Raw genomic sequence first — 54,843 nt, forward strand, 5'->3', positions numbered from 1 at the left:
GGAAACAAGACCACCCCTCAAGCAGTTCCTCGTGCCACCGTCCTCCAACAAAGACCGTGTATTCGGAAGGGTAGGGGTCAGGCGGCGGCTCACTAGACGTGTAGGAGCGCCTCACTGCTGCGGGCGATGTGGAGGGCGCTTCATTTGGTTGATGACTGTAGGAGGAGGCAGGACAGTGGGAAGCAATAGTTCCAGGGTATGTGTTTCCCAGCCGGGAGGCGTGAGCGCCGCGCAGGTTGGAGGGTGATGCAATGGCAGTGACAGAGGAGAGGGGAGGAGAGCTGAGTCCGACTGGGCTGGACTGGACTGGACTGGACTGGACTTGACTTGACTTCGGCGAGTGGGAAGGGGCCGGGTTGGGGGTAAGGCTTCGGTGAGCGACCCCGGCGGGCGTGAGAGGGGCTCGTTGTGATTATTGCCGTCTCTGTGACCGGTGCTGGGCGCCTTCCTCCCTTTGCGAGATGTCAGTGCGCTTGAGGGCTTTTTCCTCCACCCCCTGCGGGGCCACAGCCCCCGTGGCTACATCGCCAACGCGTCAGGAGGAAAAGGCCTTTTCCCTGGGAAGTGGAGGGTGGGGGGAAGTGTCCTGGTCGCTGGAAAATGCGGCCCAGCTCAAGGATGGCAGAGCTGGTGAGTGCCTTTGCCTTGCCCCGGCAGGCGTGTCGCAGGGAAGGGTTGCAGGGCTCCAAGGTTAGAAACATTAGCTTGCAGGTTAATTTTGAACATAACCGTTCCTGCACAAGAGCTTAGCTCTTAACAGCTGTGGTATAGTAAAGATCCATATTGGACTTTCTTCAGATGAGAGTGGTTGAGTGGTCATATTATCATCTCAGGGAATTGTCTTACACGCTTTTATTATATTTTCATACATAAATTGATGATTCACATGACTCACATGACTGGGAAGGTAGGTCTACTATAAAACGCAGCCTACATTGGGAGTACTTCTCAAGGCATGTTTCACAGGACATCTGTGTGCATACTGCCTGCTTTAATTTTGCTTTTCATTTTTTGTTTTATTTCCAGGAGGCAAAACTGTTTTCAGGAACATAAGTGTTGTCAGGCTTAAATTCATGTTCTTTCATTTGTTCATGAAAATTTTTTCAGGACTTTTGTATTACTGTTGTATTTAGAAGTTTTGATATACCTTTATGCAGTGTTTGTTGTGAAAGAGCTCTTCTTAACATAATGTGAAATTCTGTTCTTTGATTCTCAGTTCTCTCACTTACCAAATCAGATAGCAAACAGTGAAAATGATCATAGATCTGTGATTGTCATCCAGCTGGAAAGAGAGGAGAATACAGTTGCTTTCTGGTACCTATGCCAAGGATTATTTTTGAGCTTTGTCTTATCACGATTTCATGTTCTGAAACAGTCACAAGAGCAGTACCCGTTACAAGGTACCATGCATTGTGTAGATAGAAAAGGCACACAATTCTTGGCTTTCAAGTTCACACTGTGAAACTGAGGCTTGTAGGGTCATCTTAAATTTTGGTCTTAGATATCCTAGTAGTCCATTCTCCAGTTCCCATGTATCGTTTTTTTTCCTCCAAATATGTTTGCATGCAGTATCTAATGTGTTTGGGACTGTTAGTTTTCATAATATCAATAAGAAATCAAGAAGAAATGTCCTGATAAAATGCAGAATATCCAGATGTTTCTTTTAAACAGTTCACAATTACATTTATGAATTTCAAAAAATGAAGACCTGTGTTCCATATTACTGAATTTCTAGCTTGAATTCCACCAACAAATAAGGACAGTATTGGGGTAAATAGAGATAAGTTTTAGGTAGCAGTCAATATCTTTTGCGTTCTATAATTGTAATATCCTCATCTCTTGTTGTAGTAACTAAATTACTTTTTCTGCTTCTTAATGAAAATGCACCTTCATTTGGAATTCTTTGCTCAGCTTGAATCCATAATATTCCAAACTTTTTAAAGTCTTTCTGTTTTACCGCTTTCCAGTATGTGTGCCTAGTCTCAGCTGTGACATTTCAGCCTTTCTGAACAGAGGCAATCTGTCAGTAAGAATGTATGTTCAGAGATTAAGTTAAAACACCAAGTCGCAATTTGTTCTACACCAGAGAATAATTCTTGTTTACCTTTTTCTGTTTTGTAAAATTTGAAGCCAGTAAATATAACTGGCATATTGCTACAGAAAGCATGCATATTAATCTTCACAAACGTTTTCTAATATGAATTTACCCTGTATACTTTCTTTTCCAGTTAAATATCTTGTGCCCATGAAAAAGAGGAAAACACTGCTGTCCAAATAAAAGAATGTAAGTAGACTGTAGGAATATATCAGAGAATTGTTTGATGTGCTTCAAATTACCTCTTTAAAATAACACTGTCAAACTGCAAATAATCAAGCTTGAAGGGATCAAGATTAGCTTAAAAAAAGTATTACTGTTAACACGTTAGTCAGTCTTATCTTAGTCAGTTATGTAATCTCAGTTTGGTATCAGTGTTAATAGACTAAGCGAATTAATTTAGCAAGTGGATGCATACACTTCTCTGCTTTCTCAGGGTGTTCTACTGAAGCTGAAATCTGGGAATATTGCAGCTGTCTGACAAACAAAGCTTTAATGGTAGATATGTTTTGGTAACCAGCAAGTTACCAAATCAATCTTCGTAAGTTTTCTAGGCAAGTGAAGGCTTTTTACAGTGGCAGTTTAAATATATACTATGTAAATATAACCAAGGTTGTGATTAGGCAGATTATTTTGTAGAAGGAAGGTTTTGAAATACTGCTGAACAGCTAATGAACTATTACATGCTTTTGTTTCTTCTTTTTTAATTCTGGGAAAAGGGAGCCAAATGAATGTGTATTTTTATTAACAGCTTTTATGATTCACTTCAGTTACATATGTATCTTGTAAACTCAACCTATTCATGCTCCATGCGTAGCAATGGACCAGTAATATACTAGGGAGTCTCTCCAGAGAGACATAATCCTTTGCAAGTCAGTAGGACTTTACATGGGCACAGAGTTCTTCCTTCATGAACACGGGCATGGCATGGCAGAGGATGCTTAGGGTGAATGCTGTGTTTCTGACACACCACCGTTTGCAACTCGGTATGAAATTAATTTACTCTTTCAACTTACATTGCATTTGTCGCTATTACATCTGAATGCAGTGCATGTAAAATAAGCATCGCTTTATGAATTAAGATGACATCACTTTCGTCCAGTAAAAAAACTATACAATAGCTCGGGTGATTGCATAAATCGACCACATCAGATTGTGAGGCAGCACTTCTCAACCCTGGCCAAGTTGCAATGATTGTTTTCATGGAAAATTTACTTTTCCCTCAGTTCACTTATGACATTAGGATCTGCACTGTTATCTCATTTTAACAGCCTCAGGTTTTATGAAATTCTTTTATAATTCTCTATATGCTTCTCTGTGTACCTTGTTATTGTTGTATGTTCATCTCAAATGGATTCGAGATAGTTGCAGTTTCACTTACAATGTTGTTTTTCTGACAGATGGTGTCCTCCTTACCCATTTTTAGCACTTACTTTCTTCTGTCTAAATATGGCAAGCTCACTATAACCAGAACAATAATGGTTTTAAAACTCTCTTCCCATATTGAGTTCATGCTTGTTTATCCTCAGTTCTGAATATTTAACAGCATGAGGCTTGAATTTTTACCAAAAAAAAAATGATTCAGAGCATATGTAGTTCTAAAGACCTCATAATTTTGTACAGATAGCTGCTCAGCATGAATAATTTTTAAAATAAGGATTTCTTAAATAAGGAATTCTGCCTTTGCTGTTGAAATGAGTTTTCAGTCATGGCAGGTTGATAACAGATTCACTGGATTTCTTAGACATAAATAAAACTCTATTTTTGGATCAGAGGTTATCTGAAGACAATTTATCAGGTAATTTTAGAAAAATGAGGAAGAAATTGCTGGGATACTATGAATTGCTGTGCCACCTTTATGGGAGGCATATGTACTAAGGTATGAATCAATTCAATGCAATCCATGTTACAGGAGTTTCCTGTCTTGGAAATTACTAAGGGGTGGTCAAGGTATTCGTTAAAATTAAGTACAGCAGAGTTTATTACGTTTTTAGATTATATCTGATGGGACAAAGATCAAGATATTTCTGATGTAGGGGTGAAAATTATTTTAATGCATTTGATAACAGAAACTGTATGCTTACTTAACATTTTAACAGCATTATTTAACTTTCTGTACTTTCTGTGTTAATCTACTGTAAACTATGCAGTTGTAGTTTTCCAAAGTCTTGGTTGCTCTTAATTAATAGACTGCTAAGAAACTTTCAGATGATGCTATTGTTAATCTATACAGCGTTATAGATGTTAGCCCCGTGAGAGAAGCCTGTTTGTGGAAGCGTGGACGTGCTCTGTGCTAGGAAGCTCCAGTGATCAAGATATATTGGACACAGGAAGACTGCTGTGTTATTATTCTTGGCCATCTCATCATCTTAAGCCATCTCCTATGGTTATTTTTCCTACGTACTGCTGAGAAACAAATAGTTCCTTAAAGTTACAGCTTATTGCTTACCCAAGGATTGTTTGTTCTTTAGAAAGCAACATTTCTCATTAATCATCAGTGTGTTTTGTAACCTCTGGAGGAAAGCAGTAAAGATGACTAAGCTTTTCTCTTGTATAAATCTGTCTTTGAGCTGAAGTACTATATTACATACATTGAGACAAAATTCCATATGATAGTTATAAAAATCTCATTATCATTCAGAATTTGACAGGGTATCAGGTAGTGCGAAAACATTAACTAATCAGGAATCAGATAACCTCTACCAGCTGTTCTGAGATGCTCTGAATTGTACTCTTGTCAATCTCAGTCCATTTCTGTATGAAACTGAAGCTTATTGTGTTAATGTCTCCACGTTTATCAATCTGATATGAATAGAATTAGGTATGGGGTCAGTATATTTTTTTATATTCTTATTCTGTTCATCTAATCTTTAAGATATACATGAAATAATAAAATACACTATTTTTTTGCCCTGTAGTTCTCCTTGTTGTTGCTGCTGTTTTGAATCTACAAGTCGAAGAATTGGAAGACATTAAATTGTAAATAAACAGATATTTTGTAGTCTGGCAAAATGGCTGACAGTCCAAACTGTGATTTGAAATCTCTGAGTCCGCTTCAGCTGTTTGAAAGAGTAACTGAGCAAGGAGAGAAAGTCAGAGCACTGAAAGCAGGAAAAGCACCAAAGGTATTTCCATTTCATGTTTTGAATCCATCCTTTTTCAAGTTAGGTCTGTCTTTAAGAGTGCTGAAAAATAAGATTGTTCTGAGATCTATTTTGTATTGCAGTAAGAAAAAATCTTGTTAAAAAATACTTATGTCCATTTTGTGAACTGTGGACATACCTGGAGCAAGGTAGTCGCTAGCAAGACCAAAGTGTTTACTCCTGAAGTAAGAACAGAGAGTCATAGGCTTAGAAGTCTGCTTCAGCCAGTTGCCCTGCTATTTGACAGGATGCAAGGTATTCGATTTTCAAGTAAAATTTAGATCACTTGCATTCTCCCCTGGTTTTAGATGCTTCATTAAAATCTTTTTTTCCGTGCATTATTGTACACATTAACAAATATGTCTTCCTGTAACTGTACTGACAGTCTCTGCTTAATGTCCCTTAAGTAATTCAGTAATTTACCATTAATTTCAAGTTCCCTATTCTGTCATCACTATGCTGGCAAAGAGAGCTCAGTTTTAATATGAACTGTCTTACTGTATTGCCTGGGGGAGTAAGCCTTGAAAACTGAGAGTCAAATAAAGTCTTGATCTACTTATTGCTTGCCTGAAATGTTTCAATAGCTTTGTATTAAAAAGGTCATAACCATGGAAGTTGTAAAGAACTTTTTGTTCTAGTTTGTCTTAAAGTCTGTCAATGAATTGTAATGAATAAATTATTTTAAGGTGAGCCACTAAGAGCATTGTGAAGTAAATTAGGTAATAAATTATATTATATTTATGTATCTTACAAATTTGTGCTTAAAATGTTAAGCTTGTTATACCTCTGAAAAGCAGGTAAGCTTTTTTTTTTTTGTCCTCAGGCAGAAATTGAAAAGTGAGAGGTGCTTTAAATATCTTGGCAATAGTGATGCTCTAAATTATGCTGATTAGGAAACAGTTACCTGCTATTTGCTTTTCTTTTATCTTTGGCAGTGATGCTGCAAAGATCTAAATAACAGCTTAGAATTTATGAATAGTGCAATTCAAGTCAAAGCATGGATGCAGAATTTTGAAAGGTTAGGACATTAATGTGATTGTCTATCTTTAGTATGTTAAGTCAAACAGGTTATTTTCCTTTATTCAGGATGAAATTGATGCAGCAGTGAGGATGCTATTATCATTAAAACTGTCATATAAAACAACAACAGGACAAGATTATCAGGCAGGGTTGCCTCCAAGAGATCTTGTATTAATAAACAATGGTACAACTAAAGAAGAGGATGAGGATTTTGTGGACCCCTGGACTGTGCAGACATCAAATGCTAAAGGCGTGGATTATGACAAACTCATAGGTATAATTCTTTCTTCACTGCTACTAAGGAGTTTGTGTAAGGTGATCCTAATGACCACAGAAACAGCAAGGGATCATAACAAATCGTGATCAAAGCATCATAGGTAACATTTAATTTATGTCTAATCTTAACATTCACATGTCTAAACAATTTGCTGTAGGAGTTGAAAATGTCCCAGGCAGGGATTTCCTATGGAAGACTTAAATACTTTTTGCAAAGAACTTTTCAGTTGAAAGTAAAAGTTTTCCTTGCAGTTTGTTTTTTGGCATAAGGACTGTTATTAGAAGTTACGTTAATGAAGACACTGTGACTGAGTATCTGCATCTTCAGTGGCTGCAATGCAGAACAGCTAGAGCCTAGAACACTCTGGCCAGGCTGTAGGATTCTTTCTACTGTTTCTGCCCATCTACCTTGGCTACAAATTAGGGAGGGCAGGGATGATCCAAAACTAATGCAGAAATCTGTAAGTGTAATGACTTCTTCAGAAGACACACTGTCAAGCAGCCAGGTGCTGGCTGGGATGAAGAAGATGCAGCTCATTCAAAAAATGTACAATGTAATGGAAAATATTTTAGACAGGGGTGTTACAAAACTTCCGAAGTTTTGTAATTTAAGAAACAAGGGTTTAGTTAATTTCCTTGTTTCTTTTACAGTCTGCTATTTTAATAGCTTTTTTGAGTCTAGCATAGAAACAGGTGAGAGAACTGTTCATTAATTTTTTACTATTTTTGCCTTTTTTTCATTATTGTCAATCTTCAATTCATATTTATTACCTCAGTTGTACATTGCTGGTGTCTCCTTAGAAGCTTGTTTCTCACAATAGAGCATACACTCTTACGTGGCAGTAAGCATATATTTGCTTTTGCGAGCTCATTAACTCTGTGTGATGTTATTGTAGCATCATGTCAAATGTATGTGCATATTGGCTTAGTCTCCAGAAGGAAATAGGAGAAAGAAAAAGTTGGAAAGGGAAAAGTGTGCAAAGAAAAATATATCTCAGTGGGGGAGAAGGAAAAAAGATAATTGTTAGAATCTAGAAGTGGAGAAGATCTCTCATCATCTTGTTACTTGTGTAGGAGATATGGAGAAGGTTTTTTGTTTTCTTAGTGGAGGTTCTAAGTCTTTTAGAAAAATGGGAAGAGTAGAATACTTGTGTTGGCACAATCTCAAGATCTTTCTGAGAATGACTAACATGACTAAAGTGTAAATCAATTCTCTAAAGCCATGTTAAAGCCTGACAGCAATGCAGTTTTTTTCAGTAACTGTTTTTGTGTCTATGTATGGCCTTTTGATCTACCCTAGAGTAGTGGGTTAGCCTGAATGGTTTTTACTTATTTGCACTGCTAGCAGATTGGGGGATTTGGTGGATGAGTCATTTTACTTGTTCTAAGCGATGTATTGGAAAGTTTTCTGAGAAGAATGCTAGCCTAGCCACCTCAGGAAGTGAAACAATTACCCCTTGTTATTGATAAACTTCCTCCTCTTCATCCCGCTTTTAAAAATAATAATAAAAAAGTCTTGTCTAAAAAGTTGACATCTGATAGCTTTTACCACAAAGGAAATTTTTGTGCCACCTATAATCTATTTACTAGTGGTACCAGAGGAAGTTGCCAGTGTACTTGTCTTTATTCAAACATAGACGAAATGAAAGTGCTAAAAGCAGTATGTAATTGAAAGGGATATTCTTCTCAATTGTTGTCTTAGACGTGCATTTAAGTGTATGGTTACACAACAAAACAGCCTGAAGATACTCCGAGAAGAAAGGTTCTGTTAGCTAAGTACTAAACATAAACATCTCTAGAAATTCGTTTGTCTGTTTGAGCATGAGCAGAGGGATGAGTGAGAAAGAGCTTTGTATGCTAACCATACTGATAGTTCAGTGAGCTGGATATTGCAAGTGATACAAGATGGTTGAAGTTGGCGGGGATTTTTTCAGATCATATAGTCAACCCCGTTCCTCAAAGCAGAGTCAACTAGAGCAGGTTGCTCAGGACCTTATCCAGTAGGATTTTTATTATCTCCAAGGATGGAGATCCCATGACGTTCCAGAGCAGCCCGTCTCAATATCATATAATCATAGAATCATTATGGTTGGAAGAGACCTCAAAGATCATCAAGCCCAGCTGTATACCCAATGCCACCATGCCCGCTAAACCCACTAAACCATGTCTCAAAGTGCCACATCTAAATGTTTTTTGAACACCTCCAGGGATGGTGAGTCCACCACCTCCCTGGGGAGCCCGTTCCAATGCCTACTGACTCTTACAGTGAAGTTCTTCCTAATATCCAACCTGAACTTCCCCTGGCACAACTTGAGACCATTTCCTCTTGTCCTATCGCTGGTTACCGGGGAGAACAGACCAGGCCCCACCTTGCTACAACCTCCTTTCAGGCAGTTGTAGAGGGCGATCAGGTCTCCCCTCAGCCTTCTTTTCTCCCGACTAAACAACCCCAGCTCCCTCAGCCGTTCCTCATAAGACTTGCTCTCCAGGCCGTTCACCAGCTTTGTTGCCCTTCTCTGGACTCGCTCCAGCAGCTCAATGTCCTTCTTGTAGTGAGGGGCCCAAAACTGAACGCAGCATTCAAGGTGCGGCCTCACCAGTGCAGAGTACAAAGGGATGATCACTTCTCTGAATATTTAACCATGTGAACAATATGAAGTTTTTTCATATGTTTAAATGGAATTTTCTTTATTTCAAATTGTGCCCATTGCCTTTTGTCATTTCACTGGGCATCACCGAGAAAAGTCTGGTGCTGTCTTCTTTACTCCCCCACCTCCCCTAATCGCATATTTATACATATAGAGAAGATCCCTGCTGAGCCTTTTCTTCCCCAAGCTCAGCAATCCCAGCTCTCTCAACCTCTCCTCATATGAGAGATGCTCTAAGCCCTTCATCTTCATGGCTCTTTGCTAGGTTCACTTTAGTATGCCCATGTGCCTCTTATGCTGGAGCCCAGAGCTGGACCCAGTGCTCCAGATGTGTCTCATCACTGCTGAGAAGAGGGGAAGGCTCACCTCCCTTGACATTCTGGCAGCGCTATTCGTAATGTAGCTCCTAAGGCCTTTGACCTTCCAATGTCACAGGAGCACATTGCTGGCATATGTTCAATTCCTCGTTTACCAGGACCCTAGGACCCTAAGGTCCTTCTCTGCCAAGCTGCTTTCCAGCCAGTTGGCCCCCTGCCTGTACCAGTGCATGGAGTTATTCCTCCCCAGATAGAGGACTTTACATTCTCTTTTGTTGAACTTCATGAGATTATTGTCAGCCCATGTCTCCAGCCTGCTGAGGTCCCTCCAAATGGCAACACAACCATCTATTGTATTAGTTACCCCTCCTAGTATTGTTTCATCTGCAAACTTGCTGAGAGTGTACACTGTCCCATTATCCACATCATTAATGAAGATGTTAAACAGTATCGGCCCCAGAATCAACCCCCTGGGGTACACAAATAATGTTGGGCTCCAGCTGGACTTTGTGCTACTGGTCACAACCATTTGAGCTTGACAGTTCAGCCAGTTTTCAGTTCATCTTGCTGTCTATTTATGTAGTCCAGACTTCATCAGTTATCTATGAGAATGAGATGGGAGACAGTGTCAAAAGGCTTGCTAAAATTGAGAGAAACAATATCCACTGTTCTTGCCTCATCTACTAGGCTAGTCATGTCATCATAGAAGGCTATGAAATTGGTCTGACATGATTTCCCATTCATAAATCCATGCTGACTAGTCCCAGTCGCCTTCGTGTCTTTAATAATGTTTAGGAATGGTTTCCAGGATTATTTCCTCCATCACATGCCCAGAGATTGAGATGAGGCTGCCAGCCTGTAGTTCATTGTTCCTTTTTCCCTCCTTCAAGGTAGGAGTGGCATTTGCTTTGTTCCAGCCCCAGGAGCCTCTCCCAGTCGCCATGACTGTTCGAAGATTATTGAGACTGGCCTGATCAGTAAAGTTACTGTATAACAAATAGTAAGTTATTAGTTTTCTGTATGCAAAGGTAACATGACAATGGCAAAGAGGAAAAGTACACAGTATATTTTCAGCAAATGCAGATACGCTTTTGAAAATGCTGGCTCTCAGGACTTCTTCTGTACAGCAAGTTGAAACCTGTCTTTTGGTAAAAACGAGAACACTAGAGATCAAAAGCACGCTAGGAATTTTTTTAAAGCTTGTTAAGGAGTGGAGACTGTCCTTGTCAGAAACTGTTTAGGAAAGCAGATTCTTTTTGGATAGAGAGCCTAAAATGTTTTGAACATCCTCATAGAGGAATAAGCGGAAATAGGTAGGGAAAAATTATCCATTTTTTTAACAGGAAATATGAAGCTGTGCAGTCTGTGAATGTTTAATAAAGATATTTAGGCATTTCCAGTGAAGTGTTCTATATATCGGAGAGCTTTTAATCAATTTCTATGACAGTATACAAATCTTTCTAGGGTGGCTAGCCCAAATTAATCTCGGGCATTCTCATGTTTTCTGTTTCTGTAAGATTAGCCTCTTACCGGTTACTGTTGTTCTGCTGAATCAAACATTTTCATGTTCATTTGGTCTCTTTTTAGCATTTGTCCAGATTATAATTACTTTGCTATTTTGTAATGCATTGTATTTGCTAGGCAGAAATTCATTCAGTAATTAGGGCTCGCTTAGGACAAGCAGATGCAATAATGCTCGGAAAATGTGCGGATTAAAGCAGTGGTCGCTGAATCATATACCAGCATTCATCTTTTTTAGTGACATTTACTTTAACAGGTCAGTGGATGGGCCCAGTGCTCCCCTTGTATGATATCCTGCTTGATTTACCTGGAGTGAATGAACAATTGTAAGCAGAAACTTGTTTCCCATTGGATAATGGTGTAGACGCCAAGCTGAGTGGTGCAGTTGACATGCCTGAGGGATGGGATGCCATCCAGAGGGACCTGGACAAGCTTGAGAAGTGAGCCCATGTGAACCTCAAGAGGTTCAACAAGGCCAAGTGCAAGGTCCTGCACATGGGTATGAACATCTGCAACATCTGGTATGAAGACAGGCAGGGGGATGAAGGGATTGAGAGGAGCCCTGAGGAGAGGGACTTGGGGGTATACTGGTGGATGAAAAGCTGGACATGAGCCACAATGAGCACTTGCAGCCCAGAGGGCCAGCCGTATCCTGGGCCACATCAAAAGAAGCGTGGCCAGCAGGTCAAGGGAGGTGATTCTCCCCCTCTACTCTGCTCTGGTGAGACTCCACCTGTAGTACTGCATCCAGCTGTGGGGTCCTAGGCACAGGAAAGACAGAGGAGGGCCAAAAAAATGATCAGAGGACTGGAGCACCTCTCCTATGAGGAAAGGCTGAGAGTTGGGGTTGTTCAGCCTGGAGAAGAGAAGGCTCCAGGGAGACCTTATTGCAGCCTTTCAGTACTTAAAGGGAGCTTATAAGCAAGGTGGAGACAAACTTTTTAGTAGGGCCTGTTACGATAGGATAAGGGGAAATGGTTTTAAACTAAAAGAAGGTAGATTTAGACTAGATATGAGGAAGAAATTTTTTACAATGAGGGTGGTGAAACACTGGAACAGGTTGCCCAGAGAGGTGGTAGATGTCCCATCCCTGGAAACATTCAAGGTCAGGTTGGACAGGGCTCTGAGCAACCTGTTCGAGTTGAAGATATCCCTGCTTATTGCAGGGGAGTTGGACTAGATGACTTTTAAAGGTCCCTTCCAACCCAAACCATTCTATGATTCTATGACAATACACGTAGTTTTCCCTCCCATTTAGTAATTAATTCCTACTAACTTCAAGTTTAATGACTATATACAAAGCCTTATAGTAATGCTGTGCATAACCAGTAATTCTAGAAAAAAATGAAATGGATATAGAGGGTCTGAAACAGCACAAATGCTCATCTCCAAGTTGATGCTAAAAGTAGATCCATTAGCACTCTTCTTTCTTGTCACAATTGAGTCTTTCTTTCAGTGGGGGTTCCTGATTTTTGTTTGTGAAAGGCTGTTCAGTGAATAGTTCATATAACAAAATGAAAAAACAGTTCACATAAGAAACTTAAACACACATCCCCATTTTAAGCCAGACTGTAGGAGAGGAACTCCCTGTGGGATAGGAACTCCCTGTACTCAGGGCTTCTCAGCATCCTGGTGCGCCAGGGTACATGTTGGTCTGACTCTGCTATGCTGTCCTTCATAAATCCCTTGGGAGCACTGCAGTCTCAATGATTAGGATGGCCATAGTTTTAAATAGTCTTTTTTGAAATGTATGCAAAGCCTTGATGGACTAAAAATAGCCTCCATGCTGTGCTTCGAGAACCTGTGCTGTAAAGTGATGGAAGGCCTCTTTCCTTTCCCTTTTCTAGGGAAGAAATTAGTCTGGTTTAGTATAATAAGCCCAGAGTGTCTGAATGTTTGGCTTTTCAAATTACACCAGTGTGCTTAATATTCCTTGCTGCCCCTGCAGGTTAATTTTCTTTGTAAAATGAGTTGCATACCCAAGGCAGTACATTGGGTAACCAGCACAAGGAGAGAGCTCTGCCTCCAGCTGGAATCAGTCTCTCTGTTGTCCAGTGGTGTGAACTGCTATGCTGTCCAGCTAAGGATCGTTAATCACATGCTAGGATGTAATTACAATATTCCTGCAGGAAGGTTTTTAATGTTACTGGTTTTTGGCTTAAAAAAGAAATTGAAAATTTACAACCAGAAACATGCATAAGAACGGAATTCAAAGTACACCTGATTCTGTGTGGGGTATTCAGAGTGATTGGTGTGTTTTCCACAGTGCAGAAGTATAGTAGTCAAGTAAGTCATAGTTTACTAGCCCCATAATGAATGGTTTAAAATTAATTTCTTTGTTTCTAGTTTCCTTAGGAAACCATCAAGATACTTGAAATTTGTCAAGTGTCAGCTATATGTTCCTGTGGAATGATTGTTTCCTGTTACAGCTAGGAAAACCTGAAGTGATTCTCCCATGTGGACATGTGTCTTAAAAACCATTGTAGTCTCTCTCTAATAAGACAGTCAAAATAGATGGATCTAGATATTTTGTACATATAAAATGTGTCTTTACATCCAAAGGCTCTATTTTGTTCTCTTGAATACTTTGGGGTTTCCAATAATTAATAGAGCAAGTTGTTCTAATGTTGAATAGCACAGAATAGTAGCAAAGAGTAGATTCTTATCTAGATTTATTTGATCAAGTCCAAATCATGGAGCACTGACGTGCTTATTAGAGTCCAAGAATTGGGTCTGGAGCATAGGAAGCTTTACTGAAGAAATAAAAGACTTCCCTAGTTCAGTTTTGTTGGGAATAGGAAAAAAATACTGCTAATTCACTCTATCAAACTTTTTTGAATTAAATGACTAGATCTGAAAATGTTGTTTTATTAATCAGCTGATTTCCTAAACCACCAAGTAATAAGTCTTACTTGATTGCCATGAAGAGTATTATGCATTACCTTTTCAAGCCTCTTGAGGGGAGCAGTGTCTGTAATCGTATCCATCATATCCATATAACCATATCCATAAGTTTGCAGAAGAGTATTTGGGGTTGAAAAGTGAAAAACCATGTGATCTGAGGGCAGAAAATTGAGACATCAAGAGAGGAACATTCAGAGCCTGACAGCCATTTTTATCCTGTGGCTTACAGAGGCCAAGTTATTGACCTAAATGTCTTTCTTTGGAATGTTTTTTGTTCTGAGTATCAATACTTCTGCTGTAAGGAGACTGCAATTATAATCAGTCATGGATGGAGCAATACTACATGTTGTGAATGGACTGGGCCTCCTAGCACAGAGTTAGTACTGGAGATGACTGCTAGGACTTCAGGCAAGAATCGAGAAAATCTAGCCATTTTACCCGAGACTTGAAGAAGTTGTCTTTTTTTAATCTAGGCTGCATTGGTATGTTCTTGGTAATTCAAGATCTGGTTGTAGCTATGCTATGCTTTCTTTCTTTCTTTTTTTTTTTTTTTTAAAAAACATTTTATGATTCTAGTTCGGTTTGGCAGCAGTAAAATTGACACAGATCTGATCAATCGAATAGAAAGAGCTATTGGGCAAAAACCTCACCGCTTTCTACGTAGAGGAATCTTTTTTTCTCACAGGTGAGTTTTTCTTGTTTTAAAATTCAAAAAGGTCCTATTAGGTAGACTTTCTGTGAGCATTATTGGGAGAAACCTGTGATTAGCAAAAGACCATGTTCCTTTATACCAAAGTAAACCAACTGTGTCATTTGAAATTAGGAATTACTGCAGGTTTCCCCTGGCAACATTTGAAGCCCTTGGTTGCATCAGTTTCTGATATGTCCTCAGTAATCCTTAACTGAAGAAATGTGCACAGAATCTTTGCTCTATGTAGATTCCATTTTGACTCTTATGTTAGCAGCCGGACAAAGGCATTGGCCTGGCAGAGAACTCCAGGGCTCATGTGGTGTCACTGCTGATTTCAACAAGGGCCCATGTGGCCTGTTGACCTATACATCTGTATTGTTACATAAAAAAGGCTCAGGGATTAATCTTGAGCACTGGCCTGCCAGTTATCTACACAGTTTAATTGTTAGCATGCATGAGCCTATGGCAGCTAGCACATTTCAAATAAGTGCCTGAGCGTGATTCAGAGTATAACCTCCACCAGAGACCGTTCCAAGCTGGCTGTTTGAACCTATTCGGGAAATGATTCGCAGCTCTGTTTTACTAGGCCTTAGAAATTATTACCCAATTAAGTAATTTTAAAAGTTGCACATTTTTTAAATTTAATTTAAATATTGAATTTTACATTAATTTTTAATTTAATTTTTCCTTGAGGGTTTTATTCATGGAGACTGGCTGAGACAATACTTTTCTTAAATTAAAAAAATGAACAAACAAAACCCTTTTATTTCTAGGAGACTTAACATACTATATTTTATTTATAAATACATTTGGCTTTAAAAGCACTCAAATTTTGAATAGAAGCTTTTTGCTGTAGGTGTTTGTTCCTAAAGAGTTGCATCATGTTTTCTCTGTTTTTTCTTTAGAGATATGGACCAAATCCTTGATGCTTATGAAAATAAGAAGTCCTTTTACCTTTACACAGGCAGAGGGCCGTCCTCTCAGGCAATGCATGTTGGTCATCTTATCCCATTTATATTCACTAAGTAGGTTATTTCTACCATTTGTATTAATCAAAACTTTTTTTTTTAAGGCAATGTTGAATATGGTTTATGGAACTGCCAAAATGATACATTGCAAGCAGTTCTGTTTATGTAAGGTGAATATTAATGAACTTAAACAATGAAATCTTACCTTTTCACTAAAATTATCGTAATCCCTGCATCACCTTAAAGGCCCCTTCTTTGCACCCTTAGCCCTGTGGCACTGCTTAGAACTGTTGTTCTGCTTAAAAACAAGTTTGTGATGAGACTCAGTGACATTACTCTATAATGGGGTGCCTGCAGCAGCAGGACATAGAGATATTGGACTCAAAGAATCACAGAATCGATTTGGTTGGAAGAGACCTCTGGGATCATCAAGTCCAACCTTTGCCCTAGCACCACCATGTCAACCAGACAATGGCACTAAAAGTGCCACGTCCAGTCTTTTCTTAAACACCTCCAGGGATCGTGACTCCACCACCTCCCTGGGCAGCCCATTCCAATGCCTAATGACCCTTTCTGTGAAGAAATGCCTCCTCATTTCTAGCCTGAACTTCCCCTGGTGCAGTTTCAGACTATGCCCTCTTGTCCTGTCACTGGTTGCCTGGGAGAAGAGGCCGACCCCAACTTCGCTACAACCTCCTTTCAGGTAGTTGTAGAGAGCAATCAGGTCTTCCCTCAGCCTCCTCTTCACCAATGGGACTAAAAGTCTCATTGAATTCTGTTTCCATTGCAAATGGTGACTGCTATCATATGTATGGGAAACAGTAAGTGGGAGTCTTTTTTTTCCAGGTAAGTTGTCATCATAATCTGTATAAAATGTTTGTTCTGTTCACATAAACGTAACTGCATATGCATGCAAAGAAAAGAGAAGCAGACCTCTATATACTTTTGTTTAAATGTATGAAAATATTTTAGCTCTGCAATTTACATCTCCATTTTAACTTATTTTTAGATAAAATCTTTCTGCTTTTATTAGGTGGCTGCAAGAAGTATTTGATGTTCCTTTAGTTATACAGTTAACTGATGATGAGAAATACCTTTGGAAGGACCTGACAATTGAGAAGGCATATGAGTACGCTAGAGAAAATGCAAAAGACATCATTGCATGTGGTTTTGACATCAATAAAACCTTTATATTTTCTGATTTAGACTATTTGGGGTAAGTATAAATTTCTTTAGGGTGTTGTAATCAAAAAAAAGTGTCTGTATTTTCTCTCCAACTTTGACAGCCAGCAATGTTTTAATAAATATATCTAAATTTGAAAGCATCAAGAAAAGTTTTACATCACTTAAAATAGAAACGTATTACTTTTTCTCCTCTCTGACATTTTATATATATACTGTTGTCATCTCCTGTATAACATATAGACAAATACTTGTGTGTGCAATGCTTAAATTTAAATTATGAAAAATATATTAAACCAGCTAAATTGTAAAAATACCTAAACGACCAAGAAACCTCCAGATTGATTTGTTTAAGATGGTATCAAAATCTTTGAGATGTGTTTACAATTTATCTGCGTTAATGAAAGACATTTCAGCAACTTGTGGTCAATTAATTTAATAATACAACATGAAAGATTATTATTTGAACTTTGAGTAAAGTTTAAAGAAGATTTAAGAAAAAGAAACTGCTATTGGAACTGCCTTCTCAGAAGGAAGAAGTTTCATGGCAGAGTTCAGAACTGAAGTTGTGGGCTTTGTTCTTCCATGTGGAATGATAAGCTTCCTTAAGACTTGGATGAGAAAATATATACTTTAGAAATGAACTGCATAATGTTGAGCCTACAAAACAGTTTTTCCTCCTTTTGCTCCCCTGACTTTTGTGCCTTAGAAAAGTTGTATTAACACAGATCTGCCCTGTGGCTGAAGGAGGGCAGGTCAGAACTGCTGTTTCTTTTGCTTCAGCTCCTCAGCAGAAATAAAAAAGAAGTCGCTGAGCTATTTTTGATTTGGAAATGCTGCTGCTGTATTTGGTGATAGAGAAAGTCCAGCCAGGGAACTGGTGAACCTCAGTGTCCTATATGGGATACACACTGGGGATACCATGCAACACAGAAGACATGATCCATTCAGGTTGCCTGAGTTCACAGAGAAGCATAAGGATCGATAAACTTCAGGCTCCATGAGGCATTTTGGAACCATTTCCAAATCAAAATATTTCTGGGTTTAGAAAGTTAATTGCGACAAAAAATGTTTGCAGTAAATGTTGGAGGAAGGGAACAATAAATTAAACTTTCAAGGCATAAAATTCTTGTTTGTAAATAATTCTCTATAATCATCTCAATGGGCCACAAAAAGTCAAACGGTGAGATTTAATCCTGCAGGTTTTTTGACATTCTCAGCTTTTGGAGTGAAAGTTTCTACCCACACTCTTCTGCCCTTCTCATTTTATTTTTCCACTTTCTTTCTCACAGGACAAGTACTGGATTCTACAAAAACATCGTCAAAGTTCAAAAGCATGTTACGTTTAACCAAGTGAAAGGAATCTTTGGCTTTACAGACAGTGATTGCATTGGTAGGAAATCATATGAGTTAATAGAAGTGATGCTTGCTTTCACTTTCTATGGCACTATTTAAGTAATAACTTAAAGAGATTAGTGTCTGCCACTCATGAAATTAATAGAAAAAGCAAGAGGATCTATGTTTCTAGGCTGATTCTGAAAGGATGTTATTGTGGTTCCTTCAGTATAGAAAACGCTTTAAAGTGAAATTTCTAACGTGATACCTACCTTTTGGGCCTTAGTAACAGCAAAGTACAAAACATCAATGTTGAAGTGCCCAGGATAGACAACTTTTTTTTTTAATAGTGATTGCAGCTATAGTCAATTATGCCTCCTAGAAATTTCTATGCCAAATTTATATAGAAGCTTTTCTCTTCAGAAAAAGTTATATTAATACACACCCATATACAAATATGAAAAAAGTTAAGGAGTGCTCAAAAGCCTAATTATCAAGGTGCTGGGTAACTCTGTCTTTCATTTACTTCACTGCGACTGCAGGTGTCTTATCACAAAAAAAAATAGCATTAAAGTCAAAGATAGCATTAAAACCTTGGTGTTCCTGAGCACTAACATCATTCTTTGACCAATAATTAGGCCAGTGACAGCTTTTCAGCCTTCACTGTAACCAAGGAACAGATTCCTACTTGTTTTAACAGTGCTGTAATAAAAGTTGGTATTGTGATAATGACTTCATTACATGTTTGGAAAAATCTGCTATTTGCTTTCTGTTCTGAGAGGATATTGATCAGGGAAGCAGGTTGGTCACCCTGCGATTAAACACTGTATAAAATAGAAAACTAGACACATCTGAGATGCTTCATGAGTGCAGCATGCGTATAGCAATGATTCTAAGATCTTAGAGGGGAATTTGCCAGATAAGTAGCTCTATAGTCATTCTCTCACAAGAGAAAACAAATGAGCAGCTCAGAGTGATGATGCAGTCAATTGTATTTCTGGGAAGGGTAGATAGTTCAGTGATGAAGAGAGTATGGATTGATGAACCTTTTCCAAAACCTTTGTGATCACAGCCTGCTTTTTTTACTTAGTTTCTATGTTGAAGTTTTCTTGATATCATAGAAGGTAAAGATGAAAAAGTTTCCTCAGATAAGGCAACACTGCTTGATAAAGACAGATGTTGGTCTTCAACTGAGTACCTGAATGATTCACTCGTGCATTTTACATGTTTCAAAAAGTTCTCTCTATTTATCATTGCTTATATTGGCTGCCTAGCTTTTCCAAACATGTTGTTTCCTAGGAAAGATCAGCTTTCCTGCTATTCAAGCTGCTCCATCCTTCAGTTCATCATTTCCACAGATCTTCAATGGCAAAGAGAACATTCAGTGTCTCATCCCATGTGCTATTGATCAGGTAAGAAAATCATATTACTTAATTTGGAGTTCATGGATTTGTTTTTGTAATGTACTGTTCAAACTTCATGGTGGAATATCGAAACATCTGTAAGACGTTCCTGCAAGCACCTTTCTGGGGCAGAAACTTGGAAGAGATAAAAGGATGTTGTGCTGTGACCTGACAAAGATGAAGGCTTAATCCATCAATTCATGCGTTACTCATTCTTAGCAGTCTTGGATCTGTCTTGATCTCAACCCAGTTCACAGTGAGCTGACATCTATAAAAGCAAAGACAGTAAAATCTATGCAGAAGTATACTGACATGGGGGTAGGAAGAAACTTTTGGCCATCTCCATGGTTACTAGGACAAGATGTAGTGAGCTCAACTTGCAGCATAAGAGATTTACCTTGAACCATATGAAAAAACCTTCTACGAGTAAGAATAAAGCAGCATTGAAGTAGTTTGCCAGAAAGGCTGCAGAACCTTAACAAATCAGATCTATAGAGATAGGTTGGAAGAACATCTGCTACAAATGACAGTGTTAGCGTCATTACTTTTAAATAAGTATTGTTTCTAGGAATCAAATTCTGCACTGTGTGAATCTTTAGCTATTTTAGTCACAGGGACAGTCACTGGAAGATGGTGTAATTACATTCATCAGCCACAATATTATGTAGTAATATCATTGCAGTTGGTTTAAGTTAGATCATCAGCACAGCACTGCCAGCTTGATCACTGCTTTAGTTCAGATTCTGTGCTGGTTGTTAAATGCTTTGGGAGGAAGTTTGCATCTTAGTCTGCATCCATCTCCAGGCATACTAAGCATCATTTTCACAACTATTTGAATTCCTGTAAATCTTTATAAATATACCGATTAAGTGAGGGAATCAGAGTGTACAGCGAAACTATGGAAATGAAAAAAAGGAATTTTGTTTGTTTGTTCCTCTGGATGAACTGTATTAGAATTAGGTTCTGGAACATTTCATGGTTTGGGGTTTTTGGGTTTCTTTTTTCTTTTTTTCTTTTTTTTTTTTTGAGACCACCTGTTAAGGCATGAACGAGTCATCACTAATCAGCTTTTAAATCACATTTTTCAACTTTTTTCTGTGCTTTTATTGATGGTTCTTCTAGGATCCTTATTTTAGAATGACCCGGGATGTAGCACCTAGAATTGGACAGCCTAAACCAGCCTTATTGCACTCAGTCTTCTTCCCAGCCCTGCAAGGAGCACAGACAAAAATGAGTGCTAGTGACCCAAACTCCTCTATCTTCCTCACTGATACACCCAAACAAATCAAGACAAAGGTAAGGACCTGCAAAACCTGAGAGCACAAAGCTTTATAACAAAAAGGACTGGTGGTCCTCATGGTTACAAGGACAATTTTTTAATGTTTTCTTTGAACATATCTGAATCCTTTTTCCCATACATTTCATGGCAAAACATCTTTAGGAATTGACTGAGTTATACAAATTTAGCTAGACTATCAAATATAATCTTTTGTCTTGCCAGCTAGTCTAACAGTACAAACATTAGCTAGAATAATGTACAAAACATCATGTTTGTTTATCTGATATCTGCAGAGCAGTGATGTAAGAATAAGAGCTGTGGAGGCTCATGCTCTAAAAACAAATATTATGTTGCCATAGTTTTGAAATCTGACAGTCCATGATGTAAATCAAATAAACAGCTCTTTCTCTTGACTGCCTCTCCATACTGGAAGTGCCAGGCATTGCACAGTGTCAGTTACCACACAGGTCAGACTTTTCCTACTGCTTGGGGATCTGCTGCTGCCATGCACTCTTCCCTCCAGTTCACAAACAAATATTAGGTTGAATTTCACCTAAGTTTTAGAAGGGTGTTTTCTCCTACCTAGGTATATTCCTAGTGCCTTTTTGACCTCAAAGAAAAATCCCTCTTATCTGGTATCAGATGATTTAGTTTGGCAAAAGTTCACCTGTGTTGCAGTATTTAAAAAAATAAAATCAGTCTATGGAAAAGGATTTATAGGTGTGATAACCAGACATGGAATAACTATCTGTGAAAACAAGAAAAAAGCAGTTGTTTCTGATGGGTGGGCTTGGATTAATTCTCTTATGGTTGACAAACCCATGTATAGGTCAGATTCTTCTACAGCCATCTCATAATGATTCATTATCGTATGTAGAAACTGATTAAACAGTACTGTTTTGAAGAATTGGAATTCTTCATGTATTTGGACTATAATAATTCCAGTTTATTTGCACAGTTACAGAACTGCTTTTTAAAAAAGGCTGTAATTTCAAAATACAGGATACACGGCTAGTGGCAATGTTGGTAACGTTCTTCCATTTTTTTTCCTAGCAAGTAGCTAGTAATCTGCAAAGAGATCCAAGATGCCTTATGTCTAGTTAATAAGTCTTATTTCTGCTATCTTTAAACTGGTTGGAAAAAGAACAAAATAGTTCTAGCTACTTGGAATATAAAAGCTCTAAAGAAAAAATTCTGAACATAATGTAAAGTATTGAGTAATGGAGGACAAAATTAGATTTATTTTAGCTTCTGAAGCCCATCAAAAACAAGTCTTTATGAAAATAGAGCTTGAGTGAAAGACCAAATATTGTTACAGCCAATAAATTAAAAAATAGAGCAGGAAAGGTGATGGATGAAGGTTAAAAAGAGAGTGCCACTGCTGCACAAAAAAAAATTACTGCTTGCAGCATTTTTCAGATTACTAATACATTGCTAAGTAATGAGGTTCAAAACTTACAGGTAATAGAAGATGAAAAATTGCTAGGTATTGGGAAAGGCTGAGAAGCTTCTGGGAAATCCAAGGAGATGAATGGCAACATTATGATAAACTATTCTTATTTCACCTATCAGCACCAAATTAGAGCTCAATTATTTGTTTGTTTTCCTTGAAAGCGTTATTTAGATTCTAAGTCTGTACTAATTCAGAGAAAAGATCAGTGCATCACTATAGATAAATCATTGAAACCTTCAGTCAACGAGTAGGTGCCAGAATATGTAAAAATGAACTTCAGACTAATATAGGAAACATTTTGTATAAAACAATAATATGCCTTCACCTGGCATATTGTATTTAATCCCTCTCACTTTAGTAAGAAGACAAACTGTAGAGATGAGGGACATAGAAAAAATTTTATACAAAGACTTTCAGAATCTAGTAAGGATAGAGATGAGTGCACAACAATGTGTAAAAAGTTAGTTTTACAGATGCTGAGACAGCTGCTGAGGCTGTCCTGCAATATAAGAATAGATGTAATGCAACAGATGGCAGTTTATTTTCTTAAGATACTCATCAGTGCATCATTTTTGTATGTAATTTGTTGCCACAAGACATCATCTGTAACATGGTGGTTAGAAGGATTCAAAAAAGCACTAGACTATTCATACAGATAGTAAGAATGTTCAGAAATTGTAAATATATAACAGCTCCTAGATACCAGAACTAAAAAAAAAAAAATCTACTCCATATGCGTGTGTGTCTTTTGGCTGGTTGATGATGATATCTGAAAAGATACAAGAGCAAATGAAAGCTCAGCTTGTGATTGAGAAATACTTTTTTTTCCTCTTCTTGGCAATTTATTTTCTTTGAATTTGTAGGAAGATTAGCATCGTCCGAGAATTCTACACATGTATAAATTTTTAAAATAAGTCGGTGGCTTCTGAATTTCCTGGGAATGAGATTAGCAGGTAGATCTATTCACCAGTCCAGTTCATCTGGCCATAGGAAGGTATGATTAAAAAGACGGGGGGAGAGTCAGCAAGTATTCCATTTTTAGACTGAACAATTGGGCATTTGTCTAGTTTTAGCCATTCTAGCCAGAGTTTTATAATCTTTAAATTTGTCTTCTCTTGTTTTCCTTTTCCCTGAAAAGGAGATTAGGTTCTCTCTAGGATTTCTTCAAAATTCTCCATGCGTTCTTCTCTTTCGAAATTCATTTCTTGATGAAGTGAATATTTTATTTTTTCTTACATGAAGTACACTTCCTGTAAGCATGAATTCTATCCAGTAGACAACAGCTTCAGCAAAAGGGACTTAAAACTTTTTTCACTGAATCTTGGGTAGATTGTTTTTAATTTTTGCCTCATTTTTGTTCTGATTATGCAGTCTGAGGAGTATGTGTATAGCCATTTTTCCCTGTTGGATTCTAATGACCTCCTTTTGCCTCCCTGCTTCAGTCCTGAGGCTCTGTGTTAGCTTGCCCCACTCACCCTTCAGCTAGTCTTTAATACACAATTTGGAGGATTATGATACACCTCTGTTTACAAGATAGTATCCAGAATTGAGTAGAAATTATACCATAAAATCATTATGTTGTTTCAGATCAACAAGCACGCCTTCTCGGGAGGCAGAGATACTATTGAAGAGCACAGGAAGTATGGAGGTAACTGTGATGTTGATGTGTCTTTTATGTACCTGACTTTCTTCCTAGAAGATGATGACAGGCTCGAACAACTGAAGCAGGTAAGCAGCTAAGTTGAAGAAAATATTCATTCCTTATTGTGAGGACAAAGCTGTAACTAAGTCCTCAACAAATCTGTAACTAAGTCCTCCTATCAACCTTCTCCGGGAAGGTAAATGTGTTATTCTTGTGCTTTCCATCCCTTGCAAGTTTCAATATTAAGATCTCTGTATTTGTTTGTTTGCAATGTTCTTCTTTCTCACAGGCCAATCTATCTCTTCTTTTGTTAAAAAAAAAAATAAAATTCCCTAGTATTTTCACAAGGGTCTCCAGCACTGTGTAGGACAGTATCTCCCCTACCTTTCAAATGAGGCCACCTTAGGATTAGTGTTGTTTTAATTGTGTAATACTCTCTGTCTGTTCCTTATGTGCAAGGTACCTAAACACTCTGCAGAACTACAAAAGCTCATGTCTAAAGCTTGCTGGTTTGTTGGGGTTTTTTTTTCTTATCACAAGAAATGTAATAGCTATGAGGAATTGATTCACTGATCCCAAGCAAAAACTGCTTCATATACGTTGCATTTTCCTTAAACCTAACTGGCAGATTTCTGTCCCCAGGGGTGGTAGCAAGACATTTCACTTCCTTCAGCTATGTGATCATCATCGGTCCTAGGCAGTATGTATTCTCTGGAAGACAGTATCCGCAGTTGATAGTACCCATGTCACACTGGTTTATCAGCTTTCTCCTGCTGGGAACAGCTGCAAGAAAGTCAAGAGCTGGAGATTCTTCTCCAACCCTCTGCTGTTTCCCACACAAGAGCAGGGTTGGATAGCTACTAATCCCCATGCAGACTGTTGTAAATTCTTTATGGAAATCTGGACCACATTTGACTTAATGAGCTGTTTTCCATTAGCCTCCAACCAACACTGTCAGCCTATCTCTGCTGCAGAGCACAAAGCCTAGACTACAGCCAGCAGCTTGCTGCAATGCTGCCTCAGAACCAGATTAGAACACATGAAGTCACTGCTTATAGCAGCATTAGTGGACCTGTTTCAGTTATGGTACCAGAGGAGGAAGCTTTAAGAGAAAGTGATATTGGTATTTTTATAACAAACTAACAGATAAACAAACAAAAAAACCCACCCCCAAAAACCACCACTGAAATTACAATTCAGTTCATACTTGTTAACATATTTTACTGTTACTAAGTGAGCATCTGCAACAGCTACACCTTGAATTGGTATTACAAATGGCTTGATGACAAGGGGAGGTAAGACTATCATGTTTATTGCCATTTCAAATCATAACTGAACTGCATCAACCATGGTTTCTAACCAGGGCTGAACCAGTCAGCTGTTAGCCTGTGCTTCTAGCTAAAGCATTTTCAGTATCAGAGCAGCTGAATGAATTACCAACTGTGAATATGACTACTAGTGTGAACATAGATTCTGAGTGTCTTTTCTGTAAAAAGTGTATTTTAATCACATCTTATCTTTTACTCAAATGCAAAGAGAGAAAAAAACAAGAATTTGTACCTCTTATTGAAAAAAACCAGCTTAGGGTGACTGTTTATTTGAACTGGGATTCTGGGGAAAAAAAATATGCAGTTTCCTGCAAATAATTACAGGATTTCCCAGTTAAATTTTTGTGAATGTAGCTTATTCAGTCCATATAACTTGTCACATATGAAATTGCCCAGCTGCCTTAATCTTTTAAAAGGCAACAAGCAATTTTGCAAGTTACATCTTCAGAGTTGATGACATGATCTTCTAAGGTATGTGCTTTTTTTGTAAGACATCCAAATCTGTATTTGCGAGGGCCAGGCTAGGGCCAGGCTTTTAAAGAAATACTTGTCACTGAGATTTTTTCTATATAGTACCATATTTAGCAATCAACACTCTCTTGACAGGCGTACACAAGTGGGGAATTGCTCACGGGGGAGCTGAAGAAAGTGCTTATTGAAACATTGCAGCCCTTGATAGCAGCTCATCAAGAGAGACGGAAGCAGGTCACAGATGAAATGGTGAAGCAATTCATGACTCCACGGAAGCTAGCTTTTGAATTTTGAAGAAATGGGTGTGTAACTTCCCACTTGATAAACCAAAACTGAGTAATTATTGTCTTCTGTTGTATATCACTCCCTGGTTATGTACAGCCTGCAATCTGTGCTTTATAAATACTGCTTTTAATGAGTTAATTACCATGAACATCAGAGTACAGGAGAATTTTAAAATAGGACTTGTATCTGTTTAAAATCAGAATATACAAGAGAGAATTGCCCAGTCTTGCAGAAAAGCATGTCTGTCAGCACAGCATTGTATTTTATTGTATTTCGTGTGGAAAATATAAATAAAACTTCCATTTTGATGATAAAGCCTAAGTTGTAAATTGTTTTAGATAATGTTGGTAAGAGGTCATATCTCAAACTAATAAGTAGTAGCTCCATTTTCTTTTGTCCTGTGTACTTCGGTTTACTAGACTGCATGTCCTTTTGGGCTACTGGGAACCTGCTGCACACCAAAAGATAGTGAATGTTACAAAGTAGATTACACAGTGACTTAGACTTGGGATCAATACAGAAAGAATGGAGATCTGTGAGTTGAACATAGGAGAAAGAATATCGGACTGGTTTTGCTGTCATCTTCCTCTTTGACCTGGGGCAAATCTTAGAAATCTCACTGTACTTTTGTTTCTGCAGCTATTTAACTGGTCTGACTGCCTCTGGAGGAAGGAGGTTATCACAAGGTTGTAAAGTTCCTTCATATTCTCAGGTAGAAGATAGTATAGAAATGCAAATTTTAGTTTCTAGTTATGAAAAATACCAAGTGTTAAATCATGCTATGAAAATTTCACTACTGGACACAGGGATACTTGTAGTACTGTCTGTTCTGTTTTACTGCACCAGGTCATTTAAACTAGGGGTACTTATTTTAAGATGTATTCCAGTAAGAAAATATATTTTGTTAAAATACCTCGTGTAATATTTAATTATCTCCTTTCTTAAAAAGAACTTCAGTGTCTTTGCTGTGATTTATGGAAGAAGAAATCAAATTATTAGCTGATTTGTTTTGATACATGCAGCACTGAATGCAAACTTTTAGATCTGACTTGTATTTATGTAGAATAGAAAGTTGCTAGCCTAGACATAGTCTTATCTATATCAAATAAAAATATGTTTGATAACACAGGTGGGTATTGATGTGTGGTATTTGCAAATAATCTAAAAATATAAGGAAAGCATTTGAATGAGGTGTGAAAGATTTAAACAGTTTCTGTACTGTGGGGCCTAGTGGACATATTGACTGGAGCATTCTTTAAAAGAAAAAAAAAAAAAGAGCACTCAATTTCACTGTAAACCTTTGAAGTCAGCTGATTACACTTGGCTTGAGGGAGAAGTTTCAAGGGTGAGACTTCGCATTGACTTCAGTAGACCTTGGATCAGCCTGTTAGAACATGAGAACGTGCTGGGCTATTTGTGCTGCCTGAAGCTGGTGCTGCTGCCTTCCCACCAGTAGCAGTTCTGTAACACGGCATACACGTCCTCTCCAGCAATGACCTTGCATTTCTGAAATGGAAATACCTGTGTGCCAGGTTGTATATGAAGTAAACCTGTTAGTTTATGTTTGTGCAAGGAACCAAGGAAAAACTGAAATGCAAGGCAAAAGTAGTCCTATTGCATGTGTTTCAAACTTGTGCTGAAAGTAGCAATGCTTAACTTTTGTCTTTACCATTTACGTGAGCTGGCATTGCTAATCTAATGCCATTGACTTTAATGTATTAAAGTCAATGTTTACCAGTGACTGACTCTCTATAACCCACAGACATAGCATCTCAGTGCTAACAAGCTTGGGGTTTTTTGTTTGGGTTTTTTTTTTTTCTTTTTTTTTTGTAAAATGATAGAGCAACTCTTAGGAAAAAAAAACAGCTTCTTAAATCCAGCAGTAAACAAATTAATTCTTGGTTACTTTAGACTTTAATGATGACCTTCCTGTTCTTGCAGTCTACTCTGTCATCTTTAAGTTACACATAAAAGGTAAGACTTAAATTGACTTTTAAAGGGCTTCTACAAACTCATAATGCAAATCTCTTCTTTAAAATATATGCAGATTTGTCCTACAAGATTTCTTTCATTAACTAAGAATTAATTTAGTTATTCAGGAAAGGGAAATATGCTGTAGGAGAAACAGTAATGTGTTCTAACTAAGCATATGGATTAATTTTATAACACAACGGTTACAATCCATTTTGAAAGTTCTAGAAAGGAAAGCAATAGCAAAATTACTTGGTATTTGTTCACTGAGCAAGCACCTTATTCAAGTACTCTGACGAATTCTTACAAACATGCTTCTGAAATTATACAATGTCTCAGAGGATTCTTGGCAAATTCCTAGATCTGTTGTAATTACAATTCATGTCCCAAAGGTATTTAAAAGTCAAGACAAGGCAGTCTTAAAAAGCATGCATGAAATGTCTAAGAATGTTATCAGGCAATGTTCATTATATTTTCCTCAATTTGCTCATATTTTGTTCATCTCACTGTGATAAAAATGTAGATAAAAGTCTGTATCAAACTTTGATTTTACTCTTTTTTTTCTTTTTTTTTTTTTTTTTTTAAGGCTTAGTTTACACTTACTCTATTTTTGACCTCTTTTCCTACCCTTTTAGGTGTTGATTTAGTCATCTGATGAAGCTGGTCCCGGTCTTGATGTCCAGTGCCTTTCAAGTAGTGAAATAGGGTGCCTTATAACCCCCTCTAACCAGTCCTGCCAGGTGGGCTTCAGATTGTTCCCAGAGCAAGCTAATAAGGGTCAGTTGTCCAAAGACGAACTGGTTGCAAGCAAGACTGGATGTTGAATTTCGCTATGTACAGCAGCCAGCTCAGAAACAGGGGGAGGTCAATGTGACCCGTTTACAATGACGCTTCAGTAGATTTGGCGTAAAGACTGGTACTTAAGTGGAAATACGATACTCCACGATCGCTGTTGTTTGAAGAGCACAGGTTCTGAATAGCTTCACGTGGCTCTTCCACAGTCACCAAGAGGCATGCTGAAACCTACTTGGATATTCATAAAGGCTGTCAGAGTAAACAGGAACTATCAGCAACATGAAAACATGAAGCAGAATATGCCTTCTAAAGAAAATTTTCTTTTTTTCAAGGCCACCAACTTTATTACTGAAAGAAATCATCTATACAACAAGCTGGAGTCCCTATAGCAAAGTAAACCCAGTATCAGCACAGCACACATGATGTCTTCATTCTGTTAGCTGGCCTTCAGCTAGCTAAGTTATTGTAATAAATAGTTCTGTGATTATCAGAGTAGCTGAGAGTCAGGGTAATACAAAGAAATCAGAAAACAAAGCGGTCAGGTTCCAAAATCCAGAAGCCAAACACCCAGCTTGGTGTGTATGTAGTGAAGTACATAGTATGTACCATGTGCCATGTCATTAAACAAAAATTGGTTCATATTTATGTGCCTGTGTTTACAGTACTTACACAGTCAATTCCAGTACCTGTTGGTAGCTTGTATTGGTATGAATTAGCTGTGAGTTCTTGCTCTAAGGCAGATTGCCACCCATACACTGTGTATATATTGTTTTTTTCCAGTAGAGGGTTGTGAACAGAATGGATCGCAAAGCAATTACCTTCCTCAAATAAGCTGCCTGGAGATACAACTTGCTTCTTGTATAGCATTTGTTCAGACCACATGAGAACCTGCTTTTCTATGATGTTGAATACCCTGAGGCTTACAGTTCTCAGCCCCTCTCACTGGCTTCTGCAGTTGTTCCCACTCATTTTTACAATTTATCTGTAATTCCTGTTCCTTGAAAGCAGCTGTATTTCAGTTGCACCTACAGGAGGAGACATTTTTAGTCATCTGAATGCAGGAGCCTATTAGGAAAGCTCAGCTACTTTATTTTCAAACCTTGGGCTGACCATGGATGGTATCAACACTGTCTAACAATAAATGGTTGTTTAGTCTGATTTGCAGGCATTTTTTTTACTGTCTCTGTTCACAGGATGTAATGCCTGAGAACAAGGTCAGCTGAGAATAATACAGCATCAAGGAGTTTGATTCCAGAAAACATCCAGGCAGAGCTGGGATAAATCACTACCCAGCTGGGACAGCACTCAGTTAAATGCATCCCTTGTAGAAAGAGGTGAGGATAGTAGACTCTTAAGAGCCATCTTAAAAGGAATTCCAAATCTTGAGGACTTAATTAAATCTTCTGTTGTAAGGACTTTCTGACTAAAGGAAGTTTGATGCTGATGCCCCAAGATGTAACTGGGGCTGGTAGGTTGCTGAGGCCATAAGCAATTTGGGAGAGAATCTGGTTTGGTGTTGGGTCTTTCATTTCACTCCCCTTTAAGGTGAAATACTCTGCACCTGCCTGGTCTTTTAACCCTGCCCTTCGATCAGCTGCAAGAGCTGGGTAGACTCTTGAGAGAAGAATTCTGATGGTTGTTTGATAGCATGCCTGTGAACATGTTTAAAAAGCCAGTTGAAGGTTTAGATTTCAGGAGCACAGTTCTGGAGCTTTTTACTGGTCTTTGTCTGGACTGGAAGGGGTCCCCTTTATTCTTTTCTAGTAGCACCTGAAATTTTTACACTTGTTGTTCTAGTAGAAGATTCTTTTTTATATGTCCGAGGTAGCTGACAAGTCCTGTCTGCTGCAAAATTACTGTCAGTGTAGTCAAAGCCATGCTATCAACTGGTGAAAGTGGCTGTGGACCAGAAGGGCGTCAACCCTGAAGATGAGAGCTCCTTTAAAAATATAATCTTCCTCTTTCCTTCCAAACAATGCACTTTCAGCAGAATCTGAGAGGGGCTGGATCCAGTCTGCTCCAGATGTCATCATCCAGGGAGTAAAATGGAGACAGAAAAGATGCATGTCACTCTGGAGGCAGAATGAGCAAATTAAAGTATTTCTGGGTTTAGGGGTTTTCCTTCTGAAGCAATAGTGTGGGTGTCGTTTTTTCAACTGACACGTTGATGAAACTTTATACCTTTGTGAAAAATAAATTATTGTTAGGAAAGTTGGACATTCTTTCAAAATGACAAAAAAAATTGACAAAAAAACATTTGGCTGCTCCTAACAGCATAGTTTAAACGGAGTATGCACTTTTTACAAGTTGTAAATCAATTATACTCTACAACTTTGCAATTCTCCTTTAACTTGCCTAACCCTGCTAGTGCACAGATTTTATGGCAGCCTTTCCTTTGAGAAACAAAGAGGTTTTGCATCTATTCCTACCCTCCTTCCAGGATGAGAACAGATTGCCTCCAAAGCTGTGCCAAGCTCCAGAGAGCTGCGGTGCCGTCAGCCTGCGGGGGCAGACTGATGCTGTAGGGCTCAGGGTTGCAGAGCAAGAAAATCCCATGGTTTACAGGAACCGGGCCTGGTTTCACTTTCAATGAGGCCATTAGCAAGAAGATTATGTAAACAGACCATGTCTGCCACTCATTAAATAATGACAGGAAAAAGCAAGGAAATTCATATTTCAGCTGCTGCCAAAGGGATATAATTGTAGAGTACTTTGGGAAAATTACAACTGGGAAGGAAAAGTTGCAGCCTGAAGCACAAATATGTAAGTTACTCAGTGAATGCAGTACCGGCATTACATATAAAAAGCACATGCTGGATAGTGTTAAATCTTACACAAACTCCCCTCAGCTCTTGCCTTGGTTGTGAAGATCGTTTTCTGTGCCAGTAGAAAACAAAATGAATCCTTTATCAAAACCTCCGATCAGACTAGCAGCTTTTTAGAACATAAATATTTGCAAATGTTTCAAGGGCCTAAGCAGCGGCTACAGTCTAAATACATTAATGAGATAAAAGGGAGGTTGTATATAAGTCCAAGACTCCCTGATGAGTTTGTAATCCTATAAGAATAAAACAAAGCTGTCAGTCATCCAGCTTTGTGCTGAAACATCCGTGCTTCTTACGCTGTCCATCAAAGGAGATAGATAGCATTCAGCAGTTCTTTGTGGATGTCGTGATATAAAAAAAAACTAAACAAAATAAACCTCTGAACAGAGTGGCACGAGCTATTTTTTGTTTGTATAATGATCTGTAAATCTCAGTACAGCTTCGTACGAAACAAACACCACCATGTTCACAGGAAAGGCACGAATGCAGTTTAAACCCAGTCCTTTGAAAAGCACTTTTGCACCCTCCTTTCTCACACTTTCCCTAACACAGTGGACAAGGCCTTTGTATTTATGCTGGTCCGATTCATCTGTTTGCATCCGTGATTTGATGACATCCATGGGAGTAGCTAATCCCCAGGCCAGGACTCCAGCGAAACCACCAGAAAGCAGCACAACGAGGAAACCTGCAGGCGAGAGTGAAGGGAGGAGCAGTTAACTCGAGCCTTGCACTCAAACGACTACAAGCATCTCAGATTTGTCAACTAACTTTGTTAACTTCCATGTTTTTCAGCAGCTATTTTGTCCAGTTCTTGCAGTTGTGTGTTTCCAGGGACCTCACACACACACTGTGCGGCCTCTCGATTTCACAGCATACTCATTTTTGCCTACATGATACCTCTAACACCGCGCAAACTAGGTGTGATGCAGCCTGAGACTCTCTTCAGCTGGATCTACTTATTTTTATAATTCTCAAGGAGATGCTCTTTGCTGAATCACCTATGTGATGTTTTCTCAAAGTGGATAGTTCTTTTTTGGAGCCAAACCACAACCAGGAAACTTAAGTCTTTACATTCTGCACCTGGACTTTATTTTCAAGCTCTGGACTGACCCTGATCTGTGCTCCCTGATGGCTCCTGGGAGGTTTGTCCATGTTTCATTTCTAGTTACATATCCTATTTCTGCATTAAGAGGACTTCATACCCACATACTAGGCACCACAGCGTGCCATAAACACCCTCTGGCAGGGACAGGAGTAGCTGCTGAGGGACAAGGTGGTGTTGGCAAAGCCCTCGCACACCGGCTGCTGCCGCCGGTGCCTGGAAGGCACAAACAGGAAACACCCAGCAACCCTGTGCAAGGACCAGAGCTGGGTGAGGTTTATAGGTACTGGGTGATGTTGGCTGAGAGCCTGATTTCCCCCTTAGCATGGTACTAAATAAGTCATTTTTGCAGGCAATGCCAGATGCTTTCCGATACCTACCTGGTTTGTTTTTACCAGCTGGTGTGAGCCAGTCACACAGAGCAGAATAGGTAAGGAAATATATTGCAGAAGAAGAGCAATCTCTGCAAAGTAATGCAGAGCAGCCCTTGTAGAGACCCACAAAACCTTCCTCCTTGGCGATCATGTTCAGACAGTGCAGAGACCCTCGGTACTTTGGCTTGGAAACAGGCTGGGGAGATGCGATGGAAGGATATGGGTTCCTCTGAGTCTGCATGCGAACTTTAGCCACTTCACTAGGGGTCATCAACACAACCTGTAACATCAGAGGATGGTATTTTAACCCTTCACATTTATACAGTGTCTTGATCCCCCTCCTGCTAACTCCGTCTCCCACCTTTTCAGGCAATAATATTGCCTGAAGCCAGCAAGTTCCAGCCTCCTCCTCTCTGTCTGTGCTAAATCCCATCCAGCAGCAGCAGGACACACCTGCGAGCGGCACTGTGCAGAATGGAAGGCAAAGCAGAAATCAACAGAGGATGTTAAATACCTGTAACAACTTGTTAAACCAGATGGGCATGAAAAGGGGATATCCTCAGCTATATGGTAGCATATATCAAGGCTGTTATATGTATCTGTATTTGGAGCCAAGGCCATAAAGACTTTAAAAAAATTAACCTGTGTTAAGTAGAGTCGTTGCCTGCTAGGAAAGCCCTAGAACCCTGACCATCTGGACTGCTCTGTAAGAGGATTGCCTGTGACCCGGCATGCATTTCTGCCCAGCATGCCACCAGGGCAAGCTCCGCCACGTTCGCAGCGCCTGCAGACGCTCACAGAAATCCATCTGCTTATGGGAAACTGCTCCTGGATTCAGCCTCACCTCTCCTCACCTCCCTGTCCTGCGATCATGCATGTTTGCCAGGTAGCGTGACTTCCCAGTGATGCCCCATTTCGTTTTGCGTCCCAACCAGGCAACACTGCGTACTGCCCGTTTCTACAGCGATACCGTGCTGGGCTTGTGCAGCCACTGTCAAAACACTGGCGTGTGCTTTAAAACACTGAGTTATGTCTTTTTTACATAAACATACCATCAGAGCCACTCGGAAAGTTTGCTGCCCAGGTTGTTTTTTTCTTCCTTTTTCTGCGTTTGCTGCCAAGGTCTATGTCATTCTTATTAGCGTGTTCTTAAGTGTTTTGGCACTCTAAACCAAATCCAGCACGAGCTGCCCGGCAGGACTCGACCACGGTGCAGAGCCGACCAGCGAGAGGGCAGCACAAGCAGAGCTTAAGCCCCACCCCGTGCAAAAACAAACCCACCAGGCTTGTTGCAGGCTCCCCTGTGGCCTCCCAGACAGAAAAAATTCACTGCTTTTCCAGCCTCCTATGTTTGTGAACAAGATCTCTTGTTGTGCTTTCCCTTTCCGCTGTTTGCCTACCCGGACAGCACCAGCAGCACCTCCGGCAAGAGAAACATCCAGCTTGGACGGCTTCACATCTGCAGCCCCATATCGCAGCTTGCAGATGGTACAAAGGAAGTTTTTGTACATGCCAAACGAAACAGAAGAAATCACTGATACTGTGAGGACTGATGCAGACACACCTTTGTAAAATCCCCAAACCTAGTTGGAAACAGGAAAAAGAACACTTTTAAGAGGGAATGGCATGGGAAAGAATTTGCTTGAAAACACTGGCCGTACATTGCTGAGCCAAAACTTACTGCCATCTTACAGCTCATTGGCAAAGCTAAATTTCATCGTGACCCTTGTCCCAACTGATGGTTGTATGTCACTGCTGCCCATCCTCCCCAAACTGACAGAGGGAGCTCTGCTTCTCTGAAACAAAGCATCCGTAACTGGTATCAGCAATTCTGATGAGAGGTACCTACTTTTTCTGTCCTGTATGTTTCCTGAATGCAGTGCCAAATTCCACTGTAATGCCTTTCAGTCTGAATTCTCACCTAGGAATACAGGGGCAACTTTAAAATGCAGGTATCAGATAAAATAAAAAAATAAATCAACAAATGCCATAGCAGCAAACCAGATAATTAGCCAGAAAATAGCATCATCAAACAAGTTACTTTTTTTTTTGAGAAAAACAACACAACCAAATAAAGTGAAATATATTGATGTAACAAAGATGAAAGCAATGTCATGGGACTAGTTTTCTGAAAAGGAGGGGGAAAGCAAAAGGACCTGTTTGTTTTCAGTGTGTAGTCAAGAATTAAAGCTCCAACAAGTACCTTCACTGTGTCCAGCGGATAACCCACTGCTGTGCTTAGACCACCTGAAACAGAGAGTGTATTGGAGATGGTTAACAGCACATGTCACGCCAGACCATTTTCCCCCATCACAGGAAGGCATTAGGGGAACAGCAGAAAAGTGCAGCTTCAGAGCCCTACCGTGCTTCGCACCAGACCACTCTCGAGCTCCAGCAACAATGTTTGAGCCAAGAATGACAGAGCAAAATGCACAGATTTCTCTGCGTGACCAAGGCACACTCAGAGGAAGAATCTGAGTGTCATGGGAAACTTATCAGGAGGAATAACACCATGGTGCAAGCTGGGACTGGGAGAAACACTGAGAGCACTGCTGCAGGAAGGTTGATGGGATGACTTGTATGATACCAGACTGGCTTTGTTCCCCCTCTCAGCTTAGACAGTAAAGCATCTTTGACCTATGACCAAGCACCCTCATGTGAGGTGCAGAGCATCCTACTCACATAAGAGGGTCTACGGAGCAATTTTGGTTCTCCAGCTTGACTTGGAAATATTAAAGAATAAATCGGTGGTCACAAGGACATCTAGAAAAGAGAGGTGGTCCTCATGCATTACAGGTTCTCAGCAATTTCTCTTGAAGACAGGAGAGGTACTCCTGCTGCCTCCTGCATAACAGGGACTGGACATGTCCTGGCTGAGGCTTACAAAGCACATCCAGAGCCCTGGGTGAGGAATTCATTGGGCATTAGAGTCCACAGCACCATGCTGGATTAAGCGTCTGAAGTGCATCTCCTACATGCACCGAACACTGCTGCAAAAGCAGAGCAAGGAGCAAAAGCAAAGGCTGCTTGGAGCCCTGGCAGGCCGGTGTGATGCCAGGGCACAGCACAGCCGGCAGCGCTGCGTTGCAGTGAGATCACCTGCCCTCCGCCGCTCGGGACTCAGCAGGATTAAGGGGCAGGGAAGGATTAGTGCCGGGCCTGTGCAAAGCCAGCGCGCTCAGCAGCACACCCCGCACGCCAGCTGACCACGACTCCCTGCCTGCGGCAGTGATGGCACATCCAGCGTGCTGGGGGGCTTTGTCAATCCCCTGTCAACACTCAGGCTCATTTTGAGACCTTAAAATAGCCGCCGGAGTTGGAAACACATTAATCCTATGAGACAAAGTTACTGTCTTAATGGCAGATAAGGAGAGCAAAAGAGCTCCAACATGGACTTCTCTTTGTCGCAGTAACAAATAGATCACCCACCATCCCTGCCCTTACCTCACTGCATTTCTCAGCTCTGCTCTAAATGCATCTGTTGGCAGATACAACAGATGATAAAGGGGCTGACCAGCTAACTTCCTCCCAGTACATCAACTGCCAAGTCATCTCAGAGGAAATCAGGCTGGGGAATGATGGAGCTGTATCCATGTGAGTTATTTAGGCAGAGACTGAGTTCATAAAAGTGCTGGATGAGCCCTTCAGGGAGCCAGGCAGTCACAGATACAGTGCACATTTGGTGGCTCACGGGTTGGAAACTGCCACTCATTGAGTCCTTCTTTAAAAAAAATAAAACCCAAGATACTTAAAAATGAGTTAGTTGCTGTGGGCATTTCACTAGTTCTCCTGTGATTACACAGCTGCTTGGGAGCTCTGGAAAGCTCTGCTACGTTTTTGCAGAAAAGAGCAGCTACTGGTGACTCACCAGCAGACAACCCCAAAGTGCATTACTCAGAAGGAAACAACCAACAGCATCTTGCTTGCAGAAAAAGGAGGTTTGTTTTTCAAAAATCTCTATCAAATCTGCCACCAGATAAATAGCAATGAAGATGAAAAGTCGGCCAGGAAGGCACATTCTGTATTTCAAAACCAAATTGAGATGATGCTGGAAGAGAGATGACAAGGGGGAATACACAGGCAGAGTAGCACGGCTCGAAGGGGCAATGACTGTGGTCCGAGCAGAGAGTGACAATGCATAAAGTCACCCAGGGCCACCTGCACTGTCCCAGGTTCCCAGCCATCAGCCAGAGGCAGACTGCAAACACGGACCCCGCCAGCCAGGGAAGAGCAGCACGTAAGTCAATGTCAGCGTGACAGTGCTGACCTCAGAGGTGCAGTCCCCTGACCCAAGCACCCTGTCCCAGCTGGGAAGATTTGGCATCACATCGGTTTCAGATTCCCTGAACCTTAGAGGCAGCAGACATGGGCTGACCAGATGCTCGCGACTCAGGGGCACTGTGTGCCTTGCACAGCTAAGCCCTGGCTTGCTCCACCAGCTCAGGAAGGGAGGAGCCTTGGCTCATGCACATGAGGTACCAAGGCAGATTTGGGTCAGTGTTTTACAAGAAGTGTCCTCCTTTCTGGAGAAATTGCCCTGTTCACACATTAAAATGCAGAGACAGCAGCAACATAGCCAAAATAAAGCAGGTTTGCCCCAAAACAGCCTGTTTCCTATTGCTTCTCAGTCCTAAGTTCTCCCACTCAACTTGGTTCCAGCAAGGACCAAACATCTCCACTTAGGAGAAGACCATAAAGGTAAATTTTTCACTGCTCCGACCAAGGTGAAGATGTGAGCCCCTCAAACCTCCAAACAACTACAACCTGCCATGAACTGCGCTCCTTAAGAGCCAAAGCACTTTGAGCAGTTAAGTAGTCAGAGCTGAGGAGCTCACCAAGTCCCTCAAAGGCTGAGGAAGAAAGGCTGTGCACAATGTCACGCAATATAAATAGCTTGGGACAAAGATAGCATGACCCACACATGCCCTGTTTGCACAGCAGAATTGAACAAGGCCAGCAATGTATAGCACGCATACAGGAGAGGGTTCCTGTGGGGCTCCCGCTGAGTAACACTGCACCAGCTGTGACAAAAATAGACAGCAAAATCAAGTGAACAACTTTTGTTGGGTTTAGCGAGGCATTTTTTATGCCTGCTTTATCTATCTGAGATGTTCTTAGGTATTGTGCAGAGGTTGCAGCATCCCCTACGCACACACACAGAGTGCAGGTACAAAACTGGATTACTGACAGTCTCTTCAGGAGTCAGGCCACTTCCACCAGGCAACTCAAATAAGGAGGGGTCCTGGCAGGGCGGCCACCGCAACAGCAATCAGCAGAGGGCAAGCAGCAGACATACAGAGCCTGCCAGGCTGCAACAGCCCCAGGACATTGGCAAACACCTGGCTGAGAGACACAAGGAGAAGCAGGGATCATGGTCTGTACGCTGAATGGGTAAACAGCAACTTCCAAAGACTTTTGTTTTGTGAAGAGCTGGGAACATAAGAAGTGCCCCATACCCAGTAACGTGACCCTGGCAGTGGCCAGCAGGAGCTGCTTTAGCTGTAAGGACAAGGACACAGCATGTTCCTTCCATAGGTGGACTATTTTATCTACCTTTGGACTGCATGTGACTGTTGTGTAACCTTGCAGCAAGATGTGGAGAAGCCCGGGCATGCTGCGGACCCTGCTGCTCTGTCACCACAGCATGAATCTCAGCTTCCCCTTCCCAAATCTTTACATCTGGCATAAGAGTCAAGTCATCCCCTGGTCGTCAACAGCCCTTAATGATCAATACCCACCTCCTGTGATGGCCCAGGCTGCTGCTGCAGCAGGGCTAGAAAATGGATCATAGGATCATAGGAAAATTCAAGTTGGAAGGGACCTCAGGAGGTCTCTAGTCCAACCTCCTGCTCAGGTTTATTGGCTAGGAGGGGCATCCTTACAGATGAGCTGCTTTCCACAACTTCCCACCCCATTTGGTGGTTATTGAAAGTGTCCACAGTCACCAAGTATGTTTCTCTCACTTTTTTTTCCATCTGGAGTCACAGCAGGTCACTGTTTCCTGGGCTGAACATGCTGAGCTTGTCCCATGGCCATAGAAGCAATAGCTCAGAAAAGATGCACAATATTTGTGCAGGTGCCTGAGGCAGGCTGGATCATTACATGGGATTCAAAAGGGAAGCATCTCTGCTGTTTTTCAGAGGTGCTTAAGCCATGCTTTCTCCAAAACACTCTGAAAACAGATCAAGGTCATGAGACTGTAATTTACTAAACAGAAACTCTGTTATTATCTGTGTTGCCTCTTGAGTTGTTTGATGCACTTCAGTTAGGTTTGTAGCCTCCTTAGGAAAACAAAACCTGCTTCAGCTCTAGCAAACCTAAGCCACGAAATAAGCCCAGCACCAAAAACATCCCAGTTCTTGCAGGAAAGCTGTCCAACCCCTGGAAGCTCTCCCATGTTGGGGTAAGGACCATAGTCCTGAAGCCCTGCCCAGGCATCTCGCACATGTCTGTGTGCAAGCTCCCAGCAGGGAACAGCATGCCAGAAAACACCTCTGTCTGCCAGTGAAAAGTTGTATTATCCCTCTTAGAAAAGCTCTGAGCTGGACACAGATGACAGGACGGAAAATCTTTCTCTCTGGCACCCTAAGGTCACTAAAGTGCCTTAAAATAAGCAAAGACATTTCTGATCCCAGCTGGAGCTGCCGAGCCTGCATCCTCCCAGGCCGAGCCTGTTTCCAGGGCACCCATGGGAGACGTTGCTGTGTGGCTGGGCAACACATGATGCTGGTGCTTGGACAAGGGGGCACCGCAAAAATCATGGCTTTGCATGGGGGCGGGGGCAGAATGCTGAGGTCAATGGCCACTTTGAAACTGTGGCCACTTTTCAACGCTCCACGTTCCCTTGCAAAACAAGTTTATCCTTAAGTGGCCCAGCTCCAGCTGTGCCAACAAAAGCAAAGGAGTTCGAGCAGTGAACACAATCATCGCTGCCCCACCATTAACATGAAGTCTTAGAGGAATTTTGGTGAATCCTTTTGGGATGGACACCCATTGCCAGCCCCAGCACAGGGCTCCCATCTCCACTGGGTGCTCTGAATTCAGCAAGGAAAGAGGCAAGCTGTCATCAAGGGGTTGGTTATATCCCCCTCTCCACTGAAGGGTCCTTCCTGAGCAGGGTGCCACAGCACACCAGCAAGGCCAACACCCCAAGCAACAGGTACCTCCAGGGCTGGATGCCACTGAGATGCCAAACCTCAACTCACTTGTACATTTTGGGTGATGAGCAGTAAGGGGCTGCAGGGTAAAACTCATTGTGGTCCTTACCAGGAAATGGACATCTGCACCAGGACCACAGGCTGCTCCTGGTGAGGGAAACTGCCGAATTTCAGCAGATCTCAAAGTGAGATCTGACATGCCGCCTTGGGCTGGGCGTCTCAGCCATCCAGCAGGTTTACCTGGCCTTTCTGGCAGCGGCAACCGCAAGGCTCTTGTCTTAGTATTTGATACTTGGCTAAATCTGACAAGATTTCAGAAAAGAAATTAGACCAGTGGCTACATTTTGTTGTTTAAAACAAAACTGGTTTTGAGCAGTACATGCTCTAGAAATGTCTAGATTTAAATCACACTTTTCTCCTTTTACTTTTTTTGTATACGGCTAACCTACTTTCTCCCAGATCAAAGCCTGCTACGCACCATGCCTGCACTGAAATTACTGTCACAACTGCAAATACATCTTAACCTAAGATAATGCAAAGGTCGTTCATTCAGACCTTCTTCACTGCAACAAAGCCATGCGTCCACCCCTCCTGTCTCACGAATCACACCCTCAGCCCTCCAGAGCCATGACCCCGACAAGCCCACCAGTACCCTCAGGCACCAGACATGTGAGGTTTTGCTGTCTGGGCAGTACTAGCCAGTTTGTACCTACACACAACATATCCTGCGTTGTCTTTTCCTATCAGAGTTTTGCCCTGTCCCGCTGCAATTAGACTGGAGGAGATTGCAGGGCAATGACCTCAGCCGACCAAATTGCAATGCTGCCTCTCCAGTAGCTCCGTGAACCTGCTCTGATGACATTTTCCATTTAATAAGGAAGAATGCACTTTTAACAAGCAGACCCTGTCAAAAGATTCTCAGCTCTGCCATGGAGACCTGCCAATTAGCTGAACAAGAATGAAACACAGCAATCTGCTTTCATCAACAAGCACTACTTTACGTATTTACCTCCAATGGCCCCGGCAATGAAATCCATCCAGACTGAGTCTGCTGCCTTAATTACCCTGATTAAAAGTTAGGGAGGTAGAAGAAAGGAGGATACAGGTTTGATCTTTCTGGAGCCCTGCAAGTCCTTCGGAGAGAGTGTGATTTGCGATATGGATCGCCTTCCTACTGTCTTCTCTTGCCTCTGAGGATTGTAAGCCTCGTGGATACTTGATGAATTTGTACACTGGAGGCACAGACGGGAAGCCTGGAGCTGTTCCAGGAACACAGTGAATAAGTAATCCTGTGAAGCCCTGTAATGCTGCACCGGAGCTGCTGTTCCCAGTGCTCTTCTGCTTGGAAAATCACAAGGGGTGGTGCCTTGCAGGGTAACGCTAGCTGTGAAGGGGCCATTCCGTGTTGTACTTATTAACCCCAGAAGACAGCCTGGCACTCTTGTTTACCAGAGGACACCCTTGCCCTGCGCCGTGGAGAAGTGGCACAGGTGGTTGTGCATGAGATGCCTCCTCCCCCCTATCCCAGTACATCCTTCCTCCTTCTGATGGAGCAGATCCCCTTTCCATCAAGGAAAATTCATTGTGCCCTTCCCAAGGAATTTTCCTTGGCTTTTCTAACCCACAGAGCTGACCCTAAACCTCTACCCAGATCCCCACGGGTTATTACCTGCTCATTGTGCATACATGTGGTGAAGCTCAGAAATGAATCCAGCCACATACAAAGCGTTTGCTTCCCTTTCAGACCACAGGGTAGTTCTCCCAGCCCCTGGAGCAGCTCTGCTTCTCTTCTTGCTCAGTCTCTCAGCTCCCGTTCCAATGTCAGCTCCTTGCTGAGTTCAGCAGAGGAGCAGGAATCATGATTGTTGCTGCCCATACTCCAGTGTTTTGCCCTGCAGGGAAGCTGAGAGACTGTTTTTGCCAGGAGACCTAGGTCCAGCACCTAATTTTTTCTTCCTAATTTACATGCAGCACAGGGTGGTGATCTCAGCAGGGGAAAGAGAAAAGCACAGAGAGAGATCTGCTGATCAAGGGGACTCAAGAGCTCAAGAAAATGCCATATTGCCTATTTTTGCACAACAGCCCTGTACCAGAGGGCTGCCCCATCTACCCAGGAGAAGTTAAGTTTTGCCCAAAGTGAACCTGGAAACCAAAGTCCTGATGCAGTGAAGGGCTTGCCAAGTCGTGACCTGAATTGTACTCCTCTTGAAAAGGTTTGCCCGGTTCAGAGCCAAGGCACATCGGCAGCCAAGGGAAAAGGAAATTTTGCAGCTGCTGCCTGCTTAGGTCAGCTTCACAGAGACGCTGAGGACTTTATTCCCCAGTGCTGTCTCCCGCACATTTCACAAGACCCTATTTCTCGGTGAAGTGCATATTTTGGATGGGCTGATGTGTCAGTGACACATAGCACAGTTCAATGTGAGGGCTCAGAGTTCCAGGGAACTGAAAATTAAAGGGTGTTTAGCAATCTGCCTCCCATAATTTCTTACACATCCTCCACTGAACACTTTCTGCACTGGAAAGAACAGTTTATTCCAGTGTAACATCATGCAAGGACAGCAAAAACTTAAAACCAGAAGTAAAATATTATCTAGAGAGATAGCAATGTAGCTGCTAAAACACACTGGGTTATTCAGTAGCCCTTCCTTGTTACACCTGATGACCATCCAGGAGTTATTAACGGTTCGTCAATAGTCTGTAGGTGCCAAGTGCAGGGAAAGGTGCTGTTTCCACTTCTCCCACCAGCCATTCCTGGCTCCTGTCCTTGCAGGCCCCCTCCAGCAGCAGGACGGGGTGTGGGACCTGCTGTGTCAGTGACACACGGGGACAAGGAGGCAGTCCCCTGCGGACGGGCACTCCGGGAGCCTACAGCCTCCTGGTTCCCACAGGGATCGGGCAACCTGCCGAGCCGCTCCGGCCGGCGCTGCAGCAGTCACCGCTGCCTTTGGGACCACTGTTCAGATACCACTGTTTAATACTGCTTTTTTGGGAGCTGCTTCCAGGCAAAGTGAAGAAATTCGTTATATTCCCAATATGAGAGGGTCTCCATATATTCCCTACCATCATATGGCTGGGGGTGTCATGTGGGGGGGATTTTTCTACATATTGCAGTGACTGGTGCAACATTGGCAAGAAAATATAGACTGACTGGTCTGTCACACTGGCTGAGTAAAGTGCTGGGGGTAATAGCTATTTCCCATGAAATGTCACAAGACTAAGCAAAATTTCTACCTTCTTTAGCTAAGCTGAACAGCTCAAAAGGAATCTTCTTCAGGAAACCTTCTGAGATTGTGGGAAAAAAGAAAAACAACCAACCCAAATACCTTCCCTCTGCAACAGAAAATTAACCCTTTTTTATTATTTTAACCTTCATTCACACCAACGCTTCTATCAAAATATTAGCTTGCTTTACATATCACAAAGCTGACTCCAGATTCAAGCATTTTGAAAACCTTCTGATAGGGGTTCAGGTCACTTCAATGAGGTATACCAGGAGAAGTCACGTTTTCCACTTGACTGGAATTGCTTTGCAAACAGAGGTCGTTCAGAAGGCAGCCATCTGAAAGCAGAATATTTTGGGGCTTGAGACGTTTCACCTTGTCCCATGAAGGTGTCACTAGGGGCAGCCGGTTCCAGAGGAATGCACGCACACAGCCTGATAGGGGTTCAGGTCACTTCAATGAGGTATACCAGGAGAAGTCACGTTTTCCACTTGACTGGAATTGCTTTGCAAACAGAGGTCGTTCAGAAGGCAGCCATCTGAAAGCAGAATATTTTGGGGCTTGAGACGTTTCACCTTGTCCCATGAAGGTGTCACTAGGGGCAGCCGGTTCCAGAGGAATGCACGCACACAGCTACTTTCGGGGCATTTGCCTCGATGGGGGCTTAACAGGCTAACACCAGCCCCGAGCAAACACAGTCGCCGCTACTGTAGCCTCCAGTCCTTTGCTCCTGGTGTCTGGCTGGGACTTAGAGGCAAATAGCATCCACCGCCATGATCATCAGCAGTGTATGACCCGCTCAGCCCAGCCGCCATACGACGGCAGTGAGGGCAGAGCCTTCTGGAAGAGGAGACCTGTGCAAGTGTTGAAGTGTGCGCACATAAGCAAGTACGGGGGAAGGTGTAATTCAGCGTGAAGGACACCTCGTCTGAGAAGTGAAACCTGTGTTACTTGCTGGCATGCCTCGAACAGTACAGAGCAACTCCCCACTAAAGACAGCAATCCTACAGACGCAGAGTCCTTAAGGTCTCACTGTCCTTCATGCCTTTATTCATCCCCTCTTCCCCAGATTTCAGAGATATGCCACATCTCAGATACCAGGCTCATTAGAAACAGAATCAACAGAGACAGACCAAAAAATCCAGCCCAAAGACATCTTGAATTACCAAGATCTTCAAGATCAAATATGAGTCATTCCTGACACCCTTTGACACAATATCCAAGGACTGACAGAAATCACCACTAGTCCAGCTTGCAAAGAAACACCATGATCCACATCTATGCAGGGATGAGTGAAAGTACCTGGTCTCAACCCAGGTGGTCTTCTCAAAGCATGCCCTAGGAAATGACACCTGAAATGCATGCTCTGAGCCTCCACAAGGGACAGTCCTCCACTAGAAATAACTCACAAGCCCTTTCCTCCAGTAGCAAACTGTTTAAGAGCAATTTGTTCAAAATGGGTGAATTTCATAGGGGCTTTTGAGAAAGCAGAGTGTGGATGGTGCTGTCGGATGAAAAGACAGACCTGACGATGTGAAGCAATCTGCAGGAAATCATGAAACTAAGTGACAGAAAGGCAAGGAAGGCCTTAATTATGCACAGTGTGTGATGGATGAAACACTCCATTTGCTTCACAGGAGGAGGCAGCTCTCTGCCCACCCAGGCAGAGCGAACTGCTCCATGGCTAAAGCAGCAGTGGGGTTAGAGGACTGGCACAAATGTATGGAGCAAAAGGAAAGGTGGAGACTTTAGGTAGGTAATCAATGTTAAATAACGTCCTTTAGGTGAGACAAAAAAGCAGGGGCATTCCTTTGCCCCTCTCCTTCCACAGCTCGCTCCCAGGACATTACCAACTCCATCCATCCTGCAAAGTGAAAAAGAAGTTTGTCCTCTCTTGCCTCTGCAACCACCTGCTAGCTTGTCAAGCCAGATTTGCTGAGAAAACGCTCCTGCCTCATTCCTTGCCACAACATGCTGTGTTTTCTATTCCCCTTGCACTATGTGATATCACACTCACATGCATACCCATTAATTCCCGTACAATTTATTTCAGAAAAATCCTTGACTGAAGAGACTGTTCAAACAGCGTTACCCCGCTACATCACGGGGCTGTTTGCACATTGCGGAACATGACACCAGCAGTGCTGAGCTGGCAGAGCCTGGTGCTTGGCGTGAGTGATGGTGGGTGGAGAGGGGAGTGGAACCTCCTGGCTCCAGCTGTGTTACAGATTTTCAAATCAGACTGTCTCATTGTCCTTTATCTCAGGTACTAATGGAAAACCAATAATTCCAAGGACTCAAACATTAGCAGCACGAATTTCACAGCTAAACAAACAAAACCGGTAAGGAAACCCCTCTGAGCGTTGGTAACTGCATCACTTTTAGCCAGGTATAAGTGATCAGTGATTTCACCTCTGGAAAGCTGATATGAGGTTGTAATGTTTCTACATGCATTTCCAAGGGAAGGGGAAAATAATACATTTCCAAAGGACTGAAGATGATTGCAGTAATTTAAGAAGTGACACAGTTTTTCTGGCTTTGGGCAAGTCACTCAAACTCCCTATACCTAATCTCCTCATCAGCACAACCAGTCTGCTGTTTGTCCACTGCCATGAACTCCCTGCAAGGATTCAGGCACTTCTCAGAGAACCACAAGTCTCTCTTCAGGGGTAAATCATGGGAAAATGTGGAAGTAGCAACAGTAGCGCCCACCTGACACAAACATCCATGTGAAAAAAAAATATATATATTAAAAAAGGCATTGCTCTCATGGTTCTTTTAAAGTATTATAAAAATCTTCCCCCAAAATCTTGATTTTTACAATAAGAAAGAGGAAATGTGACAATGCACCACTGCAGTCAACTCTGGGAAAGGATTTTATGCCAGCTGACACTGCTAGGACTTTGGAAGGACTCCTGGCTGTGATGGAGAGAGGGAATGTCAGGATTGTTATTGACTTTCTGATTACACTTTGAGCCTCTTTCCACCTCTTGCACATTTTCTGTACTGCAATGAACAGAAGATGTAGTCAGTGACCTGGCAGCAGGCTTGGAGAGCCATGAGTGGAGGGAGGCACTCACTTTTCCAGCCTCCTCTTCCATTCCAAGCAATAATGCACTCTTTATTTGTCATGATGATATTAACGTACAACCCTCAACCTTTTCAGAAGGGGTAGTTCAGGCGTTAGGCAGTAAAACATAGTTGTGGTAGGAACAGTGACAAGCCCCAAATCCATTGATGATGCTGCTGCAGTATCAGTGCTCTCTCCAGAGTCTATGTCTCTGTGTCTTTTTCTCCAATATTCTCAAACTGTGTCTCCCTCAGAACTCCGCTGTACACCAGTGAAAAATGTATGAGATGCTACATCACTTTTGTTCGCTGGTAGTCTTTTTTCCCTTTGGAACTAGCTGATTTGACGTGATTTAACAACCTCAGAGCTACTTGGAAATTTGGAAGAAAATTCAGCTGTAGAACTATAAAGCATTATTATTTAGGACTTTGATATCAGCTGCTAAAATCACATGGGAAGATTGTTTTAAATAACTGGCAAACTTGGCACCAATGAGTTCAGAAAAGAGAACTTTTTCTAAATACCAGCATTATTATAAGCTTATGTTAAGAGGGGATATATACAAAAGAATTTAGGACTTTTTATCTTGCAGAAGTGGAAAACAGGTGAAATTACGCTGAATTAATTAATGCATTCAAGCAAAACTAAAGCATTTCCCTGAAAAATTCTGCTACAAAGCAAGTTTAATGCCAGAGAAGATCCCCATATTGGGGGGCAGAGAATTACTGATGCCCATGCTAGCTTGATCAGTACTAATTCAGGGATCTCTGCCATAAATCTTTGTAAGCAGCGTGCATTCTCCGGGTGGAAATACGACGCATTTCATCAGCAAGTGCTCAATCCTGTGCTTCCAACATTAACCTGAGTTTATCCATTGGCTCAAGCTGGAGAAAAATTGAGGTCTAAGCCAGAAGTTTCCATAGCTTTTTGAGGAGAACTCCCAGCATTAGCAAAGAATACCCAGACACCAGTACTAACAGTACCGGTCTCTGCATATCATATGAAGTTCACAGCCTCACTTACTACTCTTGCCTTTTCCCTGGCGTTAATTCAGAAGCCGTATGAGCTCCCATCTCGCAGAGTACTTGGGAAGTTTCTGCAAAGGCACATTAGTCAGTCTGCGAAGGCTGTTCTTTCATTTTCTAAGAAATGGGTGCCTTTTCTGTATGACTAATGCAACAGCAAACATATTCCACATGACAGCTGGAAGCCCACATATGACCCAGCAGGAAGCTGCCTTGAAGACAGGCCAAGATATCAAAAATACATCTGTACATAAACCTTAGTGGCATTGCCTCACAACATATTCTCACTTTCTTTGGCTATCTCTCCTCATTCGTTACTGACTAGTGCATCATGCTGTGTGTCTACACTGTTGAATAACTTAGCATTTAGATTCATCTGGAGACCTAGTCTCTCAGTCATTGCCTTTGCATGTGGATACAAACTGTGCCAGAGCATTTAAAGTACATGGTGTTGAAAGTATATTTGTATAGCTGTTGGCAGTGAAAAATCATTTGCCTCACAGAAATCTTCCTGTAAGAACAGGATAGCTTAAAAACAAAGACAGGAGGCAGGCAGAGGAGGTTGTCCTCCTAGCTCTGCCTCCTGTTCCCCTAGGACAAATCCGTTTTACCAGTTTCCTTATCTATGAAATGGGCATAACTGCACATTTTTACTTCACAGAAACAGCTGAGGCTTAGGTTATATTGTCTCCAAATCCAGACTGGAAAAATACTATAAAGATGCCAGCTACTGAGTTTTTATCTTAGTTTTCTGAATGATTTCCCAACAGTTTTTGCTCGCTGTCACCAATCACAAGTATATTTGTTGAGTGACTGAATAATGTGCAGAGGGAGAGATGAGTAAAGCTGCTGGGCTGGTACCTAGTTACTAATTCAGGTAACTGGACTCAGTGCCCACCTTCTTATCTCAATGCACCTCTTCATGGTCTCTGGCATCTTAAAACTGTGCTGCTAAATGGCTTAGCATTTGAGTTCTGCTGGAGACCTGCTCTCTCTATCACCAACTGCATGCACATACAAAATCTTCTGGTCTTCTCCAAGGAAAGCCAGCAGCAAAGACACTCGTTCCACCTGCAGTAAACATAAGAGGACATAGTTCTCATAATATTTCAGGTACTTTGGACTCAGCTGCTTCCCCAAATATACATAAAAAAAAGAAAATTTATCCTGTCTTAGCCACCATAGTGCTAGCACAGGCCAGAGAATAAAGATGGGCTCTATGAAGAGAGAAGAAAAGACCCAGCATGGGTGTGTGTTTGTGTAGGTCTGCCCTCTCTAGCCTGCTTGCTGACTGCTTAAAAGAAACATGACAGAAGAGGAAAAGACTTAGTTTAGTTAACAGAAACAGAAAGTTTAGTTAACAGAACTCAAAGTATATATTATCTTTGAAATTAAAGATAATGCTAAAGAAAAGGACATTGGACTAATGCCTGTAGGTAGCTTTTTCTGATTTTTTTGTCTGTTCATTTCTCGACTGTTTCCAGGGAAGCACTCAAGGGGTTTGGCTACGGATTTGTATTTCAAACAAAGCACAAGACAACTGACTATGAACAGGGATGGATTCTTTCTCAGAGTGATCATAAATGTTGTTGACTGTTTCAAGTGCAGGTTATGCTTCTTCCTCTTGCCTTCTCCAGCAGACCAGTATATTTAAAACCAATAACCCAAACTACAATGCTCCTCTGCATACTTGATATCACGTGGAGCAGAGACTGAGACAAACAACAGAAGGTGCAGGTCAGAACTTGGCCACTTGTGCTTAAAATGGCGAGGGTCAGGATTTCCAGAAGATATGGGGGTTCAGTAATAAAGATGTTTCCACTTTACCAGGATAAAGCATGGAAAGCTAGAGCTACACTAAACTTTTCAGGGCACTTTACAATTTATAATGTACTAAGCCACTCTCTTCCTGTAGCACCTCTCAGTCTCTGCCTCTCACAAGCTCAGCACCTCAGATACTAGCTTAGACAGTTGTTTGCCTGACATGATTTCCCTTGGAACAGATGGGGTCTCACATCCTGGGATCCTGACCAGGACATTTTGGGGGATCACAAAGCCCCTACCCGTCAGCAGATCTGTAAGCAAGGCAGCTCTGTTTCAGCAGCGCTTGACTCTCATACAAATGCATCAGTTACATTTCATGCTTTGAAACACCAGTGTTATCAAGGGATTTTATCAGGTTGGGAAGTTTCAACATTGGATATACAGTACCTTTGAAGCCAGTGGGATAATAACGTCAGAGAATACCCTAAAGCCACCCAAGGTCATAAAGTTAATGGATAATAAAGGCATCTAGTCCCTTATGAATCATGCCTTAGCTGCTCTGTCTTCAAAGACAGCTGCATCGTGAGGATCTGTAGTATTCTAATGACCTGACTCAATAACATAACATTGAGTCAGGCAATGAGTACAACAAGTGGGGTAATGTACATAACACTGTTTAGGAAGTCAAAGAAAATGGACTCGAATCCACACAAAGGTACTCCGTGAATTCACCTGGAGAAGATTCTTTTTCAGACACTGGGTGTTTCCACAGAGCAACTCAGCTTCTAAGTTTTTCTTCTGTACTTAACACTGTGTCCCAGTGTTTCTCTCATTTCACTGTTTGGATTTATTTGTTGCTGGTTTAGATGGTCAGCCATTTGGGGAAGCACTAGGTGTTCTTCAAGCCTAGTTGTGCTGGACTGCAGTCTCTGGAAAATGCAAGGTTTTCCTTGCAAGCAGCTTGCTAGTGTAAATGCAACTTTCACACAGCTGCATGCACATGGTCTAAATGCCAGCTAGGTTCACATCATAACCAGGACACAGAGAGAGAGATGCTGCCCCAAAGAGTCTTTGAAGAGTGATTCAGGGAGCCCAAGTAGGTACTAGGAAGGAGAAGCTCAAAATCCAGTCCCAGCTCAAAACAAAAGAAAAGAAACTGTTGCATTTTTCTGGGCAACGTCATGAGTACTGAAATTGTGATGATGCAGCAGTGTGTTACCTTAGAAGATAAGGAAAGGGTAGAAGGCTATATGAAAGGCAATTCTTCTGCCAGGTAGTCCCAGAGCTGGCCAAGCCCCAGTGAAGCTCCAGGGAGCAAAGGAGACACCCTCCCATCCACCACCCTCCATGTTCTAGCGCGACATGTCTCGTGGGACATGGCCAATTGTTGATGCCAAATTCACAAGCAAACAGAAAGATTTTGAAACGCCTGAGTCAGCACTGTGTATTTTATTGCATGCCATTGACACCAGAATTTCTACAAGTTTATCACAGCTCCACAATTCTATTCCTTTCCTACTTGACTCTGCTTTTGCTTTTTCTCTTCATGTTTCATTTACCTGCAGTGTTAATTCTGTCCTGCTGCTTCTTTACTCTCCTCCTTATTCTGTTCCCCTCCCTACTCCCCCAATTCCCTTTCCCAGGTTCCCGTTCTGGCTCACCTTCTCCCAGATCTTCCCTGGGTGCCATCAAGGGCAACAGACAGCTGACAGAGTCACTTCTTGCTGCAAGAATGAAGGGGAACCTTCTCTGCTATCTCACCTCTCCAGCAGCATCTGCAAAGCCTCTTCCACATGAACTGCCACCATTCAGACCTAAAAGACAATGGGACAAAGGGAAGAGGGTCTTTGAAGGATGACATTAAATGATAACTTTAACCTTTTCTCTCAGAGATGTGGCAGTGCAGCTGCTGTACATGCTGGTAGACTCTATATGTTTCCCAAGCCACCATTAGCTCTTTCTTTTCTGCTTTCTCTATTTGATAAGCCCATATTTCACCATCCAGCAGGGAAGCTAAATGGTCCCAAAGAAGAAGAAAGCAGGGAAAGCACAACCCCTCACTCCAGCTCTCTGGGGGATGCATCCCAGTCAGTTGTCTTTGGATCTGCCTTAGCAAAATGAAAAGAAAGGCAGTCACAGCTGAGCTGATTCTATGGAGCCTGAAGGGCACAAGAGCTCCCAACAGACATCTGAGTCACGCTCTGAGCCGGAGGCATCACACATCAACAAAGTGGACGCAAGATGAGACATAGCTTTTGAAATATCTAGAAAAATAGCCTGAGTGAAGAGGAGAACCATTAAATCTGGGTTTCCTGGAGTGTCAGGTTAGCTCTCCTCTCCAGAACTGTATCTGTACTGCACACATAAGGCCCTGGATCAACAGGCAAAGGCCTAAGTAACACTACTAAATTGTAAGAGCTATACGACTTCCTTCCCTTTATCACAAAGCCCCTATGGAAGCCACACACAAATATAAGCACCTATATTGACTCACTGTCCCCCCACATACAAGTTTAATAAACTCCTCTACATTCATACAACATTGCCTCACAAGCATAACTTGAACCGAAAACAAAACAAAACCCCAAGCAAGAAAAACGAACAAAAGGAAAACTCCCCAGTGGGACTAAAGCTATCCTCATTCCTTAGTGAACCAACCCTTGACATCTCAAACTTTATACCAACTAGCCCTTGATGTTCTCTGCGCTAATACATAACGAGCACACCCCACCCCACCAAAGCATCCCCTTTGAAGTACATGCCTGGTCCAGTGGGGTTCAGTGGCATTAAATAAAACATTCAGTAGCGTTCAGTAAAGCTTATTAGGAACAGCTCAAGCATGCAGGAACAAGACAGGCCTTTGGAGATTGCAGCAACCTGGGAGGGGCTGCACAAACATTGACAGCAAGATCAGAATTCAAGTGATCTTGACAAACTGGAAAAACAATTTGGAAAAAGCAATTTAGCATGGACAGCTAGGAATGACTATGTAGACAGAAAGGGAACATTGTGGCATGCAGCTGATCTACTGAAAAGGGTCTGGGGCACATTATGTGTCATGGGCTGCCCATAAATGAACCATGTCATGTCATGTCATGTCGTTAAGTTATGAGAAGATGCTTGCAAATATCTGATCTTATATTCAGATATATGAACAAGAGTGTTGTGTGCAAATACCCAAGGTAATCTCCCACTACTCACTCAGCAAGGCTTTAGGTGTCAGTTTAAGGAACTCCAGATCAACTGAAGAAACAAGGGGGTAAGAAGAATCAGAGGTCAAAAGATAATAATCAATATAATTCAGAGAAGAAAAGACTAAGATTGAAACTGTCTTCAGATAACCTAGGAAGTGCCTGCAAAGAGAGAGGAAATGTTTTCCCTGTACATTGTGGGCGAACATTAAAGTTATAAAACACTTCTGGTGGAGAAGGTAATTTCTCTGAGGCAGATGTCTTGGGAGATCAGAGGATTTGAGTAACAGATTAAAACCACTTTGGCCAGGAACTTTTTAGGCCAAGCTGAACCTTCCAAAGTTTGTGCTACAAGGCAGTTGCATATAATCTCTGGACTTTCACCTGCAGAGCTGCGTGCACGATTGCAGTTCCTCTCATGGATGCCAGACTGGACAAGATTCCCAGAAAGTCACTTCCACCTCTACTTGGAGAAAATGTTTAGGGAAAAGGGACTGATTTGGGCTTCCTGTCTGATTTCAGGTACTGGCTGCAGGTGTATGGGTTTGGCAAGGTCTAAGGTCCCTGTTAGGAGGTAGAGTGGTGTGCGACAGAGCAGGAGTGGGCAGCTCCCAAAGCCATCGCTGCTGTGACAAAGGGAAGGCCCAGCCCACCTACCTGCTAATACCAACTGGTTGTCCCTAGGTAGGATAGGTATGTGAATCAGGGAATCCAAAGCATCCTGTAGATTCCTTTGTGTTTGATTTGATTTGACAGTGTTTAGAGATGAGAAGGAACTCAAATGAGTGATGGCTTGGAAGAAGATATGGGGTAGGTCAGGCATTCATCGAGTGCTTTGCATTTCCATCTTGCCTGCTTATTAATTGTAATGATGATCCAAGAGCTGTGAAATCTGGGACAGCTTCTCAGGTTTTGTCCTGTAGCAGTAGTTTCAGACCTCCTTGGAAGCATCCTTGTCTTTGTTCATTTGTTTGTGTGTTTTCTTTGCAGAGCAGGTAAAAACTGGCTTGATTTTTAATACGCTATTCCACTGCAAGATTTTATTGGCTTTGTATTGAGCTGCTACACCTAGAAAAGAACTGCCATACTATGGAAAGCAATAAAAAAAATTAAAAAAAAGGAAAAAATCCAGCTGCTTTTCCATTCTGCTTCTGGAACTCACCCTCTGAAGGCTGACTTTGCAGGCCCTGAAGAAGATCATGTTACTCTAAGCAAAGCTCGAATAGGCTACTTATTGTTCTAGGCCACTGGTATTCCCCTGTCTCAGACATTGCCTGCAGAAATAACGAGCAGCTTAAACAGAGCTCCCTTTTGAAACTGTTAACAGCTTGAGTTTCCCATTTAAAGGCTCTGGCATCAGGGCACCTTGAAGCCAGGTAATGTTAGTAGGAAAGCTTGAGTTAATACAAAACAAGAAAAGCCTGCAGGGAGGGGAGAAGCCTTTCTGCAGGGTGAAGCGCCGCAGCAATGTGTAAGCCTGAGATGCAAGGCTCTGCTAAGCCCTGTGAGCAGCAGGCTACTGATTCATGGCCTTGACCGTGAGAGGTAGGGACTCATCACCGCACTTCCAGTTGGGCCATGAGGGCAGCAGTTTGCACAGAGCCCACATCTGCTGGTGCAACCCTTCCTCTCCTCTCTGGGACAACATTGCGGGGGAGAATCTGGTTATAGAATCACAGAATGGGTTGGGTTGGAAGGGACCTTTAAAGATCACCTAGTTCCAACCCCCCTGCCATGGGCAAGGACACCTTCCACTAGATCAGGCTGCCCAAAGCCCCATCCAACCTGGCCTTGAACACTTCCAGGGATGGGGCACCCACAGCTCCTCTGGGCAACCTGTTCCAGTGCCTCACCACTCCCATTGCAAAGAATTTCTTCCTTACATGTAATCTAAATCTACTCTCTTCTAGTTTAAATGGTTACCTCTTGTTCTATCACTACAGGCTTTGGTAAAAAGTCTCTCTCCGTCTTTATAAGCCCCCTTTAAGTATTGAAAGCCCACAACAAGGTGTCTCTGCAGCCTTCTCTTCTCCAGGCTAAACAACCCCAACTCACTCAGCTTTTCTTCATACAAGAGGCATTACAGGCATTTTTCCCGTTAAAAGGAGGCACACCCTCCACAGCCCTCACATCAGCTCTGCAAGCTTTCCAACCACCACCGCCCAAGGCTGCCTCACCCAGAAAGCAAGATGCCCCCGAAAAGCCTCTCTGAACCACCCAGCACAACTCTGGAGCTACTGGTGCTCCGCGGGGGGAATGCTCTGCCCTCCCCACCCCCAAACCACCACCTGCCCAGCCTCCCAAATGTCTTTCTGCTTTTACTTCAGGTTAATCGCTCAGCTGCAAAAAAAGCTGTAAAAAAAAGCAAGGAAGGGTTGGGGGGACCG

At 41.7% G+C, this 54,843-nt stretch overlaps 2 protein-coding genes across 2 annotated transcripts; one reads left to right on the forward strand and one right to left on the reverse strand.

Annotated features, from left to right (window-relative positions):
- Positions 1-2,225: 2,225 nt before the first annotated feature.
- On the forward strand, positions 2,226-26,276 carry WARS (tryptophanyl-tRNA synthetase). The gene is made up of 11 exons (XM_009704727.1): positions 2,226-2,284; positions 5,014-5,220; positions 6,325-6,532; positions 14,501-14,609; positions 15,521-15,640; positions 16,617-16,799; positions 18,058-18,158; positions 19,400-19,512; positions 20,626-20,799; positions 23,823-23,963; positions 25,812-26,276. Exons 2-11 carry the CDS (start codon positions 5,107-5,109, stop codon positions 25,968-25,970), a joined length of 1,422 nt encoding a protein of 473 aa, XP_009703029.1. The 5' UTR covers positions 2,226-2,284; positions 5,014-5,106; the 3' UTR covers positions 25,971-26,276.
- Positions 26,277-31,950: 5,674 nt separating this feature from the next.
- On the reverse strand, positions 31,951-41,222 carry SLC25A47 (solute carrier family 25, member 47). Its single transcript, XM_009704728.1, has 6 exons — positions 41,195-41,222; positions 35,232-35,275; positions 34,878-34,949; positions 34,429-34,611; positions 33,035-33,308; positions 31,951-32,237 (listed from the first exon to the last, which is right to left on the reverse strand). The coding sequence occupies exons 1-6, from the start codon at positions 41,220-41,222 to the stop codon at positions 31,951-31,953; spliced, it is 888 nt and encodes a 295-aa protein (XP_009703030.1).
- Between the last annotated feature and the right edge of the window lie 13,621 nt (positions 41,223-54,843).

The sequence above is a fragment of the Cariama cristata genome, unplaced genomic scaffold (assembly GCF_000690535.1).
Source record: "Cariama cristata isolate BGI_N322 unplaced genomic scaffold, ASM69053v1 scaffold6677, whole genome shotgun sequence".
NCBI classification, from domain to species: domain Eukaryota; kingdom Metazoa; phylum Chordata; class Aves; order Cariamiformes; family Cariamidae; genus Cariama; species Cariama cristata.

Coding starts and splice junctions, on each gene's coding strand:
- WARS (XM_009704727.1), top strand. CDS start 5,107: ATGGCTGACAGTCCAAACTGTGATTTGAAATCTCTGAGTCCGCTTCAG. Junction 18,159..19,399: donor TACAGACAGTGATTGCATTG/GTAGGAAATCAT, acceptor GTTGTTTCCTAG/GAAAGATCAGCTTTCCTGCT. Junction 23,964..25,811: donor GGCTCGAACAACTGAAGCAG/GTAAGCAGCTAA, acceptor CTCTCTTGACAG/GCGTACACAAGTGGGGAATT.
- SLC25A47 (XM_009704728.1), bottom strand. CDS start 41,222: ATGGATTTCATTGCCGGGGCCATTGGAG. Junction 33,309..34,428: donor GTGCTGCTGGTGCTGTCCGG/GTAGGCAAACAG, acceptor CTGATGTTACAG/GTTGTGTTGATGACCCCTAG. Junction 32,238..33,034: donor AGCTGGTAAAAACAAACCAG/GTAGGTATCGGA, acceptor TCTCGCCTGCAG/GTTTCCTCGTTGTGCTGCTT.